General features: G+C 45.6%; 1 protein-coding gene across 1 annotated transcript; it reads right to left on the reverse strand.

The window, feature by feature from the left end:
• Window positions 1-23,140: 23,140 nt before the first annotated feature.
• Window positions 23,141-56,895, reverse strand: MOGAT1 (monoacylglycerol O-acyltransferase 1). The gene is made up of 6 exons (XM_074962973.1): window positions 56,497-56,895; window positions 35,879-36,057; window positions 35,264-35,468; window positions 30,063-30,237; window positions 26,852-27,051; window positions 23,141-24,557 (listed from the first exon to the last, which is right to left on the reverse strand). Exons 1-6 carry the CDS (start codon window positions 56,588-56,590, stop codon window positions 24,403-24,405), a joined length of 1,008 nt encoding a protein of 335 aa, XP_074819074.1. The 5' UTR covers window positions 56,591-56,895; the 3' UTR covers window positions 23,141-24,402.
• Window positions 56,896-72,089: the final 15,194 nt, after the last annotated feature.

Consider the following 72,089-nt stretch of genomic DNA (forward strand, 5'->3'; position numbering starts at 1 on the left):
GTATCTTGCCTAAAAGCACAATCTCCCTGGGCCTGTTCCTTCTTTCTTTGAGACACTATTGGAGGTAGCTTCCCAGCCAGCTTCTTTACGTTAATTAGTTGTCTGTGTCTGTCTGCTCAGAAGCTTCCTCTTCTCTAAGGATAGACTTTCTGAACTCTCATAATCCTGTACTCGGCTCAAGTGCTCCTTACCTAATTAACTGCTGCCCAACTACTTAGCCACCTAACTATTCACAGGTGAATCTGGATTGGCTCATACTCCTTAGCAGAGCCTGTCACAGGTAGACTGGTACCTGAAGCCCTCAGGGGGTAGTCCTTCCTCAACCCCATTGCCAAAGTAGAAGGAAGAGTGTAATGGTGTGGAGGGCACACGTAAAGAGCAGCCAGATATAATCTTGCCCTATTAGAGCATGTTGCTCTGGACCACTGTGGAGCGAATACCATCTCGGGATTAGTGGGAAGTGGTGGATAGACACTCAGAAATCAGCTTGCCAGAACACAGTGGTTGTGCAAAAGCAGCAGTCATGCTATTTGCAGTTTGCAAGTGTAAAGTCAGAGCAAGGTGGAGCATGGCTCTGCCTTCATAGGTAGTGGCTCAGAAGATGGTGCCCAGAACAGCGGTTAGGGACACATGTGGCAGGCAGCCACCTGCCACTCTGCCTTTGTTACAGAAAGCACTAGAAAGATCATGATCATTCTTAGGGGATTCACTAAGTAGAAATATCAGCATCTCTTGTACCCTAGAAAATTTATAGATTAAAAAGACAATAGGGGGATTAGGGCAGTTTAGAGGAATTAAAGGCCGAGTGGTGAGGCCTAAAAGGTCAAAATAGGGATAGAGAGAATGGAGAGTAAATCCTTGCCAGTCAACAAATAAGGTTCTAGTAGATGGTGCTGATGAATATGCAGCATCTGTAAGTTATCTAGAACCAAAAAAAGTTGTTATACACTGCAAATGGCTTCTAGTGTCGCTTATCAATTAGGTCCCATGACAGCAAGTGCGTTTCTTCAGACTGATCGTGTTAAGGTCTCCCTTTCCAGAAGGAAGTTAGACTATAAAGTAATATAAAGAGAGGAAGTTTCCAACCAAAAGAAAAAGCAAGTAAGTTAAGGTGGTAGAAGGAGATATCCTGGAAGCAGGGAGGGCAGTTCACTAGAGGAGGAGGAGCTTCCCCTATAGAGGAGTCAAGATTCAAAACATGAGGAGGGTTAAGGAGTCAAAGTTTACTTATTGAGCTTTACAAGCTGCAGTGAGTCTGTCCCATGGCCCCTTTAAGCAGGAGTAGCAGCACAGCTGTCCTTCCCCATCATCCAGTGTGTCCCACCCAGCTTTGTTTCCTATTCCTGAGGCAGTAGAAATGCCTTTTCTTCAGGCTCTGATTATGAAGACATGCAACTAGAGTGCAGCAAAGAACTTCCATGACTGTCTGCAAAAGTAGCCTCTGAGTTTGGATGCCTCCATTTCCGGGGGCAGATTTTCAAGTACTCATTGCTCTCTCAATTGGCGCCAGATTTTCAGATACTCTCAGCACCTGGAAGCACCCATTGTGTTGACACTTATGACCAGATGTTCCAAAGAATGTGGTGCCCAAGATTTTTGAAAATCTGAATTTGGAATGGAAGTTGAGCTCTTTTGAAAAATCTGGCTCCAGAACCTGGTCCTGAGCTTTTTGGAAAATCTGGTCTATATATCGTAATTTTCCTAAGTTCTGAGCACCCAAAGTAGCCATTGAGTTCAGATGGAGTTTTTGAGGGCTCACCTTCAAAACATTTGGACCTTAATCTTTCTGCCTCAGTTTTATCATGTGTCAAATTACCTCACAGGGGATTTAAGGATGAGTTGGTGTGAAAAGTGTTATGTAAATGCTAAGTTCTTGCTCTTTAAAGGAGGTGCAAGTAGCTGCCCAAAACAAATGAATACATTACATATATTTTCCTTGCCTTCCTCTTCCTCTTAAGTTATTTCAATGTAAACTAAATTGTGTAAAAATAAATACAAGCTTGATCAAGGTTCAGATTTCATATGCAACTTAACAAGTGAAATGGTGGCATGGTCTAGTGGCGAGAGCAGCAGATCAAGTCAGGAGACCTGGGTTCTACTCCCATCTCTACCACTCACTTGCTGTGACAATGGGCAAGTCACTTTACTTTTCTATACCTTGGTTTCCACATCTGTAAAAATAAGTTCTGAAGAAGGCTACATAACATGAAAGTGCTTTGGCCTAGATCTTCCAAGGTACTGAGGCTCCTAACTTCCAAGTTAGGAGCCTCAATACCTTGGAGGATCTGGACCTTTTGGGATCTATGGATAAGAAGCACTGTATAAGTGTTAGATTAAAACTTAACGATATTTCAGAAAGGAAAGTTTAAATGTAAACAATGAGAGATTCTTAATAGAGATTGTGGTGTAACATAACATTTTGCCCTGTTCATAGAATCATAGAATATCAGGGTTGGAAGGGACCTCAGGAGGTCATCTAGTCCAACCCCCTGCTCAAAGCAGGACCAATCCCCAACTAAATCATCCCAGCCAGAGCTTTGTCAAGCCTAACCTTAAAAACTTCTAAGGAAGGAGATTCCACCACCTCCCTAGGTAACGCATTCCAGTGTTTCACCACTCTCCTAGTGAAAAAGTTTTTCCTAATATCCAACCTAAACCTCCCCCACTGCAACTTGAGACCATTACTTCTCATTCTGTCATCTGCTACCACTGAGAACAGTCTAGATTCATCCTCTTTGGAACCCCCTTTCAGGTAGTTGAAAGCAGCTATCAAATCCCCCCTCATTCTTCTCTTCTGCAGACTAAACAATCTCAGTTCCCTCAGCCTCTCCTCATAAGTCATGTGTTCCAGTCCCCTAATCATTTTTGTTGCCCTCTGCTGGACTCTTTCCAATTTTTCCATATCCTTCTTGTAGTGTGGGGCCCAAAACTGCACACAGTACTCCAGATGAGGCCTCACCAATGTCAAATAGATGGGAATGATCACGTCCCTCGATCTGCTGGCAATGCCCCGACTTATGCATCCCAAAATGCCATTGGCCTTCTTGGCAACAAGGGCACACTGTTGACTCATATCCAGCTTCTCGTCCACTGTAACCTGTAGGTCCTTTTCTGCAGAACTGCTGCCTAGCCATTCGGTCCCTAGTCTGTAGCAGTGCATGGGATTCTTCCATCATAAGTGCAGGACTCTGCACTTGTGCTTGTTGAACCTCATCAGATTTCTGTTCAGCAGCTTTAAACTACTCTGCATTTTTAAAAGGTTCTTTCTAGCGGTGAGATTCTTTTGAAGGTTACTTGGTGAAAAAATATATATTTCCTGGGGTGAACTGTTATCATACAAAGTTTAGTTACTCCAGATGAACCCAAGATCTTTAGGTTTTACATTCTTACATAATATTCATGTTGACTTGGCTGGCAAAACAATTCCCATTTAAATCTCCCAATCCCCACCCTCAATCCACAGTCTGGCAGGTAACACTTGTAATACTTCTTTTCATAGCTGCTTGTACTTCATGAAGTAAACAGAATCAAGGCCAGAGCTTGTGAAGGCAATAGGAGATCCCAGCCTCACGTGATATTTAATATGTACTGTAGCAGAGTCCCAACACAAATTGGACTTCATATGAGAATTAGGGGCCTAAATCGATAGCATCCAAAGGCCTTTTACTACCTTAATCCCGCCCTGAAGTAAATCGCACTCAGTGTGTTCTGCCTTAGATATATACACACATGCATGCGACTCATATTGGCAGCTGGCACTGTCAAGTCTGTCTAGCAGATAAATGCCCAAGAGGGTGTGTTACATATATCACAAAGACAAGATTATACATCACTATCCATGGCACTGAGAAAAAGAGAGCAGGCTTAATAGTGAACACCCAGGCACACTAGGTCATAGAAAAGTTAAAGCAAACAGAAGCTGCTGTGGGTTTTTACACTGCCAGAGACATAACTCACTGAACTAAAGAAAGGACTCCCTGTTCTCTTAGCCTTGCAAGTTTCTAGGACAAAAACAGGTTTGCAAACCCTCACAAAGTTAAGGCCATGCTATTTGCTAAAGGTAGAGATGACATTTTTGGTTGACAGGGTGGTGTTGGTGACTATGGGTTTTGCATACCCTGTCATGGGAACTGCTCTTCTGTTGCACATCATAACATAATGACCACAGACTCCTATTGACACAGTATAAGAATTGACAGTTGAAGTTTACACAGGATGCTATGTACCTAGGGTTACCAACCCTCCAGGATTGTCCTGGAATCTCCAGGAATTAAACATTGATCTTTAATTAAAGATTATGTCATGTGATGAAACCTCCAGGAATATGTCCAACCAAAACTGGCAACCTTATATGTACCAGCAGACAGGATTTCATTGCTTTACCCCAGTGGTCCCCAAACTTTTTACCTCATCCCCCCCCCCCCCCCGCAGCCGTATCTGTGCCCCCTCCAGGAGGGGGTGACACAGACAAGGATAAGAGGGCTGAGGCTGGGACCACAGCTGGGGTTGGGGGAGCAGAACCTTGGCCAGGGGGCCAAGGCTGCCAGTTGGGGCTCTGGCTGTGGGGCCAGCAGCCAGGGCCAGGAGTGGAACTGGGTGGTGCTCCCTCTCTGCACCACATGGGGGCTGGTCTGGGCCTCAGCCGTGCCCACCCCCCCTCCCCGCAAATGTTCCTCTGCCCCCTCCTTGGGGGAGGTGCCCCATAGTTTTGGGACCTCTGCCTTACCCTGAGGCTTCAAGAAAATGGTAGCAGAGGATGAGAAAATAAATGATATCATCATACAGGCACAGGCCCACAATTTCCAGTTCTCTTCTCCCAAAGTCTATTGAACCAGTTAGCAGCAATGATAAAAAATGGAAGTTGAATGAGAGGTGCCATCTAGTGGAACTGGAGGGACAATGAAAGAAAGCAAATTTTGTCCCAGTACTTGAGTAGAATTATGCCCTTATGTGATACTAACCAAGGTCCCCTTACTCCTTTACAATCAATTGTGCATCCTAACCCAGTTCTCTCTCTCTCTTTCACATCCTTTGCCAACTATACAATGTGTTCCGTCACAACATGTCACTCCAATTCTCCCTCCCTTTCAGCTGCAAACACCTGCTATTCCCAGTCATTCATGTAGAATGTGCCATGCTCAGGGTGCACGCACAAAATAATCATTTAATGGGGCTGCTGTCCGAAACCTAAAAACTTTTCAAGACTCAGTATTACAGGGCCTGAATCTGACCTCATTTATTCGTATGTAGCTCCCTTGGCTTCAGCAAAGCTACTGCTAGTTTACACCAGTGTTAATGAAGCCGAATTAAGCCCCCAGTATTCAGGGTCGTGCTGAAATCAACAGGAATTTGAGAACTAAATACAGTATAGTGAGTTACAGCTTGACAACAAGCCACATACCGTAGCTTCCCCAGTCTGCAGTACCATTTTAGCAGCTTTGTCCACTCTGAGGGGTTCATATCATATGTATATGATATAACAAGTAAGATAGTATAGTAGGAGAACAAACCATGCTTCATAGCTTCCCAAGGCAGCTCCAACATTCTCCCAATCCACCCCCAATCTCCTCCTTTACACACCCCTGTTATTTTTCTAGCTGCCTACATACTTGAGGTTGATCCCTGGGTGCAGAGGTGGGCAAACTATGGCCCATGGGCCACATCTGGCCCACGGGAGCGTCCTGCCCAGCCCTTGAGCTCCCGACGGGAGGCTAGCCTCCCCTGCTGTCACCCCTGCCCCACAGCCATGCCGCCAGTGCAGCTGACTCCAGCCAGGCGGTGCAGCTGCTAGTCCTGCCGCTCTGAGCAGCATGGTGAGGGGGCAGGGAGTGGGGAGGTTGGATATGGGGTAGGGGGGTCCGGGGGGGCAGGGGGAAGTTGGATGGGGCGGAGTTTCTGGGGGGGCAGACAGGGGATGGGGAACGGGGGGGAGTTGAATGGGGAGGAAGTTCTGGGGAGGGGCGGCTGTCAGGGGATGGGGGGGGGTGGATAGGCATGGGAGTCCCAGGGGGCCTGTCAGGGGGCGGGGGTGTGGATAGGGGTTGGGGCAGTCAGGGGACAGGGATGGGGGGAGCTTGGATAGGGGGTGAGGTCCTGGGGGGGGGCAGTTAGGGGCGGGGGGTCCCGGGAGGGGGCGGTCAGGGGACAAGGAGCAGGGGCGGGTTGGATGGGTCAGGAGTTCTGAGGGGGGGGTAGTCAGGGGGCAGGAAGTGGGAGGGGGCAGATAGGAGGCAGGGGCCAGGCTGTTTGGGGAGGCACAGCCTTCCCTACCTGGCCCTCCACATAGTTTCGCACCCCAATGTGGACCTCAGGCCAAAAAGTTTGCCCACCTGTGCCTTAGTGCCTCAGTCCATTTTTTACTTACCTTGCTGATTCTGTCCTTCCATTTCCCACTAGTCATTGTCTTGGGACTCTCAGCGGCGTGACGTTGACATGTACAGATATACCCGGGCTATCTTTGCTTTAGTTAGCTCCAGTAAAAACAGCAGTAAATCCACAGCAGGTGGGTGGCAGCACAGGCTGTACAAGCCCACCTCGGACCCTGCGTATGTATTTGAGCGGCTACGCTGTGGTTGTTACTCAAACTAGCTTAGGTATGTCTATGCATGCTGCAGTCACACCCCTCATTGCAGATATACCGTCAGTTGTGCACAGTGTGGTATATTTTTAATACACAAACATATCTTGACATCAGTGGGAATCTCCAAACAAATGCTGTCCTCTGTAGTATCCTAACAATTACATACTCTCTCTTTCCTGACTGCTGTTGGATGTTCCATCTGCTCCTCCATTTGCTCTGGACATCTGTCAGACAATCTCCTGCTACATAACAATGGATTTGTAGAATACAGATGCAGGAACTTCATTAAAACTTGGATTGTAACAAACTGAACAAATTCCAACTTGGATAACTAAATTCAGTTAACCTAGTATTTTGATCAATCTGGTTCTCTTCTTCAGTGTGAGACCTAAACTGTTGTTTAGTGTAACTATTAAATACTTGCTGCATTTTACCGTAGAGATGGATGCATTTCAGTGATGAAAGTAATATTCCCAGTGTATTAGCTTATAAAGCACTTTGGAGATTTTTCAGGAAGAAAGGTGGCACATAAATGTAACCTATTGTAAAGCCTGTAAGTGTATCATTTCTAAAATTTTTTTTACCAAATCATAGAATATCAGGGTTGGAAGGGACCTCAGGAGGTCATCTAGTCCAACCCCCTGCTCAAAGCAGGACCAATCCCCAATCAAATCATCCCAGCCAGGGCTTTGTCAAGCCTGACCTTAAAAACTTCTAAGGAAGGAGATTCCACCACCTCCCTAGGTAACGCATTCCAGTGTTTCACCACCCTCCTAGTGAAAAAGTTTTTCCTAATATCCAACCTAAACCTCCCCCACTGCAACTTGAGACCATTACTCCTTGTCCTGTCCTCTTCTACCACTGAGAATAGTCTAGAACCATCCTCTCTGGAACCACCTCTCAGGTAGTTGAAAGCAGCTATCAAATCCCCCCTCATTCTTCTCTTCTGCAGACTAAACAATCCCAGTTCCCTCAGCCTCTCCTCATAAGTCATGTGTTCCAGACCCCTAATCATTTTTGTTGCCCTTCGCTGGACTCTCTCCAATTTATCCACATCCTTCTTGTAGTGTGGGGCCCAAAACTGGACACAGTACTCCAGATGAGGCCTCACCAATGTCGAATAGAGGGGAACGATCACGTCCCTCGATCTGCTCGCTATACCCCTACTTATACATCCCAAAATGCCATTGGCCTTCTTGGCAACAAGGGCACACTGCTGACTCATATCCAGCTTCTCGTCCACTGTAACCCCTAGGTCCTTTTCCGCAGAACTGCTGCCTAGCCATTCGGTCCCTAGTCTGTAGCTGTGCATTGGGTTCTTCCGTCCTAAGTGCAGGACCCTGCACTTATCCTTATTGAACCTCATCAGGTTTCTTTTGGCCCAATCCTCCAATTTGTCTAGGTCCCTCTGTATCCTATCCCTGTCCTCCAGCGTATCTACCATTCCTCCCAGTTTAGTATCATCTGCAAATTTGCTGAGAGTGCAATCCACACCATCCTCTAGATCATTTATGAAGATATTGAACAAAACTGGCCCCAGGACCGACCCCTGGGGCACTCCACTTGACACCGGCTGCCAACTAGACATGGAGCCATTGATCACTACCCGTTGAGCCCGACAATCTAGCTAACTTTCTACCCACCTTATAATGCATTCATCCAGCCCATACTTCTTTAACTTGCTGACAAGAATACTGTGGGAGACCGTGTCAAAAGCTTTGCTAAAGTCAAGAAACAATACATCCACTGCTTTCCCTTCATCCACAGAATCAGTAATCTCATCATAGAAGGCAATTAGATTGGTCAGGCATGACCTACCCTTGGTGAATGCATGCTGACTGTTCCTGATCACTTTCCTCTCGTGTAATCCGCTTCTTGTAGAGCTTTTCTAATAGTTTTACAAGCTTTTTTGTAACCTGGGGTATCTCAGTCTTTTTCTGGATCTAGACTACTGCTCTAGACTGAAAAAGGGCACTAAAATGGTACACAGAGGTTCTGTGTTCATTGTCATTTAATGAATCCTGATCAGTTTTGCTCAATTGACTATTAAAAAGATGTTTCTTTTAGCTGCCAGGCCAGCTAACTCAATCTGGAAACAGAAAGTTAAGCTAGATATTTTCTCTTTCATGCACCAACACTAGTTGGCAAGCCCAATTAGGCCCTCAGTTGCAGCTGTGTAACCCACCCCCACATTCTTCAAATCAATCTCTCTATTATACCTGTGAAACCTATTGTTTTTCATGGGGTCATAATAACTGATTGTGTAACACTGCTGTAATTGGAACTTGCTAGCCATTCTGTTAATGTGCAATGAGGAATTAAATCCAGCGCCCTCTGTCTTTACTGTGATGGATCTCAAGTGCTAATAGAAGTAAAAAATAGTTTAACTATATCTTAGTAGCTGTTATGACTTTGAATACACGCAGGGAGCCGATCCATTGAGTAAAATACTGTAAACTTGTACGTAGCTACTTTTCAGAAGAGACTGGCACATTAAAATTATTCCTCAATAGTCTAGTGAAAAAATGGCAGGGATAAAATTATATGATGGTACCATTGCATTTTATAATGACATTCAGAAGAGATTGTATTTCAATGGAGAATAAGAAAAATGAAAAGGAGCTTAAAGGAACACACACAATATTTCAGTCCCTATGATTTAAAGTAGTTTCATTTCACTTAACATTCTTCTGCTGGTGGATGGAGAATTTCCATGTTTAGTGCTAAAGTGGGATCCATTTGGTAATGCTTAAGTCTAGAATCAGATCCAAATCGAAACTTTCCCAGAGTTCAGATCTAGTGTTTGGTTCAGGCCCATTCTTGTTGTACTAATGTGCTTTACAACATTCATACAAACTTTTGAACTCTGGCTAAGTAATGAAGACTCTGCAATGCATCTGCCGTGTTACATATCCAACCAAGGAGGAAAAAGGCTGGACAAACATCTCTGGATATATTTGAGTAGAGAGAGGTCTCAAAGGAACTGGGCAAGAGAAAGGTATGCAGAACAACACTGAAAGAGTGTGTCTAGAAACAGTAAAAGTTAAACACTGCCTGCCTTTCCCACTTCTTGAAAATCACCAAGGAACCTTGATTGGAATGTATGCTCTATGATTTCACCAGGAGATGCAGGAAATTCCTTTTGGATCAAGTAACCATTGGAATACACGAAAAGTATTCTATGAAAGAGTTTTGCCAAAGAGCTCTAGCAGAGAACAGTCACTCATGGAGCTTAGTGAATTAAACAGAAAACTCATCACATGCTCTATAAGTAGGAGAGTGTTAGCAGCATACGGAAGATAAAATTTTCCTTTGAAAATGATAGTTGGTGGATACTCTCATATGTGACCCAAAGATCTCTTGATGCCAGCTGGCAGAGGGTTTATAAGAGTTACAGGGATCCCCTAGGTTTGGTATTTATATACTAGTCCACCAAAGAGTGGCACATAAGGTCTCTATTGAAAGTCTGTGTCAACTGATCATCAAAACCTTTGGGAAACGTATGTGTGGATAATATGTAAGGCCATATGTATATATACTGGAGATTATGTTTTTAACTTGAAGCTAAAAACCAGATCACCCAGAGGTAACATGCCTTAAACAGGTTCTACCAGGCAGGAGGTGGGAGACACTTATCTTCCTGGCTGACCAATGGAAACATTTTGCATAGTGAGTCAAATGCTAATGAAGAAATTGCGGGAAGTAAGACGTGACCAGGGAGGGAGGGCGCCCTGTTTGCAGATGAAGAACAAAAGACTGGTCTAATATATCTGGGGCTGCAAAGTGACACTTGGGCATCCTTCGTCTGGGGAAACAAGCTGCCAGCAGCCTGAGCCGTATCTTATTTAACAAGAGGGCATCTTGTTAGTTGACTTTAGGTTCTAGAATGTGTGTTATGATTTTGTTTTATAAACTATTTGTTTCCATTTATCCTACTTGTTTCTTCTCGAATCTCTAGTCTTTGTTAAAATAAACTTATTCTTATTTCCACTACAAACATATCTAAGTGCTGTGTGTTAAGTGGAGCAGTGATCCTGAGGTGAAACTGATAAGCTGGTAGGTACTGTTCCTTTGGGAACAGCAAATCTGTGAATTCTGAGAGTGTCCAGTGGACCAGGAGCCTGACACACCAGGGGGATACTCAGAGGACTTGGAGCGTATCTATGACTAACCTGCAAAGGGACAGTGGAGCCTGCTAAGAGGAGAGTGCACCCCCTTCTGGGGTGGAAGGTGTCAGCCATTAAAAAACTGACAGCAACAATCCTGGACAGAAAGTGAAGAATAGTGACTATTCCAACCCATAGTCTGAAACTGATGCAGCCTTCTACTTCAGCTTTGTGCAGAGAAAGGTGAATTTCACCCTAAAAACAATGTCTTCATTGAGATTATTCACTTCTAGACATGTTATTGAATGTATGTTATTTTTTAAACAGGCTTCTTCCACTGGAAACACTACAGAAGACAAAAAATTAAGTGGTCTGTAGCAGCTATGGTCATTTCTGCAGTGAAGCTACTTTCCCTTCCATTGCCATCAGGCTGAGTACAAGAGAAAAGTCAGCAGAGGAAATGATTCAGCCAGCATGTGGTTTATCTGTCCTAGAGAACCTTCTCAAAGGTTTTGAAATCAGTCACTTGTACATGAAATGTGTTACTCAAGTGCTGAATAGCCCCATTCATCTGACTTATTTACTATGGATATTTTTGGCTTAATTTCATTTCATGGAAACTTGATAAACAAGTCATCTTGTTCATGCTACTTAGGAAGTCGTGCAAATACTCACTCAAATTTCAATGTAAAATTTCATCAGATAACATTATTCCTTTATCTTAATGCCACACATACAAGAGAGTCCTTAGGAGTGAGTACCCAAGAAGGAAATGATTCTGTTCTCTGTAGTAATACATTCGCTGAGGGAGCATGTACACAGCTAGCAGATACATAGTCTTGACCAGATCAATAACAATGGGCTAAATCCTGGCCCTGTGATTTGTGTGTGCTGGAGCCTGGATGGAGCTGTGTGGCTGAGTTGGGCTCCATGACCATAGAGTGCTGTATGTATCTTGTACAGGATGTAGATACCCCCATCTCAGGATTACTACATAGTCGCTCTGCACTTCTCACCCCCGGTTCCCAAGTGCCTGACTGCACCTTCTGAACCTTCGGGAAGTATGTCGAGGAGGATGTGTGCATGGACAGGGCCTACCTGGCTCTGCAGACTGAGGCAGCTGTCTGCAACTGACTGTCTGACAGTCCACCATGCAGGACCATAAAACAGCTGCCTTACCTCCTAAAGTGTGGAATACTAGGAGAAGCACAGAGCACGTTCAGCTAAAGAACACATCACACCAGCTGCTGGGTTATAGAAGGGCAGACAGGCATGCAAAGATACATGCCACAACAGGTAACAAGAAGGGAAAGAGGAGACCAGTTGGGAAACTTGAGGATGTGGCTCCCGCCCTTCTCTCACCCCTGAAACAACTGCAGAGACCACTGATGTCAAAAGAGAAGGGAAAGATATTCAGAAGGCTACCAGGTGGGTGCTGAGAAAACTCATCTGCATGAGCTGTCTGCTCAAGAGGTTCCATATTCTCCTTTCTGAGCAGTTGCTGCTGTGCACTGAGTACTCTCTATGCACTAGACCCTAGTGGTTCAGGATTCATTGCACCATTGCTGAGCTTGGTTCTGCTGGTGCAAGGGGTTACCGCATCTCTTGCTCTTGTTAAACCAGGGGCCAGGTTTTGGCCCCTCAGTAATACTCACTCCTTATACCAAGCTGTCCATTTTCAAAGCACTGTATAAAAATTAACTAGTCAGTCTATAGATATAGAAATGACCCTGTGGAAAATTTGCTTTCTGTTCAATATATTTGAACAGCTTTAATATGAGAGTTTGCATGATACAGAGTCCCTCAAACAGGTAACTGGTAATATTCTTCTTCCTATGGAAAGGTAAACTTTGCAAATAACAAGGTCAACATTAAAACAATCAGTTTTCTATAGTGCAGCAGCAAAAAAAAAACAAACAAAAAAAAGTGACCTAAAGAACACATGTAAATAATTAAATACCCATTTTTAATTTTCAGTTATAAATGAAGGGATGTATAACTGCAAAGAAGGAGAATTCACGCTACCTAACAAAATAAATGGGAAAATGCTATGTTCCTTTTATTTATTGGAGAAATGGTTCTGTGCTAACAAGGAAACTGGAAAAAAACAGTCTCAAACTTGTATAAAGACAGCAACAAGCACCGGGCACCTAACATATTCTCAGATATTAACTTCCACAATAACTTTTTTTTTTTAAATCAACATTGTATGTTTTTCAATGCCTCTTAGATATCATACATCCATCATATCTGGTTTTGACTATTGAACTTCCCCCAAATGTTGTCGTGCTTGTGAAAGGTGTCGGATGTAAACCTGCGAGCCTGAAGTCCTCCATTTATTTACACCGTGGGAAATGGCAGCGTAAGCTTCCCCCATCTAGGACAAGTCCCTCCAGGAGTGAGAGAGTAGTTTGGGCTCCTTTCAGCCTTTGGCTTATTTACGGAGACTGGCAACACCACTGCCTGGTACTGCCTAGTATTGCCTCTTGTGATACAAATAGGTGTCTACCAAGAGATGAATTAAGGCTATCAATGAGTGGCTGCCTAAAATGTTGTAATATTTACGTACCCACCACACAGGATTAATATTTGACAGCACTTTTACAGTATAAGACACCAGTCACCCTCATTTCCCCATTTTTCTCTACTTCTCTCATTCATATGTACTGCTTACTTTGTATTTATATAGCACCAAGACATGATATTGAGCCATTGTTTTTAAACCTGTGTGTTTGGTACTGTGATACAGCTGTTGTTTTCATCCATCCAAACAGAAGGACTCAATATTTCAAATTGACATTTGAAGGCATTTGTTGCTGTATTTTTTTTTTTTTTTTTTAGTTTTATCAAATCTTTCCTTTCCTAATGTGCATTTTAGCTTGCTGTATACTCCAATAAAAAGAATACTAAAAAAGACAGACGCCCAAATCTTAAGTGGACTCCGAGCTTGGGAAATGTCTACACATGAACCTGGCAGAACGGTTGCCACTCTAAAGAGCTTGTCATTGATGATATAGTAAAGCAGCAGTCAGAGAGAGACATGAATTTCAGTCTCTTTCTTCTCCCTTATCAGCAGTACTCAAGAGCATGATTGCAAAAGGTCTTATCCAAACCAGTGTCGAACCCTGCTGCTTCCCCACTTCCACAGCCATACAAAATTTCCCACCTGATGCTTTGTAATGACTCTCCCTTTCTAGGAACTGGCTTATTAACATTAACAGTTCAAATGATTTCCCAGCCTGCTTCTTCAGACTCGATAGTTCATTAGGTGCTTCCTGGGTTCTGTGGCCCATTGCACTCCTCTAAAGGGTTTTGTTCCTGAGTCTGGCTACAGAAAGCTCCAGCTATGGAGCTTATATATAGGACCCCTTCCTTCTTCTGCCTCTAGATCCCCTGCAGGAGCCTCACTTCAGGTCTCTCTCACTCCTCAGGCCACCTGTCTAGATTCTAATGTGCCTGTAGGGCAACTCTCACACCCTCACACACTCCTTTGAGTCTCTTCCAGAACTCAGCAGGCCTGATTCTGAGCCACATCATGACACCACTGGTCTCGCTCTCTTTCCCTGGGGAGGTGGGCTAATCCAGGTACAGGCGACAGTGAGAAAACATTTAAATTCAGCTAAACACAAGCCTACTTTGGTACAAAAACACATGTATTTCCCCACACCTCCCAACCAGTCATAATTATAAAAAAAACAATATAGGACAACTGAAATTCATAGCTCACAATTTCCACGACACACATAACAGGTTAAGAAATAACATCCAGTAGGTGGAAGGAGGATCAAAACTTACATTCAAAAGTTTTTGCAACTTCTGTTGGGAGAACTAAGATGTTATGACCACCATCCATAACGGAATACGTGGGCATTAGCAACCCGAGTGAGTAGAGAAACCGCAGATTTTACAGTACTTACTTGCAGGGTTAAAGGAAGCCAGGTTGTCCCTTTCTAGGGAAGTAGCCTTCTCGGTTTCAATGAGACTACTTGTGCAAGTAAGGCAAGCAGGATTTGTCTCCTGGAGTCAAATTCCCATTGCATTCACCTTGAATACATACAGGGTTGTCAGCAGGAGCTGTCAGTGAGTGGGGTACTTATACTCCAGCTCTGGAGTCTATTCTCAGAGAGAGTGGGACTGATGCCAGCTGTTTGGACCAGCATAGTATGCAGGATAACTGTCCTGGCAATCTGCAGTCCACTAGTGCATGCTGAAGCAGGCGGGGCATGTTCAGGGGTGCATAAGAACTGACCACTATGCACACCTGTTTGGAATATGGAGACATTTTGCTCCTTGAAAGAAAGACCAGTTTGTTCACTGGAAGTGGCTTAGGACCTAGGGATTCAAAACCTTCCATAATGCTTTATTGTATTTGGCTGGGTGATGAAGAACAAGTGTGGAGATAAGAAAAAATAAAGTGAGAGGCAGATCTGAGAACTCCAGCCTGCTAAGGTGTAAAAGGAAATAGTGCCAGCACAAGAACTGTGGATAAGTTAATAAGGACCAGAGAGGGAAAAGGAGAGGAATCATAACTGCAGGCACCCATTAAATGGAGCAGAATCCTTGCCAACATCTAATAGATAAAAGTGACGCTATTCTTCAGAAGGGCTGGGGAACGACATCACAAAAGAAGTTCTTTTTCTTCATACACCAAATCAATGCTTTCTCCCTACTCTTCTCACCTATCCATTTGCGGATCACTAATTTTCTTATTTGGCCTCCTCCTCTTCCTTTTTTGTACCCCATGCTGCTCAGAACCTACTCTAAGGGTATGTCTACACTACGAAATTAGATTGATCTTATAGAAGTCAATTTTTAGAAATCAATTTTATACAGTCAATTGTGTATGTCCCCACTAAGCGCATTAAGTCGGCGGAGTGTGTCCTCAATACCATGGCTAGCATCAACTTACAGAGCGGTGCACTGTGGGTAGCTATCCCACAGTCTTCTCTGCCCATTGGGATTCTGGGTTAAGCTCCCAATGCCTGATGGGGCAAAAACATTGTCGAGGGTGGTTTTGGGTATATGTCGTCAGTCGCCCCTTCCTCCCTCTGTTGAAGCAACGTCAGAAAATCGTTTTGCGCCTTTTTTCCTGGATTACCCATGCAGACGCCATATCACGGCAAGCCTGGAGCCCCCTCAGCTCACCACTGCTATTGTGAGCATTGTAAACACCTCGTACATTATCCTGGAGTATGTGCAGAACCGGGCTAAGAGACACCAGCATGAGGACGATTGTGATGAGGACATGGATACAGATGTTCCTGAAAGCACGGGCTGTGGCAATTGCGACAGTACGGTGGCAGCAGGGCTAGTTGATACAGTGGAACGCCGATTCTGGGCCCGGCAAACAAGCACAGACTGGTGGGAGCGCATAGTGTTGCAGGTATGGGATGATTCACAGTGGCGGCAAAACTTTCACATGTGTAAGGCCACTTTCCTTGAACTTTGTGAGTTGTTTTCCCCCACCCTGAAGCACAGGAATACCAAGATGAGAGCTGCCCTGACAGTTGAGAAGCGAGTGGTGATAGCCTTGTCAAAGCTTGCAACGCCTGACTGCTACCAGTCAGTCGGGAATCAATTTGGAGTGGGCAAGTCTACTGTGGAAACTGCTGTGATCCAAGTAGCCAATGCAATCACTGATGTTCTGCTATCAAGGGTAGTGACTCTGGGAAATGTGCAGGTCATACTGGATGGCTTTGCTGCAATGGGGTTCCCTAACTGTGGTGGGACAATAGACGGAACACGTATCCCTATCTTGGCACCGGACTACCTTACCAACCAGTACGTAAACTGCAAGGGGTACTTCTCAATGGTGCTGCAAGCACTGGTGGATCACAAGGGACGTTTCACCGACATCAACGTGGGATGGCCAGGAAAGGTACATGACGCTCGCATCTTTAGGAACACAGGGCTGTTCGAGTAGTTGCAAGAAGGGATTTACATCCCAGACCAGAAAATTACTGTTGGGGATGTTGAAATGCCTATAGTTATCCTTGCGGACCCAGCCTACCCCTTGTTCCCATGGCTTATGAAGCCGTACACAGGCAGCCAGGACAGTAGTAAGGACCAGTTCAACTATGGGCTGAGCAACTGCAGAATGGTGGTAGAATGTGCCTTTGGATATTTAAAAGCTCGCTGGTGCTGTTTGCTGACTAGGTTAGACCTCAGCGCAACCAACATTCCTATTCTTATTGCTGCTTGCTGTGTGCGCCATAATATCTGTGAGAGCAAGGGGGAGACGTTTATGGTGGGGTGGGAGGTTGAGGCAAATCGCCTGGCAGCCCATTTTGAGCAGCCAGACACCAGGGCGATTAGAAGAGCACAGCTAGGCACACTGTGCATCAGAGAGGCTTTGAAAACCAGTTTCATGACTGGCCAGGCTACGGTGTGACAGCTGTGTGTGTTTCTCCTTGCTGCAAACCTGCCCCCTTTGTTGATTTTAATTCCCTGTAAGCCAACCACCCTCCCCCCTTCGATCACAGCTGGCAAAGGAAATAAAGTCATTATTGTTTTGAAACCATGCATTCTTTCTTTATTAATTAAAAAAAAGTGAGATAACTGACACAGTAGCCTGGGTGGGGTGGGGTGCGGAAGGAGGGAACGACAAGGCCACATTTGATTTGTAGTGTGGCTACAATAAGTAAACTGTTTGAATGACAGCCTTCTGTTGCTTGGGCCATCTTCTGGAGTGGAGTGGCTGGGTGCCAGGAGCCTCCCCCCGCCACGTTCTTAGGCGTCTGAGTGAGGAGGATATGGAAATTGGGGAGGAGAGCAGGTGGTTGTACAATGGATGCAGCGGGGGTCTGTGCTCTTGTTGGCTTTCCTGCAGCTCCAACAGATGCTTCATCATGTCCGTTTGCTCCCCCATTAGGCTCAGCATCACCTCCTGCCTCTGCTCTTCCTGCTCACTTAATGCTTTCCTGGCCTCTGCCACTGAATGCCTCCATGCATTAAGCTGTGCCCTATCAGTGTGGGAGGACTGCATGAGCTCGGAAAACATGTCATCACAAGTGTTTTTTTTTCACTTTCTAATCTGTGATAACCTCAGGGATGGAGATGATAGGGGGAGCATAGAAACATTTGCACCTGGGGGGAGAGAAAAAGGGAGAGTAAAATTTAAGAGGATACATTTCTGAGACCAAACGGGAGACTCTTTCACAGTGAATCAAGCAATTCACAGCAGACAGTACATGTGCTTTAGGTACAAGGTCGCATTTTGCCTTTTATATTGAGCACCTGCCAGTATGGTGACTCATCACACACGGCTGGGCAACAGAATTCGGTTTCCAGGCAGCCATTGTAAGCCTTTTGATATGCAGGGTTGGCTTCTTCCACCTTCATAACATGTGGGAATGGTTTCAAAACTGCAGCGCCATCCTTTTCCATAGCAAGCAATGCCGGTTGGGTTTTACATTTAAAAGGAGGGGCTGCGGTTTCCGGGTGGATGTGCAGCACACACCTCCCCCCACCCCACCGCATGGCTATTCTCTGGGATGATCCCTTCACCTCTCCCCTCACTGCGTGGCTATTCTCTGGGACGATCCCTTTTAGCCAAGCGCAAACAACCCAGCATGAACAGGGTCCTTTTACTGTTCCCTTACAAAAATTCCCCTATTTCAACCAGGTGACCAGGAATGATATCACTCTCCTGAGGCTAACACAGAAAGATAAATACCAAATGTTGCTTGAATCTGACTAAAACCCAGGACCGTTCACTGCCATGCTTTGTGCTGCAATGATTCCAGAATACTTGCTACTGGCTTGGCATGGTAAAGTGTCTTACTGTGGAGGATGAAATAAGGCAGCCCTCCCCAGAAACCTTCTGCAAAGGCTTTCAGAGTACCTCCAGGAGAGCTTCATGGAGATGTCCCTGGAGGATTCTCGCTCCATCCCCAGACACGTTAACAGACTTTTCCAGTAGCTGTACTAGCCACGAATGCATCCCGATTCTTCAGGGCAAATCAAACATTAAACACAATTGCTTTTAAACCCTGTACTATAGTTACAAATGTGCACTCACCAGAGCTGCCTTCTCCAGCTTCAGGATCGGGGATCCTGCCCTTGGTAAATCCATGTTGACTGTTCCTGTTCACTTTCCTCTCTTCCAAGTGCTTCAAAATGGATTCCTTAAGGACGTGCTCCATGATTTTTCCAGGGACTGAGGTGAGGCTGACTGGTCTGTAGTTCCCCAGATTCTCCTTCTTCCCCTATATTTACCTTTTTCCAATCGTCCGGGACTTCCCCCGATCACCATGAGTTTTCAAAGATAATGGCCAATGGCTCTGCAATCACATCAGCCAACTCCCTCATCACCCTTGGATGCATTAGATCTGGACCTAGGGACTTGTGCATGTCCAGCTTTTCTAAATAGTCCTTAACTTGTTCTTTCACCACTGAGGACTGCTCGCCTCCTCCCCAAACTGTGTTGCCCAGTGCAGCAGTCTGGGAGCTGACCTTCTCTGTGAAGACTGAGGCAAAAAAAGCATTGAGTACTTCAGCTTTTTCCACATCATATGTTGTGTCCCCCATTCAGTATGAGTCCCACACTTTACCTGAACAACTTCTTGTTGCTAATATACCAGTAGAATCCCTTCTTGTTACCCTTTCTCAAAATCCCTGGAATCAGTGGTTAATTTGAGCAACAGGAGTCCAAATATCATTCTGCATCCTCTCCTTAACCCACATAGTGTTTTAGTTCACACCCAAGCTTGAATGTCATCAAGTCCAGTGGCAGAGAAGTAATTGGTGAACAGCCAGAGATTCCCAGACCATGGCAAGAAGAAAGATACCAGCAACTAATGTAGATGGTCCAGGACCCAATGCGTGGGTAAAACAAGCATTTGCTCTTCCTTCTCCCCATCTTTGCAACTGTCAACCCCTCCCGAGTTTCCTTCCCCGGACAAATTCTTGATCATGCCCACTGCTAAGTGCAGAAACCCTCCAGACTTTCTGCTAATGATAAGCACCCAGATGTGACCCCCAAATCCTGATTCCAAAACTCTTTTCCTTGCTCAGTGATGAACAGCCTGCAGATCTCCCCCCACCCAACACCTTCAGAGATCCCAACCCAGAAAGAGGAGCCTGGTGCATCAGGAGATCATGGGCTTTGTAACACTGCAGCAGTTACAGAACTGCATAAGGCCTGGCAATGAGAAGAAGTATATGTGGCTTCAAGGAGGAACAGAAAGGAGGAAGTGATTGCTGACAATTTGCCAGCAATCTATCTAGAGAGAAAACAGCTGCTTCTCCAGAGAGCAGCAATGCTAGCTCTCTCCAAGGCATCTACAGCCCTGAGAACAGGAAAAAGGCGAGGGAACTGACAGGGTTTGGTTTGGGGCGCCACTTGCCTTGCAACCCTGGCTGCCTCACAATGCTTTGCTGCTGTAGCTCCCAACCTGGGATTCCCCCAACCGGCCTACAAGCTTGCAGGTCACACCTTGAAGTGTCTGTGTACTAGACAGCCCTGGTTCAGCAGCTCTGACCCCAGCAGCCTGTCTATACCCCCACTCTGGCTTCCATCAGCCTCAGTTACTACTTGCAGGGTGACCCCAACACACTTCCCGTGCTGAACTTTCTCAAAACTGTGTGCTTCCTGGACAGCTCAGAGTAATAATAAGGTCTGTTTGTCCCTCTAAAGACACAAAAGCACATCACCATTTATTAACTTAACTGGGGTAAATACACCCTCAATTTAAACACTGCACTGATTTGGTTTATAGTAAAAATAAAACAAGTTTATTAACAACAGGACAAAGGTTAAGTGATGCCAAGTAAAAGGAATGATGTTAGAAAGGGTTACAAGCAAATAATAGTGAAAATGCATCTAAAAGTCTAAAACTTAATCTAGCAAAATACAGGCTTTGTTCAAGATGGTTTCTCACCTATATTCAGGTCCCAGACTTCAAACCTCCCTTGGTTGAAGGACCCACCTTTCTCAGCTTGCAAGAGCTCTTTTCCCTTGTGTCTGTCTAGTTATGGATGCTGAAGACATCTGTCCGTGCTTACATCTTCCAAAGTTCAGTGACTTTGTTTCAAGAGGCAGGATGACCGCCTGCTATTCTTTCCTTCCTGTGGGCTTCCCATCCCCCGGGATGTAAATGGAACTTCCCTTGTTCTGAGTCCACCATGCTTATTTAGCATAGGTGACAGGTATATAGCTGCCTTTGCTGCTCCTGTCTGGGAGAGAACCTGTTTCTCCCTGTTCGGCCACAGATAGTAAAACATAATATCATTAAATATCCATATTTCCTCATATAGTATGAATACATACACTTCAGAATTATATTAATCACCAGCGTATCATTAGCTTTCAGAAAAGGCCTCACTCTACACACTTTTATAATACAGTAATATGGCATACAATCATTTGATTCAATTGCTTAGCACATGAGGTTCAGCCCCGGTATTTATAGTCCAGTAAACCTTTGCAATATATTCTTCTGAAGGTTACCCCTCAAAGTAAAGATTATTCAAGCTGTGAGGAAGATTACATGAGTCTGGTAGTGAAGGAAGCTCTATGCTCTTCCTTCCCCTACTTGTGGTTGCTGAAATGCAAACGGTTCTGTTTCTTGCCATCTCCTCCCTCTGCTGTCTTGATGTCCTGTTTACTGCTTATATGTAAATTGAGGTAAACATCTATTCCTTTGTTTATGATAAACATGTCTAACAGCTCCCCCGACACACTTGGTTTACACATACTTCAGTCATAATTCCAGCATATATTCGTAACTCTGACTACCCACCACGTACATACATCACAGAAGATATTAATGATCAGTGAATTATGAGTTTTCAAATGATACCTCACAAGGCATATTCTGTAAACAAATTATTACAATAGTGTATAGGTGTGAATACTGGGGCGCTCAGTGTCACAAAAATATACTGGATTCTGTTGTTAACTAATTGTAGTTGGTTTGATGCTGGCTGCTTTTGTATTTGTAGTCCCCCATGACAACATGTGTCTTGAAAAGTTTTTCTCTCTCTTCCTCCTACTGTTTTAACCCCTACATGAATCACACACACATTCCTTTTGCTGATACTCCCTTCTGAGCCTGTCAAGCAGCTCCTTAATTATCCAGTGATATGATGCATTCCCTACTTTTGCCCACCCCAACAGCATTGCCTCCAGAGTATACTGGGTGGCAGACAGTCCTGGAAGCAGAACCCTGGGACTGGAAATCAAACTCAGGACTCATGCACAGCCGGTCAGAGCTCATGAATGAAGTCCGCTCTAATTTATGTTGCAGTTGCCATCAACAAGTTGGAGAACTATTTGCAGTGAGGCAAACTCTTTTCAACTAAACTGCAAACAAAGGCTTTCCTCCATGTGGAAAGCATTTACAAATATATACATTACTTTCTTAAATATAAAAAATATTAATATAATTCTCTCCACTAAATGTCATTATTTTTGGGACCCAAGCATTAGGGTACCTGAGAGTTAAGCAAAGATTTTCAATAATGGGTGCCCAAAGTAAGGCTCCAATATCCATATTTTGGTAACAAATATGTGGCCTGATTTATGGGGGAAAAAATCTCTTCAATCTGCTTAAACTCCAACATTGTGCTCACGATGATTAGACACTTACAAAACCACAAGACATCGAGATATTACAGCATACAGATCATGCCCAACTCCAACTTTTTTGCTGTCTCATTAGGACATTTTTGCTATAACACCACCACAGAGACCTAAATCAGACTAATTCTGCAGTATATAGGAGCCTGCGGGCTTACATTTTATTAGGGAGAAATTCATGTATCCATGAAGTGTTAACCTTTCTTCTGAAGGATGAATACAATATACAGGATGGAAGTGAATGTCACTGCTCTGACATTGTGGGAATGGAGCAGCCTACACTTTCCCAGCATCTGGACATGATAAAAAGATTCCCATAAAATGTTGATGATTCAAATTGGGAAAGGCCCACTAGATTATCCCATTTTCCTTCCAGTGCAGGCTTTTGGTGCGGTCAGGATTTTTCTTTCAAAATTTAATTAGTACAAGTCGTCCCTATTTTGCTCAGCACACTGTTCCAAAAGGTCATTTCTGGTGAGAGTTATGTCCCTACAGTTAAGTCATTAAAACCTCACAAAGCCCTATCAGCCCTTCAAAATGAGGGGTGAATCTGTTAAATATCATCTTATAGTCTGGGTGAACCACTTTAAGTAGGGCCCATTTATAGGGTGACCATATTTTCCCAAAGGGAAAAAGGGAACCTGGGCCGGCCCATGCCACACCACCCCCCTCACGCAGGGCTGCCCGAGGCTACCCCGCTACCCACCCGCAAACCCCCCTTCCCAGTCCGAGCCCCTCTGCTGCCCGGCCGCAATCCTCCTGCTGCCCGCCTGCCCACAGGCAGGTCCAAGCCCGCCACACGCATGCCCACAGGACTGGTGGTCTAAGCACCTCCCCCCCCCCGCATATGGGGCAGGCCAGCCAGCTCGAGCCATTCTCCCTAGCCCTCCCTCCAGCACAGGGCTAGCATTGCCACTCCGCCCTCCCCCGCTATGTTCCTCTGTACCCTACTAGGGGTCCCATGTGCATGGGGGGTCGGCAGTGAGGTGAAATACTGCTCACAGCCTGCTCCCCACACCAGCAGAGCCCCTCCGCTCAGGGGATTAGGGATCCCACCACAGCTGAGCAGGGACCCCCATCCCCATAGGCTGTCCCAAGCATCTGGCAGAGAGCACAGTAGGTATACGGAGGATGGGGAGCACACCCTGCCCTGGCTATTCACCCGTGCAAGGTGGGAGCTGCTGGCGGCGTTGCTTCCTGGGGTGGGAAGGGGGGGTGGCAGGGCAGTAGCGGGAATGGTGGAGACCGGACTGCTCCCCTCCGGCCATGCTCTCACTGCCCATCCCCGGCACTGCTGCTGCCACTGGAGGAGGAGGGCAGGGAGACTCTGGTGTGGGCACGCGTTGGGGAGAGCAAAGGTGGGGGCACAGCCACTTGCTGCCCCCCACTGCAGCTCTGTGCTGGGATCCCAGAAAATACGGGACAATTGGCCCGTATTTAACAAAAAGTTGGCACACCTGGAAGAAGGCTTAAATACCGGATTGTCGCATTAAAAACAGGATGTCTGGTCACCCTACCCATTTTGGACAGCAACTTCAAACTATCCATTGTTTTGCATATTCAGGTTCTGTTCTTCATGGCCATGAGCTCTATACACACAGCTTCATTTCTACTGAAGATTACATGTGTTTTTCTTGGTATTCAGAGAACAACTCAATGTCACACCGAATAGAAGTTTAGTAAATCCCCTAACCTTAACTTACACACTCGTTGAGTAAAAGATAGGAACAAAGTTGCTGCAGTCAAGGGCCTTGTCTACACTAACACTTTTCCCACTGTTGATCTAGCACCAGTGCAGCTCCACCTTCTGAAACTAGGGCTGGACCACATGATGGTGAAGACACCTGTGTTCTGTCTACACTAGCATTCGCACCAGCAGAGCTGCTCAGCCACTAGTGGGAAAAGTACTTACAATTTTCAGTGCTGATTAAGCCACAGGGACTCACACAGAGAAGGTTTGCAGGACCAGACGCTAAACGAAGAAGGATTCTCCATGACTAAGAAGATGGGAAGGAATTCTATCTATTTAATCAAACACACACAGAGTTTTCTTATAGACGAGTGGTTGCAAATTGAGAACTGTTTTGTTTCATCACAAGGCCACTGTCTTACATCTGGACATCCTGAATTTGCAGTTATTTAAAGATGAGCGATTCATGGTCTGGTATCCCATATTTATCTTTGTGTTCTTCAAATAATTTACTTAGTTCTCGCAGGTATGTTTGATGCAGCTGCTCGATCTCTTCAAGAGTAGGATTCAAATTCTGTTTTACAGTGATAGGTTTCCCCACTGCAAACAACAAACAAAACAGCAATGACATTAGCTACACTGACATCTATTTGCTGCAGATAAAAGTACTCTTCCATATTGGCCAGATGCTTAGTTTTGTTGTTTTACAGATGGTTGATGAAATCCTGGGTCCACTGAAGTCACCAGCAGAACTCCCTTTGACTTCAGTGGGGCTAAAATTTCACCTAGCATTAAATCAGCAAGCAGGAAGTCTTGATTTAAATTGATCTTAATCTTGTTTTGCACTTGTACTTTTTAGTTATTTTCCCAAGAAAAGTTGATTTTCAATGGTTGGAAACAATTGAAACATGCTGACCTGCAAATAAATATAGCCTTTGCACTAAATTTGGTGCTTCTTTTTGCTAACCAGGAAGTTACACATTTATTTATATAGCTTAACTTACAATTGTTCAGATTCTTAACTTTTAATTTTTTATTGTTAGAAAATGATGAATGATTCATTTCTCATTTACTAAATGGATAACTTTTTACTTGTGATTTGAGCTCTATTTGGATGGAAATTCAAATTCAATTAAAAATGCACAAAACCATCATTTTAAAGTTAGTTTTATTCAATTAATAAAAATCATCAAATGTGCTGGACACAAGAAAAAAGTTTATCTAAACATATTTTGCATTTAAAACTAATTAAACAGAGGAATTATCTGTAGTTAGTGAATTGAACTGATTGTTTTGGGTCACTATATCCTTCAGGATTTTAGAACTAGTAGATTTCATCATCTCACACCTTGATTTTATTCATACATTGGAAGAGAAAAACAAGTTACTGTTTTTTCAATTCCCAATTGATTTTTTAACTTTGAATGAACTAGTGATTGCACTAAACAAGTAGGGTATAGTCTTCATTTCAGTTTATTTTCTCTATATCTGCAGAAAAGGATACTGCTGTCCTAAGCTAGTTTAGCACTTCAACAAATTCTGGTTCCAGGTGATTAGCCAGTGATTTCCACCAGCGCATCGGTCTGATTTTCTTTAAAACCTGGCAGCAAACATACTGCTTTTTTTCCTTCTTTCTTTTGTTTTTTCTTTTTCTTTTCCTTTTTTTTAAATTTAAATGAATAGATTACAGTAAATTTTGGCCTCAACATAGGTTGTCATAACTACAAGTTTAATTTTAAATAGGTTTATTTTTAAAGAACATAAACCTCTGTTTCATTTAAATAAAAAGTCCAGGTTTTTTAATGAATCGATTTCCCCACCCCCCCACCCCAGACTATATGGGCAGACAGAATAGGACACAGGGAAATACAGACTGACTAGCGTGTTGGAATGAAGATGGAATTCCATTGTACTAGAAAATGGCTTTACCTGACAAATATCTAGGTTTTCAGCCTTTGGCTTTGGGTAGCTTGTAGTATGACCTTGATTAAAGGGTGGGATTTTTCAAAAGCATTCAGCATTGGCCTAACTCCATTGAAGTTCATAGCAGTTCAACTCTGTCTTTGATGAGAGAAGAGTTGGGCCAATTTTGAAAAAAATGCCCCCAAATTAAAAACTCTCTTTAAAAGAAAAAGACCCATTCTATGGAGCTACAAATCCTGCATGCCACGTGCATCCTGCAGATGTGGAAGAACCTGAAGGGTGCAGAACAGAGATTACAGGAGCTGGAGGAGGCACATACCCTGACCTGGATCTGTGTTGTGTGCTGACTACTGTGTTTTACTGTGGGTGGGGTGGGGACCTGTGGATCTAGCTGCCAAACTTGCCCAGAGAGAGGGATGAGGGGCTAAATATCTTCTGATGAAACTGCAAGGCTATGGAGATGCTCCACTGCTCTTCAATGGATTGGAACATCTCCCTGACTTCCTTAGGAATTCTTGAGCACTCAGCCGTCTCAGGTGGGCTGCACGCTGAGGAAAGGATTTGGGCAGGGATTAAAGTGCAGGGGAGCGCAAACAGCAGAGAGACGCTCCCCTTCCCCTCTTTGGCTTGTGTAAACAGTGCTCCCCTACACCCCATCCCATGGTTGATACAGTCAAAGCTCCTCCTCCTGTTTCAATCTACTGTAATCACTTATTACAGTGTGGCCCAGTTGGCGTAAATTATTTATAAAGCCTTTTGCCTTTATCTCCTCCCCACTGCCAACAGAACAGGATAAAGACATTAGGAAAGACAAATATTTATTTCAAACCTCATGTGCTTGAGTTAGATGCACAGCAGCCAGTTCCTTCTGGCAGACCAGATTTGTAAAGGAACACTGTTACTGGATTTAACCACAAATCACACATTTTAAACATTCCCATAAGAATGACAGAAACCACTAAGGAACTTACCAACAGTGTGAATAGATTTCCTGTAAGGCATCAAGCCAAAACTGTACTGAAATATTCCTCTAGCATGAAATAGTGGTAAAGTAAACCCCACTGCCTTCCTCAGTCTCTCCTGTAAAGTTCTGAGCCACGATCCTTCGGGGTTTGCAACTTGCTTAAACAGTTCATTTTCACCAAAAGAAAATACTGGAACCAAGTGAGCCCTGTAAAGTAAACAGAATTAATAATCACACGGCACTCAATGAAGCATGACTTGCAACTCACATCTACAGCATGATGAGTCAGATTAATAAATGCAGGTAATTTCCTCAATGCTTATCAAATTCATCAGTATTTGCATTATGCATTCAACTCTTCACTGAAATGCAGCTGAAATGCTTCTTTGTGCAGCTGGAAGGGGGCACAATATTTAGTAAAAACAAAAAACATAGCCACCTACCGCCTCCTGCACAGGGTTCAAACCGCAGCAAACCTAAGTGAAGGTTTCCATTAAAGACAGAGGAATCCCTTTTTTCTGATTTTATGGCAACTGCTAAAATCTTATTCCTGACAAACAGCTGTTGGATTTGGGCCATCACAGTTTCACTGAGTTTGCTGTAGTTTCATAGCACCTTCTCTCTCTTATAGGCGACATTCAATGGGGGTTGGGTGTCAAACTCTATGTAGTGCCTGTGAAAATCCCAGTGTTGATCTTTTAACGCTAGAGGCTGAATCCTGTTTGCAGGAGTTGCTCTAGTAGTCTGTTTCAGTTCTGAACTCAGACTCTCCACATCATCAGGAATTCTTGTTCTCCTCCTCAGCGGGAATCTGTGGCTTGAAAGGGGTTATACAGCACCTGCAGAAACTCTCCAAATTTCACCCCATCCTAAGCATCGGAACTGCAATGGTTCTGCTGTTGTCAGGGTGAAAGGGGAAACCTTTATTGAAAGCCCTGGCTACTACAGCTGAGCTGTCAGTCTGGTAAACGTATGTGGCTGTTAGAAAGCGTGGGGAACCAATACAATACTATTGTATAAAATTAAAATAAAGAGTTATCTTAAGTGTTCTCTCCAGAAGCTTAACAGCTCTCAGTTTTTTTGCACTAAAATCCTAGGCAATCAATATGTTTCCTAAGCATTTTCATCTTACACCACGTTTGACAATCTATCTCTACGGTGCATGGCTGTTAAAATGGCAGTCTTGCAGCAAGATTACTCAAGGTGAAGATTTTAGAACTTGGAATGCATCAGTTGGGTATGCTAATAAGAGTAATGAAAATGAATCCTCCTGAAGCAAGGACGCAGCTGTCTGGTATGTACAATGGATAGTTATGAGTTGTTTGCGTGGAACTAAGATAACTATTTATGTGGCTTCTTAGACTCTGGGATTCATAAGAAATACCATTCCCTACCCCACGCCCCCTTGCCCCTCGAATGGTGCCTGCCTGGCCTAAAATTTTGAGGCGGCTTTCTCAGCAATGACAGTTCTGCATCATACAGCTGCCACTGAAAGACACATCTGAAGACTCTGTAAGCAGAGTGGATTTATAGGCTGCCAAGTTTTTGTTAGACCACTAAAGATGATGAACAGGAAAACCTTGTGGTGCAAAGGCATTTCTCTACATGGCCTGTGAATATACTAGCTTTCGTTTTCATCTGAAAGACTTCCTACAGAGGGTTGATACACTGAAATAAGTAACATGGAGTTCTGGCTGTGAAACTCAGGAGAAACTAGTTTATTCTCTACTTGTGCTGTGTAATTATGATTTTTCTGTTTTGTATTCATCGTTTGTATGACCTTGAATCAACTGTCCTTGCCAGTAGTCCCATTGGAGAGAATGGAACTACTGAAATGCTTAAGGGACTTGATCCATCTCCCACTGAAATAAATGGAAAGACTCCCTTTGATCTCCACAGCAGTTGAACAAGGGGAGCAGGATTTGGCTCCTTATCTGAAGTTCTGCGTGTCAGTTAAATAGTAGCAACTCACCATTGTGAATGACCTTGGACAACCCACCATTGCGAATAAAAACACAAAGCCACACTGTATCACACAGAGCTGCGCTTGGTTTAAATGGGAGCTTCATATAGGAGTAAGACAGGCGTTCTCAAACTTTATTGCACCGCGACCCCCTTCTGACAACAAAAATTACTACATGACCCTGGCAGAGGGGACTGAAGACTGAGCCTGCCCGAACCCTGCCACCCTCGGGAGAAGGGGGTGGGGGGTCAAAGCCCGAGCCCCACTATCCCAGGCAGGGGAGACCAAAGACAAAGCCCATGTGCTTCAGCCCCAGGCAGGGGCCCGTAACCTGAGTCCCGACACCCAGGGCCGAAGCCCTGGGGCTTCAGCTTTGGCCGCAGGTGAGAAGGCTTGGGCTTCAGTTTCAGCCCTGGGCCTCAGCAAGTCTAAGCCAGCCCTGGCAACCCCATTAAAATGGGGTCAAGACCCACTTTGGGGTCCTGACCCACAGTTTGAGAACCACTGGAGTAGGAGGATAGATCTTGGTCTCTATTTTTGATGATTTCTTCTGCTTAAACAAGTTATTAATATTACTACTATACAGACTTATGAAGGAGGCCTGAAATGCATCTGTATGCTTGGTTTTTACCTCCCCCACTTTGTGGGTCATCTTTAAAGGAAAAAGATGCCCTTTTTTCCCCAGGATTATGGCTCTGTTTCTCCAAAGCACTTAAGCGTGTACTTAAATCCATCCCGATTCATCAACACACTTAAGCACACAATTCTGCGCTTTGCTGAATCCGGGCCTAAGGGTTATCACAATCAAGTCAAAGAGAAAAAATACTCTTTAAAATCAGTAGTGTTCAGAAGTACAGGAACAGTAGAGTCAGAGGAACTGCTATGGGACAGCAAATAAATAGTGTGGCTGAGTGACTCAGCAACACAACCTGAGGAACTACAAAATGTTACTACATAGAGTGTCACAGTTTGTTTGCTGCTGTGGTTTAAAACAAGACAGTCTAATCATCAGGATGTCCCAAACCTCCACTGACCGTTGGATTATTTCTGGAAATGATAAGAAAAGGGATTTCACAACTGCCCCTGTATTATTTCTCTATTCTGTTTTAATCAAGGTACATCAGTTCTGGCTCTTATTTTAGACATCTGCATCCCAGGTCAATGCACAAATAACATTGTCAGATTCACAGTTTCTATATTGTATTAACACTGCAAGAAGTACAGTCACAGCCAACAGTGCTAATGGGACACCCACCCATTTTTCAAAGCCATTTCAATAAAACCTCTCCTCTTGAGGATATTCAGAGTTAAACTTCCGGGATAGGCATCCAAAGACTCTTCTGCTCCTCCAATCACAATCACTGCAATGTTTCCACCTCTGTCATTGTTCAGCACATGGGACAAACTCTTCTTGGAGGCTGACACCAGTCCTTAAGGATCAAACGTTTGTAACAGGAGATCAGTAAACCATTTGTATAACACCAAGAGAAGCTAGACATAGTTTAAAAATATTTTGAATGGCTAAGGCCCAGGATGGAGTCAAGAGACATGGGATTTGATCCTGGTTCTGTAACAAATTTGTATTTGACAAAGTTTTCTGTGCCTCTTTCCCCTTCGTGCTAAATTCTGTTTTCCTGCCACACTGGAACGTTGTGAGATCTTCAGAGAGGAGGGGTCCACACAATGTAAATACAAATTCTTAATAATCAGGCATTTCTCATCTCAGTGATTCTAATAATGCATTTCCTTCTCAGAAATGCGAGACTACAGAATCATGTGGAGAGAGTCGACAAGCTGAAGCTAACGCCATGGCAGGTGGAGGGGTTAATTGAGAAGCAGACGCATATAAACAATAAAAGAGAATTTGGGAGTTTGAGCAGGGTGGATATAGGATGTTGCAATCTAAACTAGGACCCATAGTGCTAGAACTGAAGTCAATGGAATGACAGTGTAATAAGGAGCAGAATCAGCTCACTTAAACTACTTCATTAGCTTTTCCTTGAGGCACCCTGGCCATGCAACCTCCCAAGCCTGTGCTGCCCATCCCATTACTTGGGCTACACTTCCCATTATGTGGGCTGCACTAATTCTCTACATAACCCATCTCGGGCAAAAGGAGGCCTTGCCTTCTTCTCTGCTGACACAACCAACCCCTCTTCCATGGCTGCATGGGAACCTTCACATCAGCTGAAGCCATGACAGATTTGGACTGAATCTGGCCCTTTGAAGACTGAGAATTACAGAAATTAGAAAGGAAAACATACCTTTGCCTAACCTAACCTAATCTCCCGCAGGATTCTTCCCCACAGCATATTTACTAGCGCTTTGTGCAACCACGCTATCTTAGAGTAATATTTTTTAAAGAACAGTCTAGGGATCAAATCCAGCTTGTGCTTCTTTAAACTGGCACTGAATGCCTTTTCTTTTGGGTTCAAATAAACAAATGGCCCCAACTTGAGCTGCTGTTTCCCATCTTTTCTGCTATTAGGGAAGTTATAATGTCAGAAAAGTCATGCAATTGTGTTGCTACATACTAAGAGAAATATCTTGCTAACAGACACTGAATTAAGTTTAACTAATGTTCTAGGGAGACTTGTAAATATGACCAGGAATAAGTTAACTGACTAAATGTGCTTCAAATGCTGATAGGAGAGCTCAATGTACAGATTTTTCCATATTCCAGCTGTGTCCTCACAGAGTACACAGCAGTCATTACATTGTTTGAAATGGGGGAAATTCTATGGCCTGTATTATACAGCGGATCAGATGAGATGATCATAATGGTCCCCTGTGGCTCTAAGACCTGTGTGTCTATAAAAATCACTCAGACTATTCTACAACACTGGCAATTTTGGGGTATGTAAAAATTACTTCTCATCGAGAAAGTAAAAGGATTGTTCCTATGGGTCAGAGTGGCAAAGCCGTGTGGAAACACTTCTGTGCTGAGCTATATTTAGATTATGAATAACATTCTGTCAGGTCAGATATGCTCAGTTTCCATTACCACCAATTCCTGACCTGTGCAAGTTTAACAAAAATCCACTGAAAAATTATATCTTGGTGGAAGGTGATTCCTTTGCAATGTCATATGATTATAATTGGAAGTACATTCAGATTATGTTGTACTACATATTAGACGTTTCTCTTCTCTCGTACAATAATTAGTTCATTTCATCTGCAGATCTCAGAAAAAAAGCCTACGGATATTCTCATTTTAGCAATGGGTGAATGGAAGCACAGCAAGGTTGAACCACCAGCCTTAAGACACACACACAGAGTTAATGTCAGAGCCAGGAATAGAACCTAAGTCTCCTGGCTACACAGCACTCTTCCCACTATGCCATTTTGCCTTCTTGCTATAACTTCATGAACTTAAATAAAATAACTCATGATTTACACCGTGGCGAGAGGAGAAGCAGGCTCATGCTTCCTTCCACTCCTCCTGCTTTTACTATTATTTACTATTTGTATTGTGGTAACACCTAGGAGCTCTAGTCATGGACCAAGACCCCATTGTGCTAAGTGCTGGGCAGACATGGAACAACAACAACAAAAAGGATAGTTCCTTCCCCCAAAGAGCTTGGGGTTTATGGTGTAAATACACGTAAAACAAAAGTGTAAGTGAAGCCCTTCAGACCCCGGTAAGTAATCAAGTCCTTCACTGGAATGATGTTTGTACTGAATAGGACTAGAATGTTCTTGGGAAAGGAACTATCTCCAAGCTTGTTCTTCAACACCACAGAACATAGTATCATTGTTTAATAAACAATACTGTACTTAACTCCACCTGCCCTATTCTTCCCATGTAACCAGTACTTAGGACAGGAGTAAAACAGCTCATGGGTAGGCATGGGAAAATAATAGAGAAAGCTCAGTAATTGTCAGAGAGGAAGGATGTTCCAGTAGTTAACACCTAGCCTAGCACTTGGGCTCAAGTACTTGCTCCATCAGAGACTTCCTCGGGCAAGTCACTTTAGCCCTCTCATGCCTCAGTTCCCCATCTGTAAAATGGGAATAACAACACTGCCCTACCTCACAGAAGGATTCTGAGGAGAAATACTAGAGCTGACTGGAAAAATTCTGATGAAAAGGTTTTTTTTGTCAGAATTTGTCAATTCATCGAGATCAAAACATTTTGCTGAGACAGTTTGATTTTGATGAAGTTCCTCTGGAAACCAGGCAGAATTCTGACAGAAACCTATCTGCATTCTGCCAACCCACCTCCTCAGTAGTCAATGTGGCAGGCTGCAGGAGAACCCACATTTCCAGAGTCCAGTGCTCTGGGTCAGCCTGCCCTGGAGCTGGGGCTCCATCCCTTATTGAGGAAAGTTTTGAAATTTTTGGTTTCCATTCTGAATTGGAACAAACCCAAATTTAGAAATAGCGAAATTCTGAGTGAGGTAGGTTATCTTTCCTTAATAAATACAGCTCTGATAAATACATCAAAGGTTGTGAGGTACTCAGATATTGTAATAATAGGGAGGCCATACAAGTACCTAACATAGCTAGTTTCTCCTTCAACTCAAAAATTGATCCCACCATAAATAAAAGCTTTACGCTCCCATCCTGCAATCTGATCCTTGTAGATGAACCTCTGTGACCAGGCAGAGCTCCATTGATTTCATTGAGAGCTCAGATACTAGGAGAAGCTGCAGAAGGCTATCTGGCTCCCAGGGGTGAAAGTCAGTCTAGGGACCTACCGGTACTGGGCTGGGCTGGGGCCACCTCTGGCCCCCCAAAGGGGTGGGGCCTTGGGCGGAAGGGGCGGAAGGGGGGGGGGTCAGAGCCAGCCCCGGCCCACCCTGTACCGGTAAGTGCCTCCTTCCCCCTACCCTCCCTTCCCCCCACCAGGGTAACAGTGGCAGCCGGGGGCTCTGGCAGCGGTTTAAAGGGCCAGGGGCAGTAGCGGCGGCCAGAACCCTGGGCCCTTTAAATCGTCCCCAGAGCCTGCCGGAGCCCTGGGGAAGCGGCAGTGGGGTTCCGGGGACGATTTAAAGGGCCCAGGGCTCGGCCGCTGCTACTGCCCTGGGCCCTTTAAATCGCTGCCCCAGCCCCGCCGCTGCTACCCCAAGGCTCTCGCAGCAATTTAAAGGGCCGGGGGCTCCAGCCGCTGCTGGGAGCTGCAGGCCCTTTAAATTGCGCCTGGGGAAGCCGATCCACCCCGGTACGGCGCACCGGGGCGTACCGGCTTACTTTCACCTCTGCTGGCTCCTCTAGTAGACCCTGAGGAAGAGTATCTCCCAGGTAGATGGCCTGGAGGAGGGAGACAGGCTGCTACAGTAGGCCCTGAAACAGAAAGGAGAGAGAGGCAAAGGAGAAAAGCCCTTGGAATCTATAGCCCAGGGTGGGCTGAGGAACGGCTCTTGTGTTTGATGTCTGCCTAAATTGTATGTTTGGAGAATAAAACTGTGTCTGGAAAAAGACTCTAGGTGTGGTAGTGAGTTCTTTCTGTGCAGGTGAGATAGACCTACAGGCCTTACTTATCAATATATGTGGGAGGTGCCCAATCCTGCTACACTTACTTACACATGCAGTCATATTGACCACAATGGGGATTACTTTGCATAAGCAAAGATGACTCAGTTTAGTAAGGGTCTGGATGAGTCAACTGAACCTTGTGTAAGCCAGTGCAACTCATTAAAGTAAATGGACTTGCAACCACTTGCAACAGATCTGAATGTGCAGCTGTAGGCAACTGGTTAATTCTTTTGTTGTGAGTGTCCTGCTCCTACATAATGTGAAATATTATGGTATTCATATATTATGATTTTATTTTGGAATACCAGCATCTACTACCATTATATTTTGAATGACATTTTGCATCTAAGTTTGTCTTTTTATTTACAGCCAATGCAAAAATAGTAAATAAAAATCAAAAACACTTGAAAATAATTAATATTATCCATCATGACCAGTGAATACACAACCTGTAATGACTTATCAGCTTTCACTAAAATTATGTTTTAAAAAATTAAAGATCATTGCTCAATCAAAAAGTCTTCTAGCTTAGATTCCTCATATAGTATAGTCACCCGTTCACCAAACAATCTCACTGCATGACAGATTTGCTATGGGCCTGATTCTGCTCCCTTGACAAAGCTCTCATTGACTTCAGTGATACAGAATTGGGCTGCGTAACTGCAATTACAATTCCCACATTATTATGTATTAAAATCATTCAGGAATTTCATTACAAGTTGCTTTCAATGATGATTCACTATATCAGAGTTCATTAAAAGTACAACAAAGCATTCTGAATTGCTTTTGAAACAATCGTTCACTGTAAACAGATTTTCTACAGGGCCAGTCCTGGTCCTATTGAAGTTAAATGGCAGAACTTTTCATAGACTTCAATAGATACAGGATAAGACCCTATATCTGAGATCACTTTATACGACTCATTTTAAACAAATGCCGTATCTGAAGCAGTGGCTAAGAAATCTTGGCTCCACCTACCAGTACTCAAAATGTAATCTCTGAAGAAAGGGCATCCGAACCAGACAGGCAAGATGTGAAGATATGGAGTAAAACCAGGGAATAATTCTTTAAAACCTGTATATTCTGTGCAAAAGTTTCCAAAGGCTCCAGTAGCAAGAATACCATGAGGGTGAAATCCAAACAGATAGTTATGGCTTGGATCCAAATCTGACGTTTTTATGAGCTGCAAATAATATAAATGGAGTCTGAGTTTAAAACCATTTTCATCACACTGGTTCATAAACACAGGAAGGATTTTAAGAGTAGGGAGGCTGCACATAGTAGATCACTGATACTTTTTTTCCCTGTTATGAGCATCTTAGGTGATCCTAAGCGAAGTAAATATAAAGAGCTTAGTTCTGTCTCAGATTAATAGTTCTGTAATCTCTACAATATTTGAGCTTCTATCTTGTGGCTAGAAAGGTTCAGCTCAAAAGAACCAGTCCCCAGCTAGTCTTCCTGTCACTAACCCCAGATTTTCTTCATCTAAGCTCGTGTTACAGAAGAGAGGTCAATTTCACGGCCCAAAATGTTCATGATAAAAAGCCACCTTGAGCTGCATTTTCACAATTTAGTGTGAAACTTTTTACTCACATGAATTGGAAAGTAATCCTTGAAGTACTTCCAAACAGTCCAGTTTCTGACCCACTTTGATCTTCTCCCTCCAGTTTGGGGGGTCTCCCAATCAAGATAGAGCCACAGTGCATAGAGGACAGGTAGGAACCAGTAGTTTCCCAAAAGCAAGATGATAAAGACTCCCCAGCAACACTGTGCTACAAGAAACAAAAAGAAAACTACAGTGATTATTCATTACTATCTCATGATAGGAAAGAGTGCTTGGACCCAGTTTTGTTTTCATTTACACCTGTGTAAAACCAGAGGAACTCCATAGAAGTTACTCTGGCTATCCACCAGTATCAAACTGAAGTTGGCCTACTGTCTATTATTTGAATCTCTATCAGTGAAGAGAGATGCTGCCTGACAAAGAAGGTACATATTCACTTGGGTTTATTTTTACCCCAGCATGTGTGTGAGGGATGGATCCTGTAAGGTGCTGAACCCCTTCACCTCTAATAGGACTAAACAGGAGCTTGGGGAAAAGGTCTGAGTAGTCCAGCACTCGGCAGGGTGCCAGCAGCAATTCAGGTCAAAGGAGTCTTATTCACTTAAGAGTAGGGGGAAGGAGAGAGCAAGAGTGAGCAACGACTTCATATATTCTGGTGGGCGAGGAGATGGAGAAGGGCTGACTGAGAGGGAGGCAGCATGATGGGGAGGGAGTGGATAGAGCATTGGGCTGGGACTCGAGACTCCAATTCTGTTCCCTGGCTCTACCACTGACCTGCGGGGTGACCTTTGCAAAGTGCTTTGAGATCTACTGATGAAAAGAGCTAGATCTTGTTACTGAAAGGGAACCTAATTTAATAAGAGTCTACAGTCTTGCCACTTTCAGAATAAGGGACACTCAAATTAATGAGAAAGCAATTGTAACATCCTAATATAATTGCAGTATATAGGAAGCATATTGACACCATTTCCTTAGTTTTCTGAATCATGTGGATTTATAATACGGTATTAGCCAGGATATGTTAGCGGTGGGCCAACTCCTGCAATTTTTACTCAGGAAAAAGTCCCAGTCATGTCTATGGGAATATTTCCTGTGTAGGGCCTGCAGGATTTGTCCCTGTATTAAGAAGCTCTGGGATAACTCTGGTTGTGATGTACAAAGCTGGTTAAAAGGAAATTCTGGGCCCATGCTACCCTCTACTATATGGCACAGAGAGTAGCAAATTGTGGGAGGAATTTAGAGTACCCAAAAAGACTTGCACAAAGGGCATTGCTCATAGATATCAGAGGGTAGAAAGAGCTAAACTTGGATTGTAAACTCCTTGGGCACGAACTGTGTCTTTGTATAGTGCCTGGCACAATGAGGCCCCAATCCTGACTGGAGCCTCTAACCATTACTGTGGTGTAAAAGCAAATAAGCACGACCCTTGCTGAACAGGAATATTTTACAAACCAGTTTTTATGTTTCATCTTTGAAGAGTAAAATAGTTTGTGGGAACTACATCAACCTGGTTTGCAGCCTGGCAGCTGGAAGGGGAGGATTTCACAGCAGATGGTGAATCACTCTAGAGTAAATGGGAAAAGTAGATAACAGTGAGACATGTTGAGCTAATTCAGGTTACCAAGTTCAGTGTCTGGTCGGGAACCCCGCTGTGCACAGTGATGACACTCACACTGGGGGCAAATAAAAGCTTTAACAATTTTATAAGCATGATTAGTAAAGTCACAAATGCTCCAAACCATATAAAAGGATGCAGTAACATAGAATTAAGCTAATGTTTTGTATCATTCCTTACATGTACTAACATCTTCTCAAGGAGATCTAGTGGTAAGAGACAGGTGGTCATCCATGAAGTTCCTACCCTGTCCCTTGTACCCCATAGAGCTAGCTTAGCATTTCATTTAGCAGAAGTGCAAGAAACCTACGGGTCTATAGCCTGTAAGGCAGTGGTTCCCAAACTTGTTCTGCCACTTGTGTGGGGAAAGCCCTTGCCGGGCCGGTTTGTTTACCTGCTGCGCCTGCAGGTTAGGCCGATCGCGGCTCCCAGTGGCTGTGGTTCGCTGCTCCAGGCCAATGTTTTAACCTAAGCTGGTAAAATAAGCTTAGGGGGTTTTTCATGCAGGTCCCCACATCTGTACCCTAGAGTTCAGAGTGGGGAAGGAACCTTGACAGACGCAAATGCTCCAAACCACATAAAAAGGTAACAGTAATATAATAAGCTAATATATTGTACCATTCCTTACTCACACCCTTTCTTGGGGATCGGGTGGTAAGAGACAGTCATCCACGGAGGGTCTCGCTCTGTCCCTGGCATGCCAAATGAGTCTGCTGCTTAAGATAATGCCTTACAGCAGTGGTTCCCAAACTTGTTCCGCCGCTTGTGCAGGGAAAGCCCCTGGCGAGCTGTCAAGGTTCCTTCCCCACTCTGAACTCTAGAGTAAGCTTATTTTTACCAGCTTAGGTTAAAGGTACAACCTATTTTACCTTTTGTCCCTGGACCTTATTGCTGCCACCACCAAGCGTCTAACAAAAATAACAGGGAAAGAGCTCACTTGGAAATGTCTTTCCCCCCCAAAATCCCCCCAAGCCCTACAGCCACTTTCCTGGGGAAGGCTTGATAAAAATCCTCACCAATTTGCATAGGTGAACACAGACCCAAACCCTTGGATCTTAAGAACAAGGAAAAAGCAATCAGGTTCTTAAAAGAAGAATTTTAATTAAAGAAAAAGTAAAAGAATCACCTCTGTGAAATCAGGATGGTAAATACCTACAGGGTAATCAGATTCAAAACATAAAGAATCCCTCTAGGCAAAACCTTAAGACACAAAAACAGGAATATACATTTCATTCAGCACAACTTATTTTATCAGCCATTTAAACAAAACAGAATCTAATGCATATCTAATTACATTGCTTATTAACTCTTTACAGGAGTTCTGACCTGCATTCCTGCTCTGGTCCCGGCCAGAGCAACACACAGACAGAGAGAAGCCTTTGTTTTTTCCCCCGCTCCAGCTTTGAAAGTACCTTGTCTCCTCATTGGTCATTTTGGTCAGGTGCCAGCGAGGTTATCTTAGCTTCTTAACCCTTTACAGGTGAGAGGGTTTTTCCTCTGGCCAGGAGGGATTTCAAGGTGTTTACCCTTCCCTTTATATTTATGACAGCATCTTTACTAACTGTGCTAATAAAATTGCTTAAAGTTTGGCTTTGTCTTCAGTGATGACATCATTGTGCACTTTGGGGTTCCCAACCAGATACTGAACTTAACCTGAATTCTGTTGTGCGTGATTCCAGGACTAGAACCCTGCAATACCCAGTTCTTTAGACTTGTAATTAACTGGAAACCAATGATAATCAATAACCACTAAAGAACTGGGCAACACCCTGGCATGCCAAACAAGTCCGATATCCCAGATCTCCCCCTTACATGGTGGTCTGGCCTATTATAGGGCCTACTGGTTATCAGGACTATTCATACAAATGCCACCCTTTGTCCATATCTAACTTCCTCACCCTAATAATGTTGGGGTGTCTTTATCCTACAGGTTAGTATGTTAATAATTTTAACTTACATACATCAATTCAGCCCCAAGGCAAGTTCGTTGTTAAGCATCTCTCAGTATTTCCATCCTAAAATATCTGTCAAGGCTAATTCCCCACTCTGGCACTTTGAGTGCTGAAGGTGGGGGCCTGCAAGGATCTAAAAAATTAATACTGTCCACTCCAGGCTTGTGTTAAACTCCCAAGGTTACAGCTTTTCTCTGAACTTGGATGGGTAGATGCTGCTACCACCCAAGTGCAAAAACCCCATTTTGAGAACCCAGAAAGGTGCACTTGGGAAGCCCTCCCACCCCCCCCCCCCCGGAAAGAGCTGAGAAAGGAAAACAAAGGAAATTAGCTGTTGCCACCAGCTAATTAAACAACATGGGGATTTGGGCACCAACACAATCGGACTTGACCACTGACTGTGGGACTCTTCGATGACTCCCAGCTCCAACATCCTTTTTACCTCTGCCTTGATCTACTCCCTTTTTGCCACTGGGACCCAATAGGGCCTTAAAGTTACCTTTGCCCCAGGGTCTGTGATAATGTGGTGATATGATTCGGTGGTCCGACCTGGTTTGGTTGAAAACACGTCCTGGTATTGGTTGATCATCTCAGTCACCTCCTTCTTCTTGTTTGGTGTCAGATCAGTGGATATCCTGATCTGCTCCTGCATGTTATTTCCCTGGATTGGGGTCTCTTGGGCCACTACACATGCCTCTCGTTGGTGCCAAGGCTTTAAGAGGTTAATGTGATAAATTTGTTCTTGTTTCCGGCGTCCTGGCTGCCGCACCTTGTAGGTTACTTCCCCCTGGTTCAACCACCTCATAGGGTCCCTGCCATTGGGCCCAATGCTTGCTTTCTGCCATGGGTACCAACACCATCACCCAATCCCCAGGTTGGAACTGTCAGACTTTTGCCTGGCGATTGTAATGGGTTCGCTGGGCCTCCTGTGCCTTTTCCAAATGTTCCCATACAATAGGGGTGACCCGGGCTATCCGTTCTTGCATCTGCAACACATGGTCAATTATATTTCTCCTCTCACTGGGTTCCTCTTCCCAGATTTCTTTTGCGACATCTTGTATGCCATGGGGGTGGCGTCCATATAATAACTCAAAGGGGGAAAACCCAGTTGAGGCCTGAGGTACCTCCCGGATTGCGAACATAAGGTAGGGTAGTAAGATGTCCCAATCCTTCCCGTCCCAACTTACCACTTTCCTTATCATTGCCTTGAGGGTTCGGTTAAACCTACCAGCCCATTGGTCTGCGGATGATAGACTGAAGTTCTCAGGGTATGGATATGGAGCAGCGTACAGAGGTTCTTCGTTAGTTTCGACATAAATGGGGTACCTTGGTCTGTTAATATCTCCTTTGGTAGCCCCACTCGGGCAAAAATCCCCACCAACTCTTTAGCTATTGTTTTAGAGGCCGTGTTCCGCAGGGGGACAGCTTCTGGGTAGCGAGTAGCATAATCCAGAACGACAAGTATATATCGGTGGCCCCGGGCTGTCTTCTCCAGGGGTCCCACTAGGTCCATGGCTATTCACTCGAAGGGGACCTCTATGATGGGAAGGGGTACTAAAGGTGCCCTCAATTAGGGATGGGGACTGCGCAGCTGGCACTCTGGGCAGGACGCACAGTACCTCCACACTTCTTCATGTACTCCGGGCCAGAAGAATCATTGCAGGACCCATGCCAGGGTCTTCTCTAGCCCCAAATGCCCCCCAAAAAGATGACTATGGGCAAGACCTAATACAGCATTCTGGTGTTTTTGAGGTACTAGGATCTGCTGTACGTTCTGCCCCTGTACTGGTGCAACCCGGTATAAGAGATTCTTCTTCATTATGAAGTAGGGTCCTGGTCCCTGGGTTTTCCCTTCCACGGGGACCCCATCTATTTCAGTCACCTCCTTCCTAATGTTGTCGTACCTTGGGTCTTCAGCCTGGTCCCGTCCAAAATTTCCTCTCCCGGGGCTAATCTGCCCGAGATCTAGGAGGCCAGACTCTGTTGCCTCTACTGGTTCAGAGGCATTAGGGTGTGGGTCAGACTCAGGTGCTTCTCCCTCCTGGGTGGCCTCCTTTTCAGCTGCTCAGGTCCACCTACTTACGAGAGCGACCCTCTGGCTTTGGATCAGTATTCGGGTTCCCAAGACCTTAGCTGCCCTCCTTTCCCTTTTCAACTTTCTACCTTGTCTGGGAGTGGAGAACAAATCTGGGGATATTTCAGAGAAGATTGGGGGTTGACAGTCTACCGTGGATGCCTCACTGACTTCAGGGTTTCCCCCTTTCTCCAATTCCCCTACCAGGAGTAAGTCTCCAAACCCTGGGAAGTCCCTCCCTATGAGCACTGGGTATGGGAGTTTAGGGACTACACCTGCTGCTACCTCAGTAGTGTTCCCCTGAATCTTGATTTTTACTGGGATGGTGGGGTAATAACCAACTGTCCCATGGGCATGTTATCCCCATACGCTTAGCCAACAGCAGCTGACTACGCTTCACGAGCTTCCCCGAGACAAGCGTGATAGCACTTCCCAAATCAACCAGTGCCATGGTCTCTACCCCATTTAGCTTCACTGGTCTGGTGTACAAATGTGGGGTTAGTGAGACCCCTACAAGGTGGATTACTGAGCATGGCTCTGCCCAGTTCCCCAGGTTACACTGCATAGGCTCCTCAGCATTGGGATACTGTGCAGCTATGTGTCCCCACTCCCTGCAGGTGTAACATCTGTATGGAGCCGCAGGCGTTCCCCGGTCTCTTGGTTTGGCCAGTCTAACATCACAATCCTCTTCCCCCTCAGTGCTCCGACTCTTTGTGGCTTCTGGTGGACCTTCAGTCCCTCTTTTTCCACCTGGGCTTTCCTGGTGGCCCAGTCACCCGAGATCTGGGGCTTGGTGCTGCTAGTTTAACCTGGGGTGCTTCTTCCTTAACTGATCGGGTCAGCTCCCTCACCGTCCTTCACCTCTCTACTCGTGCGACAACCTCATTGTAGGTGGAGGATTCGTTCTGGCTTACCCAGGCGTGAAGGTCTGGCGGTAGTCCTCTCATGTACCGGTCGATGACGAAAACCTCTAGTATCTCCTCCGGACTCTGGGACTCAGTTTGCAACCACTTTCGTGTGAGATGGATGAGGTCAAACAATTGGGACCGTGGGGTTTTGTTTTCCTGGTACCTCCACTCATGATACCACTGGGCCTGCACTGCGGTCATTACCCCATACCTGGCCAAGATCTCTGCTTTCAGCTGGGGGTAGTCTGCTGCAGCTTCTTCAGGCAGATCATAGTAGGCCTTCTGGGCCTTCCCACACAGGAATGGGGAGAGGATGCCCCATGATCTCGAGGCCAGGCCTCCCGTAGGGCTGTCCTCTCAAAGGCCAGGAGATATGCCTCTATGTCATTCTCCCCCATCTTTTTCTGCAGGCTAGTGCTGGCCCGTATGATCCGCGTCCCATCATGGCCGTGGTTCATCTCTGTAAGGGCCTTCACTTGATTTACCAGTTCCCACAACATAGCATGGTCTTGAGCAGCCTGGTCCATCAGCAGGCAATTGGCTTCCTGCTGCAGCCGCACTACCTCCTGTTGGGTGGCTGCCTGGACACAGGTAGCCTCCTACTGGGCAGCCATGGCTTGTATCAGTGGTCGCACTAGCTCTTCCATTGTGGTGAAAAAAAAAACAAACACAGAACAGAAAATCCTCTCTTTTTTTTTTTTTTTTTTTAAATACCACCACCACCACCACCACCCTTCTTCCGTCGCGCTGTGCACACCAAATCCCACTGCTGACAACAGTTGTGACAAAGTTCCTTCTCTGCCTTGGTGGGTCGTGTGCTTATTGGCGGATTTTCTCGCCTCAGAGGTTCACGGCAGGCCTCAGTTTGGCCACTTTCGTGGCTCAAATCTGCCGTTCACTCAGTTAGCCTCATCACTGGCCAGCATGGGGAAAGGAAGAACAATCCCCGCAGTCTCTGCTGATCCACCTAGTGGGTCGGGGAACAGGCCAGAGACCTTCCCTTCTGGTGGAACCCACAGACCAGTTCAACTCCTCCGGTATCAAGTAGGGAGTTGCGGGGGATGGAAGGATGAGGGGAACCTGGGTCCACCCTCTACTCCAGGTTCCAGCCCCTGGCCCTGTGGATTGCAGCTCTCTACAGCGGCTCCTGTAACAGCTGCGTGACAGCTACAACTCCTTGGGCTACTTCCCCATGGCCTTCTCCCAACACCTTCTTTATTCACACCACAGGACCTTCCTCCTGATGTCTGATAATGCTTGTACTTCTCAGTCTTCCAGTAGTACGCCTTCTCACTCTCAGCTTCTTGCGCCTCTTGCTCCCAGCTCCTCGCACGCACCACAAACTGAAGTGAGCTCCTTTTTAAACCCAGGTGCCCTGATTAGCCTGCCTTAATTGATTCTAGCAGCTTCTTGATTGGTTGCAGGTGTTCTAATCAGCCTGTCTGCCTTAATTGTTTCCAGAAGGTTCCTGATTGTTCTGGAACCTTCCCTGTTACCTTACCCAGGGAAAAGGGACCTACTTAACCTGGGGCTAATATATCTGCCTTCTATCACTCTCCTGTAGCCATCTGGCCTAACCCTGTCACAGGGGAGAAGAATCCGTTCAGGCAGAACTCTGTTCCAAAGATGAAATGCCAATATATTTGCCAAAATCTCCCATGGCATGATGGACAGAGGCTACAACAGGGACACACAGCAGTGCCATGTGAAAGTTAAGGAGCTGAGGCAAGCCTACCAAAAAACAAAGGATGCAAACGGTCGCTCCGGGTCAGAGCCCCATACATGCTGCTTCTATCATGAGCTGCATGCAATTCTAGGGGGAGCCCCTACCACTTCCCCACCACTGTCCATGGACAGTTCTTGACCTGCTGCTCACAAACCGGGTAGAATTAGTGGGGGAAGCAAAAGTAGATGGGAATCTGGGAGGCAGTGACCATGAGTTGGTTGAGTTCAGGATCCTGACGCAGGGAAGAAAGGTAAACAGCAGGATACGGACCCTGGACTTCAGGAAAGCAGACTTCGACTCCCTCAGGGAACGGATGGGTAGGATCCCCTGGGGGACTATCATGAAGGGGAAGGGAGTCCAGGAGAGCTGGCTGTATTTCAAGGAATCCCTGTTGAGGTTACAGGGACAAACCATCCCGATGAGTCGAAAGAATAGTAAACATGGCAAGCGACCAGCTTGGCTTAATGGTGAAATCCTAGCGGATCTTAAACATAAAAAAGAAGCTTACAAGAAGTGGAAGGTTGGACATATGACCAGGGAAGAGTATAAAAATATTGCTCGGGCATATAGGAAAGATATAAGGAGGGCCAAATCGCACCTGGAGCTGCAGCTAGCAAGAGATGTCAAGAGTAACAAGAAGGGTTTCTTCAGGTATGTTGGCAACAAGAAGAAAGCCAAGGAAAGTGTGGGCCCCTTACTGAATGAGGGAGGCAACCTAGTGACAGAGGATGTGGAAAAAGCTAATGTACTCAATGCTTTTTTTGCCTCTGTTTTCACTAACAAGGTCAGCTCCCAGACTGCTGCGCTGGGCATCACAGAATGGGGAAGAGATGGCCAGCCCTCTGTGGAGATAGAGGTGGTTAGGGACTATTTAGAAAAGCTGGACGTGCACAAGTCCATGGGGCCGGACGAGTTACATCCGAGAGTGCTGAAGGAATTGGCGGCTGTGATTGCAGAGCCCTTGGCCATTATCTTTGAAAACTCGTGGCGAACGGGGGAAGTCCCGGATGACTGGAAAAAGGCTAATGTAGTGCCAATCTTTAAAAAAGGGAAGAAGGAGGATCCTGGGAACTACAGGCCAGTCAGCCTCACCTCAGTCCCTGGAAAAATCATGGAGCAGGTCCTCAAAGAATCAATCCTGAAGCACTTACATGAGAGGAAAGTGATCAGGAACAGTCAGCATGGATTCACCAAGGGAAGGTCATGCCTGACTAATCTAATCGCCTTTTATGATGAGATTACTGGTTCTGTGGATGAAGGGAAAGCAGTGGATGTACTGTTTCTTGACTTTAGCAAAGCTTTTGACACGGTCTCCCACAGTATTCTTGTCAGCAAGTTAAAGAAGTATGGGCTGGATGAATGCACTATAAGGTGGGTAGAAAGCTGGCTAGATTGTCGGGCTCAACGGGTAGTGATAAATGGCTCCATGTCTAGTTGGCAGCCGGTGTCAAGTGGAGTGCCCCAGGGGTCGGTCCTGGGGCCGGTTTTGTTCAATATCTTCATAAATGATCTGGAGGATGGTGTGGATTGCACTCTCAGCAAATTTGCAGATGATACTAAACTGGGAGGAGTGGTTGATACGCTGGAGGGGAGGGATAGGATACAGAAGGACCTAGACAAATTGGAGGATTGGGCCAAAAGAAATCTGATGAGGTTCAATAAGGATAAGTGCAGGGTCCTGCACTTAGGATGGAAGAATCCAATGCACCGCTACAGACTAGGGACCGAATGGCTAGGCAGCAGTTCTGCGGAAAAGGACCTAGGGGTGACAGTGGACGAGAAGCTGGATATGAGTCAACAGTGTGCCCTTGTTGCCATGAAGGCCAATGGCATTTTGGGATGTATAAGTAGGGGCATAGCCAGCAGATCGAGGGATGTGATCGTTCCCCTCTATTCGACACTGGTGAGGCCTCATCTGGAGTACTGTGTCCAGTTTTGGGCCCCACACTACAAGAAGGATGTGGATAAACTGGAGAGAGTCCAGCGAAGGGCAACAAAAATGATTAGGGGTCTAGAGCACATGACTTATGAGGAGAGGCTGAGGGAGCTGGGATTGTTTAGTCTGCAGAAGAGAAGAATGAGGGGGGATTTGATAGCTGCTTTCAACTACCTGAAAGGGGGTTCCAAAGAGGATGGCTCTAGACTGTTCTCAATGGTAGCAGATGACAGAACGAGGAGTAATGGTCTCAAGTTGCAATGGGGGAGGTTTAGATTGGATATTAGGAAAAACTTTTTCACTAAGAGGGTGGTGAAACACTGGAATGCGTTACCTAGGGAGGTGGTAGAATCTCCTTCCTTAGAGGTTTTTAAGGTCAGGCTTGACAAAGCCCTGGCTGGGATGATTTAACTGGGAATTGGTCCTGCTTCGAGCAGGGGGTTGGACTAGATGACCTTCTGGGGTCCCTTCCAACCCTGATATTCTATGATTCTATGACACCTGCAAGGGGGGAGTCTCAAGCAAAAGGGATGAGGATTTTGTGGATGAGGAAGATGATGATGAGGAGGAGGTTGAGGATAGCGCACAGCAGGCAAGCGGAGAATCCCTTCTCCCTGGGAGCCAGGAACTGTTCATCACCCTGGAGCCAATCCCCTCCCAACCCTCTCAAGGCAGGCTCCCAGACCATGAAGTCGGAGAAGGCACCTCTGGTGCGTGTACCTTTGTAAATATAATACACGGTTTAAAAGCAAGCATGTTTAATGATTAATTTGCCCTGAAGACTTGGGATGCATTTGCGGCCAGTATAGCTACTGGAAAAGTCTGTTAACGTGTCTGGGGATGGAGCAGAAATCCTCCAGGGACATCTCCATGAAGCTCTCCTAGAGGTACTCTAAAAGCCTTTGCCACGAGGCCTGCTCATGCTGAGCTGTTCGCGTTTGGCTGAGAGGGATCTTCCCTGATACTAGCCACGCAGTTGTTGGGGGGGGGGTGCGAAGCACATGTGCTATGTAATGTGAATCACTTGATTCAGTGTGAAATAGTCTTCCCTTTGTTCTCTAAAATGTATCTTTTAAAATACTCCTATCCCTTTTTTTCCTCCCGCAGCTGCAAATGTTTCTACACTCCCCCTATCATCTCCGTCCCAGAGGCAAGCGCAGATTAGAAGGTGAAAAAAAACGCACTCACGATGACATGTTCTCAGAGCTCATGCAGTCCTCCCACACTGAAAGAGCTCAGCAGAATGCATAGAGGCAAACAATGGCAGAGTCCAGGAAAGCGTTAAATGAACGCAATGAGAGAAGGGAGGAGCACGCTGAGAGGGGACGGAATGCAATGCTAAGCCTAATGGGGGAGCAAACTGACATGCTCAGGCATCTGGTGGAGCTGCAGAAAAGACAGCAGGAGCACAGACTGCCACTGCAGCCCCTGTATAACCTCCTGTCACCCTCCCCAAGTTCCATAGCCTCTTCACCCAGACACCCAAGAACGCGTGGGGGGAGGCTATGGGCACCCAGCCACTCCACCGCAAAGAATTGCCCAAGCAACAGAAGGCTAGCATTCCATAAGTTTTGAACTGTAGCATGGTCTTGTCCTTCCCTCCTCCCCTCATCCACCACCCCACCCGGTGCTTCCCTTCTCACCCACCCCTCCTGGGCTACCTTGTGAGTTTTCCCCCCTATTTGTGTGATGAATTAATAAAGAATGCATGATTTTGAAATGGTAATGACTTTATTGCCTCTGAAAGCGGTGATCAAAGGGGGGAGGTTGGTTGGCTTACAGGGAAGTAGAGTCAACCAAGGGGTGGGGGGTTTCATCAAGGAGAAACAAACAGAACTGTCACACCGTAGCCTGGCCAGTCATGAAACTGGTTTTCAAAGCTGCTCTGATGCACAGGGTGCCCAGCTGTGCTCTTCTAATCGCCCTGGTGTTTGGCTGTGCGTAATCGGCCGCCAGGCGATTTGCCTCAACTTATCACCCCGCCATAAACGTCTCCCCCTTACTCTCTCAGATATTGTGGAGCACATAGCAAGCAGCAATAACAATGGGAATATTGGTTGCGCTGAGGTTTAATTGAGTCAGTAAACTGCGCCAGCGAGCTTTTAAACGTCCAAATGCACATTCTACCACCATTCTGCACTTACTCAGTCTACAGTTGAACTGCTCCTTACTATTGTCCAGGGTGCCAGTGTATGCCTTCATGAGCCATGGCAATAAGGGGTAGGCTGGGTCCCCAAGGATAACTGTAGGCATTTCAACATCCCCAACAGTAATTTTCTGGTCTGGGAAGTAAGTTCCTTCCTGCAGCTGTTCAAACAGACCAGAGTTCCTAAAGATGTGAGCGTCATGCACCTTTACAGGCCATCCCACATTGATGTTGGTGAAACGTCCCTTGTGATCCACCAGTGCTTGCAGCACCATTGAAAAGTACCCCTTGCGGTTTACCTACTGGCTGCCAAGGTGGTCCGGTCCCAAGATAGGGATATCCATTCCGTCTATTGCCCCACCACAGTTAGGGAACCCCATTGCAGCAAAGCCATCCAGTATGACCTGCACATTTCCCAGGGTCACTACCCTTAATAGCAGCAGCTCAGTGATTGCGTTGGCTACTTGGATCACAGCAGCCCCCACAGTAGATTTACCCACTCCAAACTGATTTCCGACTGACCGGTAGCTGTCTGGCATTGCAAACTTCCACAGGGCTATCACCACTCGCTTCTCAGCTGTGAGGGCTGCTCTCATCTTGGTATTCTTGTGCTTCAGGGCAGAGGAAAGCAAATCACAAAGTTCCATGAAAGTGCCCTTATGCATGCAAAAGTTTCACAGCCACTGGGAATCATCCCAGACCTGCAACACTATGCGGTCCCACCAGTCTGTACTCGTTTCCCGGGCCTAGAATCAGCGTTCCACTGCAGGAACCTGCCCCATTACCACCATGATGTCCAAATTGCCAGGGCCCGTGCTTTGAGAGAAGTCTGTGTCCATGTCCTCATCACTATTGTGATCACGCTGTCATTGCCTCCTCACCTGCTTTTGCAGGTTCTGCACATACTGCAGGATAATGTGCAAGGTGTTTACAATGCTCACAACAGCAGCGGTGAGCTGAGCAGGCTCCATGCTTTCCGTGGTATGTCGTCTGCAGGAAAGTAGGAGAGCAGAGTTGCAGCGGAAGCGGTGGATGACGACGGATGCCATGAGAATATATATTTATACAGAATGACGAGAGGACCTGCGAGGTGGATTCATGGCACCAGGAGAGCAGAGTTGCAGCGGAAGCGGTGGATGACGACGACAGTTAGCAGTCCTACTGCACCGTCTGCTGACAGCAGTACGGCGTCTGCACGGAAAAAAGGCACGAAATGATTGTCTGCCGTTGCTTTCACGGAGGGAGGGGCGACTGACGACATGTACCCAAAACCACCCGCGACAATGGTTTTGCCCCATCAGGGAGCTCAACCCAGAATTCCAATGGGCAGCCGAGACCGCGGGAACTGTAGGATAGCTACCCACGGTGCAATGCTCTGAAAGTTGACGCTAGCCATGGAACTGTGGATGCACTCCGCCGACTTAATGCGCTTAGTGGGGATACACACAATCGACTGTATAAAATCGCTTCCTAAAAACTGACTTCTATAAATTCGACCTCATTTCGTAGTGTAGACATACCCTTATTCACCTACCCTAACCAGAATAAGTTATACCAGTATAAGGCACCTTATACTGGTATAGCTACATCCACACTAAGTCCACGATAAGTGACTGAAAATGAAGTTTTGGATCCCACAAAAGGCATTCTGTTTTTCTGATCAATCAAAAGTATGCGAATACCCCCACAGGTCAAAACCCAGAAGCGTTGGCATTACTACAGGAGCCCACCGTTCAGTGCCCTTTCTCACGCTGCGCCAAATGCCATGCTGAGTACCTGCAACAATTATAGTTGAATTCTGTTCAGTCAGTTTTCAGTCTAAGACTTCTATGGTAGGGGTGTGTGGACACCAGGTTGAATTTCCACCTCCATTTGACATTTTTTAAGGGTCCGCAAATGAAAAAAGGTTGAAAACCACTGTGTTACCTGCTGTGCAAACACAGAGGTGCTGCAACTAGCTGCATCAGTCCCCATGTGAATCACCACTTGGTAATCCACCAGATTTGATAGGAAATATGCCATGCAGAACAGCCACTTCCTGGCTCCTCGACCTGTGGCTCAGTGAGAGCATGCCACAGAGACTCCACTCACTCACTGCCCCGCGCCGGCAGACTTAGAGCCCTTTGCACTGTTTTCTTTGCTCCTTAAGCTCCCCCTTGCTGCATGGAGTGAGGCCCCCCCAATAAGTTGCATAGTTTTGTATTTATCTTTGTACACAGTTTCCATTGTCCCTGTGCGCACCTGGTACACGGAAGTTGGCAGTAAAGAAATAAGAATGTTATTGCTGACCTAACTCACCAGCTTGTAAAAGATCTTTAGTTCTTTCAATGCTCTTCTGTAATTTGATTCTTCCAAAATATGGATCAAAGAGGAAGGGAAATAACAACTATTGCATCTCCACAACAGCTCATAAAACCAAACCTGATAAATGTTATTCACTGTGATTAAATTATCTTCATTTCAAGGGAGAAGGAAAATTAAATCTTTCTTCCTAAACATTGACCGTGTCCCGGCAGACGGATACAAATTGACTTGCTATCATTAATAGATCTGCAGTATTATATCACTCACCCCAGCATATCTGTGATCCTCAAATACAAGGGATAAGTACTGTATGTATACTGGAGTGGATCTATAAGCAATATATTGGGTAGGGGGATGGTGTACGTCACCATCTAGTTGGTTTCCCATCAAGAAGATGTGGGATCATAGCAATAGCTGAACACATTTCAACAAAGTGTCCAAGTCCAAAGTCAGAGGGCTTCTGTCTCCAGGGCTGTTAGCCCAGGACATTTTGGAAGCATTAAATTTCATTTAATTTCTTTATAAAGGTTAAATAGAGAAATCACACACACAAAAAAGGACGAAATCCGACTCCAACACTTACTGCCCACCCCCGACCTGTGTGATTCTCAAAAGTTTGCAGATTCCACTTTTCAACAGGACTTGCTGCTTTTGAGACGTGTGCTGTTTTAGTACATGGTTTGTAGGAATAAAGTTAGGTTTCTTATCGAAATATTGTTTGTTTCAACTTTTTTCTTTTTGTTTAATACCCAAAGTTCACATTGTTAATATATTGCAAAACTGCATGTAATGAGTTACTAGAGGACCACTATCAATTTAAAAAAAAAAAAAAATCACATTTCTCTCTGAAGTTTTTTGACCTTCTGTTGTTAAAAGTAGCGTTGATGAATATTACAAGAGAGACAGCCAAGAGCAAAAGGACTTTGCGTATTTTTTTCAGGTTTAATTTTGTGGATTTGACAGCACTCTGTGTACGGTTAATTTCACTGTTTCGGTGCAGTCAGATTCCCATGTTATTTGCTTTAGATCTTTCATACAGGTACATGAGTGTAAAACTATATTTTAAAATAGTAAAATGTGATTATAAAAGCGCAAAAATTGGCTGCAGCACTCATGGATCACCATAGTATCCAAAAGAAATTTTTAACACGACCAAATTACACTACTAGATTTCAAATTTACATTATTTTTTAAAAAACACAACTTATTTAAACAGAATGAAAAATTGAAAATAAAAATAAGCCATTAAGAACTTTACCAATTTTTTTTTTAACCTACAGCAACCTTGGCTTTCATGATGATGCACACTGAGGTGAAACATATGATGTAGTTTTAGCAGGTTCAGAGGAAGAGATATTGGAAGGAAGTTCCTCTTACCTGATCTATGTATTTCTAGGCATCACTCCCAATAATTTTAGGTTCATGTTTATCTCTGATGCTATGTCCCTTACCTTTACGGATGATTAAGGTGATCAGATAGCAACTGTGAAAATACGGGACAGGGGGTGGAGGGTAATAGGTGCCTGCATAAGAAAAAGTCCCAAAAAACAGGACTGTCCCTATAAAAACAGGACATCTGTTCACCCTACGGACGATTAATAGGAGAACAACTGCTATAATAAAAGTTTACAACAGAATTAGGCATGGGCAGTGGGTATCATAGGCAGGGGGCAGCTGTGCCTCCCTAAACAGCCTACTATGGCCCCGCCCACACTCTGCCCACAGGCCAGGCCCCCTCCTGTGGTTCCCAGTGCTCTGCCCTGGCTGGCTGGCTGGGGCTGGCTGGCCTGCCTCTCGCAGGGACTCAGGGTAGCTGGTTCTGGGGCCATGCCACTCAGCGCATTGGGGTTGGAGGTGCTGCAGCCATGCCACCTGGAGCACCAGGGCTGCTGCTGCCTGGCACACCAGGGCTGGCTGCGCCACCCAGCCGCCCAAAGCTGGGTCTCGCCGCCCAGCGCTGGGGGCCGCTGTGAACGTGCTCTGGGATCCTGAGGGGGAAGGGGGCAGAAAGGGAGGGGCGGAGCCGGGCCTTGGGCACAAGGGGAGGGGCTGGGGGCTAGCCTCCCCCAACTGCTGGGTCACCAACTGCCCATGGAATTAGATAAATTCGTGAAGGATAGGCCCATCTGTGGCAATTAGCCAAGATGGTCATGGATGCGGCTCTAGGTGTCCCTAAACCTGATAGCCAGAAGATGGGTCTGGATAACAGGGTATAGATCACTCAATAAATTGCCCTGTTCTGCTCATTCCCTCTGAAGTATCTGGCATTGGCCACTGTCAGAAGACAGGATACTAGGCTAGATAGACCATTATTCTGACCCAGTATGGCCATTCTTATGTTCTTAATGTCTTTTCTGCTTTAGGATAGACTTTGGCAGCTTAAAATACAAGAAAAGGGAGGCAAAGGAACTTGGTTCCAGAATTCTGAAGAAGTTTCACTGACTTAATTAAATGGGTTAAACCAGTGGTTCTCAAACTTTAGCAACCTGAGGACCCCCATTTTGATTTAAATTTTTTGTGGACCCCTAAGTCCCCTGCTCAGCCCCAGGCCCTGCCCCCACTCCACACCTTCCACCAAGGAACCACCCCTGCCCCACCTCTTCCTGCCCCTGCTCCACTCTTGCCTCTCCTCTTCCCTGCCTCTTTCTGCCCCTCCCCTGAGTGCGCCCCGTCCTCACTCCTTCCGCTCCCTCCCAGCGCCTCCTGCACACCACTGAACAGCTGTTCCACGGCATGCAGGAGGCGATGGGAGGGAGGGGAAGGAGTTGCTCAGCAGGGCCAGCGGCCCTGGACACGACTTGCAGACCCCCTGGAGTACCCTCACAGACCTCCAGGATCACAGACCCCCGTTTGAGAAACCCTGGGTTAAACCATATGGTATTAGCTAGTGTTAGTCGTGGACAAACTGCTTTACACAGGAGAGGTCCCGTCACTGCAGGATATCTGGGATGACTAAACCTACCATGTGACCAATAGCATGCTACCCAGTTAAACCTACCAATAAAGGGAAATACGCCACTTGTTCTAAGCATGTAGGATGATGATTCATTTAAAAAAAAGACATTTTTGAGATATATAGATCAGGAGCTCTTGAATGATTAGATCATGGCATATCTATATTTGTTCAGTAGAAAAGAATTCTCTACTGGACATCCAGGATAAGAAAGAATGACGACGGTACTCAACTCTATGCCTCATTATTGGCCAACCCATTATGAACTCTCTCTCCACTCTCATATTATCCACCCAACATTTTTAGATGGATTAGAGACATTTGATTAAGATTCAAGTCAGATAAGATGATGCTCCTGGGTACGGTGAAACATTTTGAGGACAGTTGACAACCTGTGCTTCCATTATGCAAGGAGTATGGACACAAAATGTGGAGGTTACCTTGACAGCTCCCTCAGCATGGAAGCTCTCCCAGCATGGCACCCAGTGGTGAATTCCTATTATTGCCATCTCCAATTTATCCAGAATATCAGACTGATTCTTGCGAGCATGGCCCTTTTCAAAGGCATGTGTGCATTTGTTATATTCAGTTTAGACTACTGAAATAGATGTCTAACTGGACTTCCCCTAAAATTCATAGATTCATAGATATTTAGGTCAGAAGGGACCATTATGATCATCTAGTCTGACCTCCTGCACAACGCAGGCCACAGAATTTCACCCACCACTCCTACAAAAAAACCTCACACCTATATCTGTGCTATTGAAGTCCTCAAATCGTAGTTTAAAGACTTCAAGGAGCAGAGAATCCTCCAGCAAGTAAATTGATCCATGGGGCGCAACAGTTGCAGAACACAGCTGTCTGTCTGTTCGTAGGATTGCAGCAAGGAAGTTCGTTGTACCTCTGCAATCTACACTCGTTTCCAGTATGCCAAAAGGATGTGATCTACTGTATCTGTCTTGGAAAGTGACACTCCATGGTCTTGGGCGGAGCAAGGATTGTGGATTCCTCCCACAACTCCAGTAGATTTCCACTGCACGTGACATTTATACTAGGGTTGTATGAAGGTTCAGGGGTTTGGCCCAACACTATAAAAGCTGCACAGACAATGGGCAATTATGCGACTATAAGCATAAACTGTTCAGACCTCAAATACAATTATTTGTAAACTGGAGAATACATTAAAAATATAAGGGGCTAAAGGCAAATATGTAAAGGTTAAAAAACAACCACCACATACATACACACACCTGGAAAAAGGGTTAAATTTACATTCTTTTCCCCTTTGTTTGTAGGTAATTAGACCACACCTCAATGTCTATACTGATCCAGACACAATTTTGGGATTTAAAAAAAATAAAATAATATATTGGCAGGCTTTGTAAGGAAGACGTGTTTGTAAAACTCAAACTATGGGAATACTGAAATCACCTGACCACCACCACTAATACATAGAATAGTGAGCCTTCTCAGTGGATGCATCACAGTGTACTCCATTGACTTCAGCAAAGCTATGCCAATTTATACTATCTTACTCATAAAAAGAAAAGGAGGACTTGTGGCACCTTAGAGACTAACCAATTTATTTGAGCACAAGCTTTCGTGAGCTACAGCTCACTTCATCGGATGCATTCAGTGGAAAATACAGTGAGATTTATATACACACAGAATATGTATTTTCCACTGAATGACAGGTTTCAGAGTAACAGCCGTGTTAGTCTGTATTCGCAAAAAGAAAAGGAGTACTTGTGGCACCTTAGAGACTAACCAATTTATTTGAGCATAAGCTTTTGTGAGCTACAGCTCACTTCATCGGATGCATTCAGTGGAAAATACAGAAGATATTTTTATACACACAAATCATGAAAAAATGGGTGTTAATCACTACAAAAGGTTTTTCTCTCCCCCCCCCACTCTCCTGCTGGTAATAGCTTATGTAAAGTGATCACTCTCCTTACAATGTGTATGATAATCAAGGTGGGCCATTTCCAGCACAAATCTAGGTTCTCTCTCCCCCACCTCCCGTGGGGGGGGGCACCTTTTGTAGTGATTAACACCCATTTTTTCATGATTTGTGTGTATAAAAACATCTTCTGTATTTTCCACTGAATGCATCCGATGAAGTGAGCTGTAGCTCACAAAAGCTTATGCTCAAATAAATTGGTTAGTCTCTAAGGTGCCACAAGTACTCCTTTTCTTTTTGTGAATACAGACTAACACGGCTGCTACTCTGAAACCTATCTTACTCGTGGATAAACCTTGATTCTCAGACTTACTCCTATGATTAAACATTTAGTGGCAAGACTCCTAACTGAAATATTAGGAAAAAAATCACCATCCAGTGATAAGTTAGTCAGTGGAACTAATTAAGTAAGATAACTTAGCATCACAAACTAGGTTAATTTTAGATAAAAATAAACAAGCATATGAAACAGGTAGAGTCCCATCCCCTGAAGCAGGAGGTTAATGACAGAGTAGTCCCTTATCACTGATGATTTAAGTTCGATTTGCATTGAGATTCACCACAGAAAACTGTCCTACAAAAATAGTTTAATATTCAAAGCTACATCAATCATATACAAATCTTTACATCAGACATTCTGAATTCTTTTTTGTTGTGGGGGTAGGATATTACTCAACATAAATCTAGCTCAGCGTGGGGGAATTGTTTTAATGGGAAGATACGGTCATTGTGAAATTCATTTGTAGCTGCTTTTAAAAAAATATATCCATGCATAACAAAAACAAGTAATTTAGAAGAAAAACAGCAACAGCTTTTCAGACAACACAGAGCCAACAAAACTAGAAGTGATCTCCTTACTCCTTCCACTCTGAAATGCCCTGTCCATTTGACTAAAATAATATAGTAAGAAAGCACCGTGGGAATTCACCAATGTTTACTACATATTCAGCAAGCCAGACTTAGTCTCCACATGGCGACTCAGTCTGGAGCAATCCTGCCTGTTGCTTTTTTTTAAATAATAAAGATTAATGATTTTTCCTCCAAGACGTAAGCAGGAAAAAGGCTGTTACCTAGTAAGAGGAAGGAGAAGAGCCACTGAATGACGGCAACTGTCTGAATTCTCCTGGCCAGGGGAATGTTGATGGGAGCAAACTCGACCTTCATGCTGCGTCTGTCCTGTCCTGCAGAGTTACAACCTTCGCTCTTCCCCGGAGAGGCGGATAGCAGCAAAAAGAGGAAAGCAAACAACCGACTCCCAGCTCTGATCTCGCCAGGATTAAATCAGGTCCCCAGTGCTCCGGCTGGCCATCGCTCCCAGCAAGTTGAAGTTCAGGGGGTGAAGGTTCCCGGCGCCGGGGCAGCCTGCTGCCTTAGGGTGAAACGGTCACTGAGCGCAGCCAAAGCCTCGGGGCTTGCATGTGAGTCAGCCAAGCGGCGCAAGAGTGGCAGAGTCAGACCACAGCCCGCATGCACCTACCTTAAGGGAACTCGCTGCCCTCGGCTCCTCCCGCCAGAGGCAGGGCCCACGCCCGCGGGGGCAGCGAAGGTGGAGAGGGGCAGGCCCGGGCCAAGAGGGCTGCCCGCCGAGCAGGAACCACTTTGCTGGGACGTGATAGGCTGCAGCTCTGGGCGGGGGCCGCCTGCTCCAGCAGTGGAGAGACTGCCGGTCAGCGAGGTGAGGGCCGGGGGAAACCCTGACTGCAGTGCAGCAAGGGAGCATTGCAGGCCAAGAGACGATCCCAGCGGGGAGGGACAGTGCCCGGCCAGTGACAAGGGGAGATCCGAGAAGAGGTGGTTGTAATAAGATCTGGCTTGTCGGTACAAATAGGAACCATCAGCTGATCCCTTCCACGTGAAGCTCGACCCTGCACCATTGGACTGTGGAAAAGGTGCCTCGCATTAGGGGCGTGGGTCCAACAAATACGAGCAGAGTAAAAAGAAAATGAGTACTTGTGGCACCTTAAAGACTAACCAAATTTATCTGAGCAAAAGCTTTCGTGAGCTACAGCTCACTTCATCGGACGCATTCAGCCTACACAGAACTCTTAAAACACCCAAAACCTGCATAAGATTTCCCCCGTAGCTTTAAGCAGCTGCCTCCACATTTCTATGGTCCCTAAACAGTATTGCCAACCCAAAAGGTTCAAAAATCACAAGTCAAACTCCAAAAAATATGAGATTGGCCCAAATATGATTTTTTAAACTACACTGTAATTTTAAACTACACTGTTTAACTACAATTTTTTAAACTACACTGTCTTTAATCTTTTGAACTCCCTCTGCCCGCCCTGGTGTATGTGCATGCACACACGTCCAACCCAGCGTGCGTGTCAGTTACAGTATTAACAACTCTTCCTAATTTAGGGCTTGGCTATGTGACACTGGCAAACCAGGGGCCAGCTCTTGCCAAGGCTTTACACCCCCGCCAAGCACTGACAAATTAATTGCTGGAAATCAGTCTGTTTCACCCTGGGCCGGCCCACAACATTTTGGCACCTGAGGCGTGGAGCTCAAATGATACCCCCTCGCTTGGCCCAAAACTTTAAAAGGTCTCAATTCTGCCTTCTTCCTGTTTTACTCCTCTCATGGTACTGCTCTGCTACCTACCCTAATAAAGGAGAACAAACAACTTAAAATGCCTTTTTCAAAAATTTTAAGTAAATTTCTACATAGTAAACACTGGCATTTTTATCTGTTTGAATAATCAAAGTGGTGGTTTCCGTGCCTTCCTGGTTGCAAAGATTTGAACTGCTTCCTGAAAGTCCACAGTCTGGGCCAGCTCATGCTCTATTGCAGGGGTTGGCAACCTATGGCACATGTGCCAAAGAAGGCATGCGAGCCGGTTTTTAATGGCACGCTGCTGCCTGCTGGGTCCCAGCCGCCGGCCCCGCTCAGCGCCTGTTGCCGAAAGCAGGCTGGGATCCCAGCAGGCAGCAGCGTGCCATTAAAAATCCTGCCCGCCCCAGCCCGCTCTTCTTCCCCCCCCCCCCCCCCCCGCGGGGCAGAGTGAAGAAGCTTGGTGCTGCCAGCTACTGCTGCAGAGCAGGGAAACTCACCCCTCCCCCCCGCCATACTGGGTTCCTGCCCCTCCCTCCCTGCCACTGATCAGCTGATAGCCCTTGCCAGGGAGGGGGAGAAGCTGCTCTGGGGAGAAGGTTGAAAGAGGGTGGGGACAGGGCATATCCCCTCCAGCCCCCTGCCGTGAGCCACTCTGGGCAAGGGGCTGGGAGCACCCCCACGACCCGAGCCCACACCCCCAGCCCTTAGCCCTGACCCCTGCACCCCCCCCCACACACACACCCAGACCTCTGCCCTCACCCCTGCATCCCCTCACACACCCCAGCCTCCTGCCCTGACCCCTGCATCCCCCAACGACCCCAGCCCTGACTCCAGCACCCCCCTCACATGCCCTCTGCCCGACTCCTGCACCCTTCTCACACACTCCCAGCCCTCTATCCTGACCCCTGTACCCCCCCCGACCCCAGCCTTGACTCCAGCACCCCCCACACATACCGAGCCCCCCCCATGCCCTGACTCCTGCACCCTCCTCACACACCCCCAGTCCCCTGCCCTGACTCCTGCACCCCCACACCCTGTGCCCTGACTCTTGCACCCCCCACATTCTCACCCCCACTGTGAGAACCAAACAGGAGCTCCTGCACACACACACCCCCACATTCCTACCTGCACCCTTTGCCCAGGTAAGCACTCCACACCCAAACCTCCTGCCCCAACCCTGAGCCCCCTCCCTCTTTCTAGCTCCTGGCCAGACCCTACACCCCAACCCCCAGCCTGCTCCTTCACCCCCAGCCCTGTGCTCAGTGCACTCCCACCCTCAGCTCAGTGCAGAGAGAGAGAGGAAGAGAATGGGCTAGAAGGTAGGTACCCACTCTATGTGGGCAGGGCCGGGATCCCAGACCAGCAGAGGGCTGAGCGGGGCCGGCAGACAGCCCACTGCCGCTCAGCCCACTGCCAGTCTGGGGTTCTGGCTGCCGGCCCCTTGCCATGCCGTTCAGCCTACTGCCGGCCTCGGTGAATGGAACCCCAGGCTGGCAGCGGGCCAGCAGTGTAAGATCAGCATTTTAATTGAATTTTAAATGAAGCTTCTTAAACATTTTGAAAACCTTGTTTACTTTACATACGACAATAGTTTAGTTATATAATATATAGACTTATAGAGAGAGACCTTCTAAAAAACGTTAAAATGTATTACTGGCATGCAAAACCTTAAATTAAAGTGAATAAATGAAGACTCAGCACACCACTTCTGAAAGGTTGCCAATCCCTGCTCTATTGAGATGGTTGCAAGGCCCACCAGCCTCTCCTGTGTCATTTTGGAGGGCAGATGTATTTTTATTAACTTCAGCTTGGAGAAGCTGTGTTCTCCACTGGCAACTGTCACAGGAAGTGTTAGAAGTGTGCGCAGAGCAACAAAAGCATTTGGAAAGAGGGTGCACATATATTCCAGAACAGCCTTTGGAACTGACCCTGCTGAAATGTATCTTGAAAGGGCTTTCAGTTCATCACCTAAAGCACTTGCATCAATATTGCGCAGGTCATCATGTGTCAGCACTGCCTCTAGTGCCCTGCACTGCTGGTGTAGGTCTTCTTCGGGTATAGCGAGAAGTTTTGGAATATCATACAACATCCCAAATATACTGCTGTGTTCCTTGAGCTGCATGAAACATTCTTCAACTCACTGTATTGCACAAACTAGCACCTGCTTAAAGAATTCAACTTTGAATTGTTGTTTGGGTTCTCTTATGGGATTATCCCGTGCCTCGTAATCAAAATGTCGTCTTCTTCGGTGACTCTTGTATTCTTGAATGGGTGGGAAAAAAAGCTTCAGTGTGAAGTTCCTCTGCCAACTTCTGTGCACTCTTCAGAACATTTTGAAATCCCTCATCTGACCGGTAAGCCTCTAGGTATGACTTTGCTTTGTCCAGTTATTCCATTGCTCCAGATATACCAAGGTCAACATCTTGGAGTCTCTTGCTTACAACATTTATTTCAAACAGTATGTCATGCCACAACACTAAGCCACACAGAAATCTGAAGTTACATATGTTTCTGGTGATTCCAGTTCCCTCTGCCACAGTTCTCCCACAAACAGTTCCTGTCATAGCATTATCCTCCATATGGCATCATCTATCTTCCCAATTTGGTGTTTGATAGGCTTTATCGCCTCCACTCAACTTTCCCATTGTGTGACACTCAGTGGTTTCAGTGTCAGAGAGGATGTTCCCAGATGTTGCTTCAAAATTTGCCATCGATGAGTTGATGCAGAGAAAAATACATAGATGCTTTCAATTACATTAAAAAATTCAGCAGCCTCACTAGAAGCTGATGCTGCATCACTGATCACCAAGTTCAATGAATGAGAACTGCATGGGACAAAAAAAGCTCAAGGGTTTAACTCTCGGATCTGTGTCTACACTCCTCTGTTCTTTCCTCTCATGTTGGCACCATTATCGTAGCCCTGACCTCTCATGTCAGCTATCGCAATTCCTGTATCTTCTAGCTTTTTAAGAAGCACATTTGTCATACCAGCTCCTGTAGTATCATCAATGTCAATAAATTCTAGAAAATGCTTTCTGACAGTCACCATTGCTGGGACATTTTCACTAAGTTCTGTTGTTGTTGCAAAACACACCATTAAAGTAATTTGTTCCGTATGGCTGATGTCAGGTGTGCAGTCCAGAATAACACAGTAATATCTTGCTGACTTCTAATATCTGTTTGATTTGTGTTGCCAGTAACTGTATGATCTCATTTTGAATTGTTTTTCCAAGATAGTGGTGCGTGTACATTTCTTGGGTGGTGACTCTTCTTAGATGCTCCTGGAGTACAGCATCAAGCTCAGCCATCAAGGCCACCATTTTAAGGAATTTTCCATTGTTTGGCACATACAGCTGATCTGAAGTGCCACGCAGCGCTAGGTTTTGGGTAGCAAGCATTCTCACAATGGCAATGAGCCTTTTCAGAACATTTTGCCAGTAAAGAGACTCTGATGCAATCTTCTCTTGATGCTGATCATCTATGGTGGCCTTTAACCTTAGTCTCATCTCAAGCTCTTTCCACCTGTGGAATGCTCTCTGGTGATTTGCTGCATTCTCATGGCATGCCAGATTTCTAGCCAGATTTTTCCAGACCTTTGTTCCTGTAGAACCCAATGTGGCTGGAACATTAGACTGGAAGAGTCTACAACAAAAACTATATGCAGCATTCTGGGGTTTTGAGTACATAAGCCATGGCCTCTCCACTTTGTCACCATTGGGGATTCACACCAGTAATGTGTTGGATGGAAACTTCTATTTTCATTGTCTTTGGGGCCCATGCAATACAAGGAAGTCCCTCAGGCTACTTCTCAAGTGGGTCCACAGTCCTGGATTATCTAGACTTAAGGAACTAACCTCAGCAGCAGCTGTTTCTTGCACCTCCACCACACTCATCTCTGATCTACACTTTTCTTCAGGAACGTGCATGGTTACATCCATTTGAGATGGAGATATGGATGTTGCAGTAGCTGCCAGGTCACCTGCACTCTGACTAACTGAAAAATCAGGCATCTCCCCAACACTCACATCCTCACTGGTGCCGGAAGGCTCACTGTGAACATTTGTGTCTATCAACAGGTTTCAGAGTAGCAGCCGTGTTAGTCTGTATTCTCAAAAAGAAAAGGAGTACTTGTGGTACCTTAGAGACTAACCAATTTATTTGAGCATAAGCTTTCGTGAGCTACATCTCACTTCATCGGATGCATTCAGTGGAATATACAGTGGGGAGATTTATATACATAGAGAACATGAAACAATGGGTGTTACCATACACACTGTAAGGAGAGTGATCACTTAAGGTGAGCTATTACCAGCAGGAGAGCCAGGGCGGGGGGGGGGGGGGAGGGAAGAGGAAGAAAACCTTTTGTAGTGATAATCAAGGTGGGCCATTTCCAGCAGTTGAACGTCTGAGGAACAGTGAGGGATAGGTGGTGGGAAATAAACATGGGGAAATAGTTTTACTTTGTGTAATGACCCCTCCACGCCCAGTCTCTATTCAAGCCTGAGGAAACTACAATCCATTGGTGATCTTCCTGAAAACACCATCCTGGCCACTATGGATGTAGAAGCCCTCCACACCAATATTCCACACAAAGACGGACTACAAGCCGTCAGGAACAGTATCCCCGAAAATGTCACAGCAAACCTGATGGCTGAACTTTGACTTTGTCCTCACCCATAACTACTTCACATTTGGGGACAATGTATACCTTCAAATCAGTGGCACTGCTATGGGTACCCGCATGGCCGCACAGTATGCCAACATTTTTATGGCTGACTTAGAACAACGCTTCCTCAGCTCTCCTCCCCTAATGGCCCTACTCTACTTGTGCTACACTGATGACATCTTCATCATCTGGACCCATGGAAAAGAAGCCCTTGAGGTATTCCACCATGATTTCAACAATTTCCATCCCACCATCAACCTCAGCCTGGACCAGTCCACACAAGAGATCCACTTCCTAGACACTATGGTGCTAATAAGCAATGGTCACATAAACACCACCCCATACCGGAAACCTACTGACCGCTATTCCTACCTACATGCCTCCAGCTTTCACCCAGACCACACCACACGATCCATTGTCTACAGCCAAGCTCTACGATACAACCGCATTTGCTCCAACCCCTCAGACAGAGACGAACACCTACAAGATCTCTATCAAGCATTCTTACAACTACAATACCCACCTGCTGAAGTGAAGAAACAGACTGACAGAGCCAGAAGAGTACCCAGAAGTCACCTACTACAGGACAGGTGCAACAAAGAACATAACAGAACGCCACTAGCCATCACCTTCAGCCCCCAACTAAAACCTCTTCAACGCATCATCAAGGATCTACAACCTATCCTGAAGGACGACCCATCACTCTCACAGATCTTGGGAGACAGGCCAGTCCTTGCTTACAGACAGCCCCACAACCTGAAGCAAATATTCACCAGCAACCACACACCACGCAACAGAACCACTAACCCAGGAACCTATCCTTGTGTTGGATCATATTAAAGAAGTTCTGTATTAAAATCACAAATGAGTTTGATTCCCCATAGTTTAAATTCCAGGGTATTACTAATTAAGAGGTCTCTTGGTTTTTGGTACTGTTTCTCTCCCTCTATGTGTGAAACTTGCAAGCTGCTAATTGTGTTAGTACATTCTAAGACAGAGTCTGTTCTCAAAGCAATTCACAGAGAGAGAGACTCAAAGCAATACTCTAACAACAGAAACAGCACCCAGAGACTCCCCACCCTTTTGTTGTATTAACAATTGTGATTAAAATAGAGATAGAGGATGTATGTGGATGGATGCTTGGTGTGGATAATAACTGAATGATCAGGGAGGTGCCAGCCGAAGAATCCAGTGTCCATCGGCTGAAGAAGGCGTCAAGTGGAAATAACCAGAGGACCCCCAGAGGGCAGACTGGAATCCACCCAACAGCCTCAAGAATGGGAGAACCAAAGAACAAGATAACATCTAGCAGCACGGAGCCGTCAGGAATGTGCTATCTGCTGATTGATTCAGCAACAGCATGATGAAGCAATTCCCATAGACTGGCACAGGAAGAAATTCCTATAAAAATAGACTCTAAAAAGTGAGAACTTTGGGGTCTGATTCTGCAAACCAACTTCCAGGAGCATCAGATGAGCATCTGACAAGGCCCTGCTCCCTCCGCATGTCCAGGCCACCTAGCCAGTGGCTTGGCATGAGCAACTCTAAGGCTGGTAACTATGATAACAACCTTGCAGAACCTGTGTGTGTGTGTTTCATGAATTAATGTGTGAATAAATATGAGATTGAATGGAATGTTATAGCTATAACTAACTGCTTACTATGATTCTTTCTGTATTCACAATAAATGTGGTATTTTGCCTTTTTCCCTTTAATAAGATCCTGCTGGTTTTTATTTTATTGGTATAACACTTGCAACAAAGCCCATTGCCAACTGTGTCCACATATCTATTCAGGGGACACCATCATAGGTCCTAATCACAACAGCCACACTATCAGAGGCTCGTTCACCTGCACATCTACCAATGTGATATATGCCATCATGTGCCAGCAATGCCCCTCTGCTATGTACATTGGTCAAACTGGATAGTCTCTATGTAAAAGAATAAATGGACACAAATCAGACGTCAAGAATTATAACAATCAAAAACCAGTCGGAGAACACTTCAATCTCTCTGGTCACTCGATTACAGACCTAAAAGTGGCAATTCTTCAACAAAAAAACTTCAAAAACAGACTCCAACGAGAGACTGCTGAATTTGAATTAATTTGCAAACTGGATACAATTAACTTGGGCTTGAATAGAGACTGGGAGCGGATGGGTCATTACACAAAGTAAAACTATTTCCCCATGTTTATTTCCCACCCCCCACCGTTCCTCAGACATTCTTGTCAACTGTTGGAAATGGCCCACCTTGATTATCACTACAAAAGGTTTTCTTCCTCCCCCGCCACTCTCCTGCTGGTAACAGCTCACCTTAAGTGATCACTCTCCTTACAGTGTGCATGGTAACACCCATTGTTTCATGTTCTCTATGTATATAAATCTCCCCACTGTATTTTCCACTGAATGCATCCGATGAAGTGAGCTGTAGCTCACAAAAGCTTATACTCAAATAAATTTGTTAGTCTCTAAGGTGCCACAAGTACTCCTTTTCTATTTGTGTCTATGTATCTCAGGAGCACTCCTTCCTGCTTAGACAGAAAAGCTTCCTTTACTTTCTTTTTCTGAATGCTGCCCCAGAAGGGCGTTTTCTTCTTTCACTGATGACTGCTGTTCTGTGCCAGCTATAGTGGCTCTCAACACTCAATTGAAGGGGACAAATAAGGAGGCTGGTAGCAGGGCCTGAGTGAGGGAAGATATCAGCGTCTTAAAGGCCTAACTGACTCCTACTACTTCAGTTGACTGCCTGTTCTCCTCAAGTGGGTTCAGGGAAGCAGCAGAAAACAGGAAGCTTCGTGAAAAGCTGGTGTTAATCAGTCCAGGCTCCTGGGGGTTCTAGAGAGGTACATAAGAGGCTCCTCCTCCTCTCTCTCCCTGCAGCTCCTGCTGCTTTCTGTTATTCCCGCTCACCTTTTCTCCTGCCTGCTATGTCTGTTGTGTCCTCCTTCCTCCAGCACAGCACTCCACCATCTCTGTGCATCTAGAGCAGAGAGAATACATATGCACCAGCAGCAGACACAATTTTCTACACTTTGGGTCGTAGTGGCGCCCCCCCATAGTTTGGCACCTGAGGTGGCCGCCTTAGTTCGCCTCATGGTAAGGCCAGCCCTGGTTTCACCTATGTGTTAGCATGGCTAAGGTGGGTATTCAACTCATAACATTGTATTAGTGTTGTAGGCTTTATGAAATGTTTGTAAATTGCTGCACGTGTTAATCTTGCTTCTATCTTTATCACCTGCTATAAAGTAATATTTAAGTTTTTGCTTTATAACTGAAAAAATGTTTAATCTGGAACTTTGAACATGTCAGGAAAGATTGTCTCCTGCTCATCAAGAAAGCTATCACAACTAAGAGCTTGGCTACACTGGCGACTTAGAGCGCATTAAAGGAGCCCCGGGCACCCTAATTTAAGACACTTCCACACTGGCAAGGCACATAGAGCGCTCTGACTCCGTGGCTGGAGCGCTCCTGGTACTTCATCTCGGCGAGTGGAATAACGTTTTGTGCGTCCCTGCTGGAGCACTGAGGCACCAGTGTGGACGCTGTGGTCTGTTAGTGCGCTCTGACTGGCCTCTAGAAGTGTCCCACAATGCCTGTTCTAGTTACTCTGGTCATCACTTTGAACTCTACTGCCCTCAGGTGACCAACCGTCAGACCCGCCCTTTAAATTCTCTGGGAATTTTGAAAATCCCCTTCCTGTTTGCTCAGCCAGGCGTGGAGTGTTCTCAGCGAATCTTTTCAGGTGACCATGCCTCCACGTACCAGGTGATCCACAGTATGGAGCAATGGCGAGGTGCTGGACCTCATCAGTGTTTGGGGGGAGGAAGCTGTCCAGTCCCAGCTGCGCTCCAGCCGTAGGAATTATGATACCTTCGGGCAGATATCAAGGGAAATGATGGACAAGGGCCATGACCGGGACACACTCTAGTGCAGGGTTAAAGTGAAGGAGCTGCGGGATGCCTACCGCGAAGTCTGCGAGGAAAACAGCCACTCCGGTGCTGCCCCTGCATAACCTGCCATTTCTACAAAGAGCTGGATGCAATACTTGGAGTGGAGATGGGGTCACCCCCGAGTACCACCATGGACACTTCAGAACCCAGTTCAACAAGGCAGGAGGAAGAAGAGGAGCAAAGCGGGAGCAAGGGTGCTGAGGAGGAGGAAAACACCCCGGCATCCCTAGATGCATGCAGCCAGGAGCTGTTCTCAAGCCAGGAGAAAGGTAGCCAGTCACGGTGGCCGGTGCTTGGGGAAGGACAAACACCAGAGGAGGTTCCCGGTAAGCGGCTTTCATTTTGGGAAGGAAATTATTTGGTGCGGGCTCTTGCGGCGAGGAGGGTTAGGGCTGCATGCATGCCTAAATGCGGAATAGAGCATTGATGTGCTCTCTCACTTTGCAGTAATCGACCTCAGTGATCTCTTCAAAGGTCTCATCCAGAACTTGGGCAATGCGCTTGTGCAGGTTTCTCGGGAGAGCCACTGTGGTCCTTGTCCCAGTAAGGCTAACTTGTCCGCACCACTGTGCCGTGAGGGGCGGGGGGACTGGGCTGACGAACGACCTGCTGCTGTCATGGGCCCAGGAGGAACAGTGGTGCCGGGAGCGATGTCGCCCATGGGACCACGATCTCGATGCAGAGGACCGGTACCGCCTATAACTGCTGCTCCACAGTCTGCTCGGATGGGTGGACCGGCGACGGCGCGGTGCTGGCGATCTATGCCCCGGGCTGTGGAGATGGTGCCTTGACGGAGACTCGGAGCAGGATTCCAAGCGGGAACGGCAACGACGTCCGTGCTGCAACTGGCTGCAGTATCCCCTGCGAGATGAGGGCCTCTGGCGACATCTGCCTCGGTCCCGTCGGTAATCGCTCCATGGCGTGGAGTGGTGCCAGGAGTCCCGGTCGGATGGTACCCAACCAGACAGTCTGCTGGGAGTTGAGGGCGATCCACATGGGCTGTGCCGTGAACACTCGCTGGGTGGAGAACGGCATTGGGAACGTTCCCGCGACCAAAACTGGTGCTGCACCAGAGACCACTGTGGAGAACTCAGCAGTGGCTTGCCTCTGGAGCTGGGGGCCGACACCGGCGGTGCTCCTGGTACCGACATGGTCATGACGTCTCTGGCCACCTGCAGAGTCTCTGGCGTGGAAGGCATCCGGACATCCGGGGAGGCCCGGTCTGACGCAGCTGGGCTACTCCGCTCAACGTGAGTCAGAGGCCTAGAGGCTGGAGGGGATTGAGGACTGCCCGACGTGGGTCTAGTCTCTGCCCCTGGTTTACCTCAGTGCCGCTACAAAGAAGGCACTTTCTTAGCCTTCTTATGCCCCGTAGACGGGGAGCAGTGCCAACTAGTCGAAGGCACCGGGAGATCGCCGCACACTGATGTTGCGGTGTCTGGTGCCGACTCGGAGCTGCGCGCCCGAGCCAGGGTCAGCGCCAACTCCATGAGAATGGCCCGGAGCCTAATGTCTCTTTCGCTCTTAATCCAAGGTTTAAACAGCTTGCAAATCTTGCAATGATCACTGATATGAGACTCACCCAAACAGCACAAACATTCTGCATCCGGATCACTCCTTGGCATAGATCGCCTATAAGTGTCGCACGCCTTAAAACTCGGGGCCCAGGGCATGCCCCAGCCCGGGCACTCTAACTAAATGAACTAACTGTAACAGCTAACTAACTACAGGTACTAGCACTGAAAGAACAAAAAGTTCTGGGGACGAGCTACAGAAAAGCTGGAGCATAGCAATTCCGATGCACCTTCACTGGCGGCAAGAAGGAACTGAGGGTGGGGGGAGCACGCAGCTCCCTTTATACCGTGCCATAGAGGTGTCACTCCAGGAGTCACTGGGGTGTTCCCCCTATGGGTACTGCTAGGGGAAAAACTTTCGGCACCGGTGCACGTGGCGAGCACACACAGCTATTGTGGAATACACATGAGCAATCACTCGAAGAAGTGGCTTTTCTCATCCAAAAGTTCTGCAGCCACTGCTCGTCATCCCAGACTTGTATGACAATGCGATCCCACCACTCAGTACTTGTTTCCCGAGTCCAAAAGCGGCGTTCCACGGTGGTGAGCATGTCCGTGAATGCCACAAGCAAACTTGTGTCAGATGCGTTACGCGAGTCGATATCATAGTCGGAACCCTCACTGTCACTTTGGATCATAAGGAATAACTCGACTGCCAAACGTGACGTGCTGGCGAGACTCGTCAGCATACTCCTCAGCAGTTCGGGCTCCATTCCCGCAGACCAAAAGAGAAGACAGAGCGCGCAATACAAAAAACATTGAAAAATAGCGCCAAATGTGGACAGAAGCACAGGGATTGCTGGGATGCGAACCGATGCATCACAGGGCGTTGGGACAGGACCCAGAATGCCCTGCCAGCACCCTTCCCACAAGCCACAGCGCCAGAATAGGAAGAGGTGCTCTGTGGGATAGCTGCCCATAATGCACCGCTCCCAATGCTGCTGCAAGTGCCGCAAATGTGGCCACACCAGTGTGCTTGCAGCTGTCAGTGTGGACAGACTGCAGCGCTTTCCCTACTGCGCTCTCCAAAGGCGGGTTTAACTCAAAGTGCTCTACATTTGCAAGTGTAGCCATGCCCTAAATGGGCCATTGTGGGACATCACAACACAACGACTTTGTTAACTGCCTCTTAACACCCATAAAGAGGATAAATAAAAAAGGGCTCCTCCCATCAGCTTGAATTCTGGAAGAAAGAAATAAAAATATCTGACAGGAAAATTTTTCAGTTTTTCATTGCTTTTGCTGTTTGGTCTCTGACAGGGCCAGAGCTATGAAACAGAAGCAGAGATCCCCAGGGTCAACCTGGGTTAGCCCTAAAATACATTCAGAGCTGACAGGTTACTACAACACTGTCACCTTTTAAATCCATAGACTAACTCATTTTTGTATATACATTTTCTTGCTTTAGCCTTGTGGTTACTGTCTCATTTCTTTTTCCTAGTTAATAAATCTTTAGTTAGTTTAATACAGGATTGGCTACAAGTGTTGTCTTTGGCGAGAGATCTAAAGTACAAATCGAACTGGGTAAGTGACTGGTCTCTTAGGACTGGAAACAACCTGAATATTTTGTGATTTTTGGTGTATAGCAACTATCAGTAAGTCCAGCTTGTCTGGGTGACAAGATAGACTGGAATGCCCAAAGGGACTGTCTGTGACTCCATGGTAAGCCTGTTATATTGCTTTAGGAGTTCACAGTTGTTACTAGGTTGGTGTAATCTAATTATAAAACAACCAGTTTGGAGTCTCTGCCCTACTTCTTTGACAGTCTGCCCTGAGGGTTAGCACTCAGGGCCGTGAGCCATTCCAGACAGCCTGAGTCTACATGAGACATTACTGCATAGCAAGCCAGGGTGTGAATGTACTGCACACAGCTTGCTGTGCATTAATTTGCAGTGTGGACACTGTTACAGTGCAGTGAAAGACCTGGATTACGGCTTTGTGCGCTGCTTGCTGCACTTTTGGACTTTCAGCTGGTGTGCTGCAGATTCACACTATGACTTGCCACACAGTTACTCACTGTGTGGACATGTCCTTATCAAGTGATTTTGGTCTCCACTGCAAGAGCTTTCACTGGCTGCCTGATGGTACAGAACTTCAAGCTTGTTTCCCAAACCAAAAACTCTAATTTTTTATGCCACCAGCTCCCCATCTGTCCGCTCCTCAGTGCGGCCATTAATTATGCATCCCCTCATCAACTTTGTACCCTCAACCCCACATCTACCTGTCTACTGTTCTGAACAATGTCATGGCAATAAATTAATATTAATTAATATTAATAATTAATAACAATGTCATGGCAATAAATTAATATTCCAGCCAAGGTCAGCTGGCTGGAACTACATAAGCAAGGTTGGAAGGATTAGGTTTTTAATTGGCAAATGTTGGTACAAATTGATTTCACCATATATGAACAAGCCAACAAAAAACTATTTTTACTTACCATCAGAGAAGTTTACAAACAGGCAAAGTAAGAAAAATACTGCTTGAGAACTTTATTTATTTTGTATATTTTGACAATATGTTTTAACTGTTATAAAGTTTAACTTTTAAAATTAATGTCTACTGACAGTAATTACTGTCTAACCGATCCTGTTGTCTGAATCCACCCCATGATTTCCCACAACTGTGAAAAATTGAAGCAATAACATTTACAAAATGCTTAACTGTCAAAATTATAAAAATTAAAAAATTAGTTCTGCCAAGATTATGTATTAGGTGCAAGAGGACTCACTGTCCTGTCAAATTTCCCCAACCCAAAACAGAAATAAAAACCAAAAATCTGAGTCACATTTGCATAGGACTAACATTGTATAGCTCATTATTTAGCTCAGATTTTGTAAGAATTTTCTGTGGGAAAGCTCAGTGAAAGTCCAATTTGAGTAAGAAATTATAGAGTTGCAAGGAACTTCTGAGTCATCATCACCAATCCCCTGGCACAGCCAAATGGGGTGTAGGCTATGATTTTCAAATACTAGCCTACCCTTGCTTTGAATGCACCTGATCCCTCAAGGCTCAGAGTGACTTTAATTGATGTTAATGGGAATTAAGAGCATTCAGGACCTCTTAGGAGGTGCTTAGTACCATGCAGGAACATGCTCCTAGACTGCATGTGAATAAGTTACCTCCTTTGGAAAACCTGTTACGCTACTTGCTTGGTCTTGGGTTTCCCAACTCAATTACATTTATATTTCCACAAACCAGTTTAAAACATTAATCATGACTTCAATGATAGTTCCGTGCACAAAGAATGTGTAGGAGCAGGCATAGGGCTTCTGGATAATTTCTACAAAAAAGGGCCCAATCTTGTGAGTTGATATCAGCGAGGATTTGGCACCTCATCTCCCTTTTCAACAACAGATTTAACAGAGAGATTCAGCGAGGCCTCACATTAAAAAAAATAATAATGAGATCTTAGTAAACATGACAACATTTAGTAACATGCTGAAATATAAATAATTAAAACTAAAATACACGTCAGCATAACTGAATAAAAATGCAATATCCTTGATTTTTCTTAAAGTTGCGCTTGTTTGCTAATTCGGAAAGTTTATCAGAAATGGGCCGCTGGGTCATTAACGTAAATGATCAAGGTTCTGCTGCTACTGATAAAAAAAGAGAAAAATGAGTTGTCTATCCTTTTCTAAGGGAGTCCACTGATTTTATTTTCATTAAAGTGTTTTTTTTGTTTTGTTTTCTTTTTGAAATCAAACCTTGTGAAGGTTACTTTGATCTTAATTTAAGTCAATTCCATACGTTACATTATGAAAACTAGTGTCAACTGCTATAATTAATTCTTGTTTAAACAAATAAGGTAAAATGTTTTTGCAATAAAATGCATTTTTAAATGAAGCAGCATAGTTATTTGGACTTCCAGCTAGCTACAAGACAGGAAGAGAACTAGTTTGCCTTG

Source organism: Natator depressus, chromosome 9 (assembly GCF_965152275.1).
Source record: "Natator depressus isolate rNatDep1 chromosome 9, rNatDep2.hap1, whole genome shotgun sequence".
NCBI classification, from domain to species: Eukaryota; Metazoa; Chordata; order Testudines; family Cheloniidae; genus Natator; species Natator depressus.

Coding starts and splice junctions, on each gene's coding strand:
- MOGAT1 (XM_074962973.1), bottom strand. CDS start 56,590: ATGAAGGTCGAGTTTGCTCCCATCAACATTCCCCTGGCCAGGAGAATT. Junction 36,058..56,496: donor CTTCTCCTTCCTCTTACTAG/GTAACAGCCTTT, acceptor TGTTTCTTGTAG/CACAGTGTTGCTGGGGAGTC. Junction 24,558..26,851: donor GAAATCTATTCACACTGTTG/GTAAGTTCCTTA, acceptor TGTTGTTTGCAG/TGGGGAAACCTATCACTGTA.